At 41.1% G+C, this 56,215-nt stretch overlaps 3 protein-coding genes across 3 annotated transcripts; 2 read left to right on the plus strand and 1 right to left on the minus strand.

The window, feature by feature from the left end:
• Positions 1-17,888: 17,888 nt before the first annotated feature.
• LOC119737998 (uncharacterized protein K02A2.6-like) lies at positions 17,889-18,386 on the plus strand. The gene has a single exon (XM_038212697.1). The coding sequence runs from the start codon at positions 17,889-17,891 to the stop codon at positions 18,384-18,386; it is 498 nt and encodes a 165-aa protein (XP_038068625.1).
• A 3,931-nt stretch (positions 18,387-22,317) lies between these two features.
• On the plus strand, positions 22,318-30,051 carry LOC119736938. Its single transcript, XM_038210975.1, has 6 exons — positions 22,318-22,850; positions 23,735-24,005; positions 24,467-24,737; positions 25,703-25,850; positions 26,452-26,722; positions 29,582-30,051. The coding sequence occupies exons 1-6, from the start codon at positions 22,368-22,370 to the stop codon at positions 29,857-29,859; spliced, it is 1,722 nt and encodes a 573-aa protein (XP_038066903.1). The 5' UTR covers positions 22,318-22,367; the 3' UTR covers positions 29,860-30,051.
• A 17,961-nt stretch (positions 30,052-48,012) lies between these two features.
• On the minus strand, positions 48,013-51,740 carry LOC119738017 (fibrinogen C domain-containing protein 1-like). The gene is made up of 3 exons (XM_038212729.1): positions 51,606-51,740; positions 50,011-50,281; positions 48,013-48,239 (listed from the first exon to the last, which is right to left on the minus strand). Exons 1-3 carry the CDS (start codon positions 51,738-51,740, stop codon positions 48,013-48,015), a joined length of 633 nt encoding a protein of 210 aa, XP_038068657.1.
• Between the last annotated feature and the right edge of the window lie 4,475 nt (positions 51,741-56,215).

Raw genomic sequence — 56,215 nt, forward strand, 5'->3', positions numbered from 1 at the left:
CCGGAGAAAACAAAAAAGGTGTCTTCATTTCAAACTTTTTTTGCCGATGAAATTCCCCCTGCGAAAATTCCTGGATCCGCCTATGAAATGTTGTCTTAATATGGCGGCAGCTATAGGCGCACTTATTTCACAACAGGCCTGATTCTATTATTTTCTTCCAGTCCAAGAGGATATTTCATAACTCGACAGTTTCACTTCTGAATGTTTGCAAGCGGTGTCCATTTACGTTTAAATCCATATACTTAATTCTTGTTTGATGTACTTTCATTATACATGTTAAGGCAACTAAAGGTAAAGTCAAAATTCGAATGGCTGGATCGTTTTTTTCCCCATTTCCATAATGATTAACCACTACAGCTAAATCTTCGAAATATCCTGAAATTATAAAACAAACATATTTTAATATTTTAATACTCCTAGTTAGTTTTCGCTTTGTAGTTTATTTGAATATTTCTAAATTAATAAATTAGAATTAATTTTTTTTTTGTGCTCTGATGAGGGCAGTTTTACTCAAGAAGTTTGAATAAGAATGGTATTACGGTATTACAACAAGGTTGGAAGGATAATTGGGGATGCAGGCACAGATCGGGGGGGGGGGCAGTTCTGTCAATTTGTATTCCTTAGAAATTCATGAAAAAATGAAATGTTGATAACCGTCAGATTTGAACAGCGCCTCCATTGAAGTATGGTACAAGGCCCCTCCCCCACCTGTTGATTTTCGGAGGATAAGTGTCCGGAGAAAAAAAAGTCTACATTTAAGATTTTTGGCCGACGAACCCCCCCCCCCGCGAAAATTCCTGGATCCGCCCCTGGGACGGGAACCAGACCAGGGAGAATAATGATAAAACAACCGAGCTTACAGCACAAGGATTGGCACAGGAAGGAATGATATAAGATCATGGCTGCGCTGTAGGAAGCTACTGGCGTGAACTTTGGCAGTCGGATGTAGGATATTTGCGCATGTATTCGGTGTAACAGCAGAAAACAAAACATCCTCGAAAGGGCAGAGACGGAATCAAAGGATAAGTTATGGGGAAATTGATTCACGATTTAGCGGGTGTTAAAGGGGGGGGGGGTAAACACGCGTTTACTAAATTGGTGTCTTACCCCGGCATTCAAGATCGCAATGTCTAGGGACGTCTCGTTTTTTTGTCCAAGCCTTACCACCCGACTCCCAGACGTCGAGTTTCGTCATGACCGTATGACCATGGACCAACTGACGCTGTGACAATGGGCTGCGATCTCGAGAGAAGTGGGTGATGACCCTCACAATAAAGTTCGTTCATGAATTTCAAATGTATTTATTTCCAAAAATCGTGTATATTCCTCTTACAATTTGTTTGTCTGCGACCCAATGCAAAAGTATACTGCACCCAGTATTATAACTGTGTATATGTTCTAGTGGTACAGATGTCTAGCGCCCCCATCGCCCTTCACCAGTGGGTGGTGGGAGGTGGGGGGGGGGGGGGTGTATCACCATCCCGCAATGGTGTCCCTTTTTTTCACAAGTAGATCGTTTCTCACGCCCTTATTTATCGAGTGCCTTTTTTGAATGTCGAGTGAACGTCGCAAATTATATGAAAACCGGCACCTATTGTCCGATAGTGCCCATGATATTCTGGGTTGAACAGCGCCTCCATGGAAGATGGTTTCCGGCCCCCCTCTCCGTTTTGATTTTACGGAGACCGGGTGACCGGTGAAAGAAATGTCTACCTTTCAGCACGGATATCTGTGAGTGCCATTTCTCAAGTTTACCATTGCAACTGCCCTGCTAGTTCTTGAGCCAAAATTCATGATTCTCAAAGCAGCATAATCATATCTACAATAGTCGAGGGACAATGAATATACACTTCAGTAGCAGATCTACGGAGGGGGAAGGAAGGGGTAGGCGGTCTTTACCCTCCCCCACCCACCCCGACAGCTTAACCCACCCCTTAAGCAAGAGGTGGATCCGCCCTCCATTGGCATCTTGCAGGACAATCCTTCAACAAATAGGACCAGGATTTCTACCTCCAATGTTCGAATAGGTGACTAAATGTTTATAGGTGACTATAGGTGACTAAATGTTTACATGAGACCTCAGGCAGCCAAGGGTAGGAGGGGCGGATACAACAATTGATACAGTTTGTACACGTTTTAAACTATGTATTAATACAGGGTGAGTAAAAAAAACGAAACCAAAATGTCGGGCTATTGTTTTATTGAAATTCTGCACTTAGCATTTTCAAAATCTAAGATATAGAAGTCTATTTCATACACCTTCTTTTAGTACAAGAATCATTCAAACCACTTATGTACTTTTCAAGTTACGGAATTTTAAACACAACCACCGTTTCAAAGTTCTGTCCACGGATCACAAAAAAAGTGTGCGTTCTTTCAGCAAAACGAAAACAATTCACACCTATCCCTATGTGATTTGTTTTCGTTTTGCTAAAAAAACACTGAACTGAATTGGACAGGATTGGACTTATATATCCTATATTTTGAAAGTGCAACATGCAGCATTTCACTAAAACAAATTTAAATTTCTCTTAGATATACCGTCGATATTCTTCAACAATCCGTCCATATTCTTGACAAACCACGGTGTATTTGTATATCATCACCTTAGGACAGTCGTGGCTATCCGACCTGAAACGTTAGTGTATTCTTAGAAAGTCGAATTTTCCACGAATCTCGACGGTTCATGGCGATCGATTGATTCTTTGTAAACGTGGATATTTTTTAACTCCAACCGTAAATGTGTGACTGGGGCATAAAGCTAATCTTCAAGTCAGGAAGAAATCGTTTGATAACATTCCAAATCTATGTATTTATATACATTTCTAGGAATTTCCGAAAATTGTTTTTTTCACGAGTAGTTGAACACTATTATCTAAGTATATTCCGAATTTCAGCTTAATCTGCAAGGAAAACTTCGACAAAGATTTTTTGCCGACCAAACCCACGTGCATGGTGTACAGCAAGGATCCTCTATCGCCGTAGGTGCTCATGGTTGACCAATTCGGCCCGGCCACACAATGACGAAGCGCATTTTATTATTAGCATATTCATTTGCGTCACTCGGCGTGACTTGGCGTGAGTCTCGATATCGACCAATGGAAGTCGGCAAAGGGTGATATTTATTAATTAATGAACTCATGATTGTTATTTTTCTGCACATTTTTACTGCACACCATAATAAATGGGAACCTTATTATTGTTTGTGAGGCTTGAAACGATTGACAAATGTTGCAAACACCAGTGTAACAAATTTTAGAATACGTGAAGCCATTTCGTGGCCACTTAATTCGAGGTTTCCGTTGGCGCAAAAGTTTAAAAATCGAAGTAACCACGAAATGGAATCGGATCTCACGGGTTGCCACGAACTAACCACAAATTAAGGACGTGTCAATTCTTTCCGTGGGCCGATTCTCACGGATGCTCCACGGATCACCCAAAAAGTTTTTGGATATGTTGAAAAACATTTGGGGAGTCAGGTTGGCTTAGCGGTACTTTCCTCACCTTCCACCGCTGTGACCCGGGTTCGAATCCCACCCGGGCCAATATGTGGATTGGGTTTTCAGTCCCTACCTGATTCCGTGGGTTTCCCTCCGAATATCTCTCTGGGCTTTTCCTCCCACCTCTAAAACTGTAATTTCTTCTCATTGTCTTCTCTCTACATGTTTCTTCAGGCTTCCGGGCTACAGTGCCTAGCGCACTTTTGAGGGATCCTTGGTTTCATCACAAGAAAGAAATAAAATAAATAAATAAAAAACAAATTTACTGCCGCATTGAAAACATGTTCAATACGGCTTATTCGAAGTACTCTCGTAGTGTTATCGAGGTTGGGCTGAATCGCATTTTACGGGATGGCCCCGGATTGATTGTTGGCCTGTTTTACGGACGTTTACATTACGGGGTACTCGATTTTGCCACGAAGTCCTCACGGACTACACGTAGTAGTCTCGAGCTGGCGCCAAAGTCATCACGGGGTGCAATCGGGATGGCCACGAGATGTCGCCGGCGTGCAGTCCGTGAATTCCAGGAAACGGACATGAACACGGGTTGGTCTGTGGTGTTTCCAGGGTGGCCACGGATTACTCACGAAGTAAGAAACGATTACCACGAAATAAAAACGTGCTGGCATAAAAAAACGACCAAAAAAAACACCGGAGACCACGGATACTGTTGAAAAAAAATTGCATTTCCGAAGTGACCTTGCACTGGTCTTGGATTGGTGTGAGAGGGGCATTAAAAAAGCATGTTGCCATGCCAATTTTTCAGAATTTCAACAAAAAAGTAATGAACGTATAAAACGTTTTTTTTTAGCACATACTTGGATCATTATAAGAGAAATAAACCCTGAAAGTTTCATGAAGATACGTTTTTTTTTCCGAACGGGGGAAATCAGTGTTCCAAGATTTCACCCGCCAATGTAAACATGTCTGGGTGCATGTAGTTTCATTCAAAATAAAGTGTTACGTAACCTTTAGAAAATCTCCCGCTTTCCCCTCTTAGCTCCGCAACTTGGTATTAATGCACTGCCCTCATCCAATCCCTTAAAAAAGATGACCAATAAAACCTTGTTTTAATATGCGGGCAATAATCTCTTTCCGCTTCCATCCCACATGAATGCTTCATTCGGCCGACTGTCCAAGTACTGATAGAACTCACGAAGTGGAATTTTGTCAACAATCAGTAGGGTAACAAAAATGTATTACGGGCAGATTTTCCGTCCAATGGAAACTGATTATACCCGGTTTGGACGCACCGTTGAAACTGATGAATACATGTAGTTCGTGCTGTATCCACGTAGGATTTCATTGGTAATTGCAACAGATCCAGATGACGATGTCGTAAACAGAAAAAATAAACAGATCATGCCTGAAGAGATAAATTGAAAAGAAAGCAATCGGTTCAAATGTCACACATGTTAATGTATAAGTGGTCCCTTATACCAGGTCTGACCATCCGTTCTTATGCACCCATGTGATGCACTCGGGCAAACGACTGGCGACTTCTTCTCAACTCGAGATAGTGACCATTACAACGGCTGCGCTGCAAAATTTCCCGGGGGCTGGTGGTACAAGGGCTGCGGTAGCGACACCAGTGACTGGTTCAAGAGCAACCTGAACGGCTTGTACTATAACAACGCAACAGTCGATGATTAGGGCCTACATGGGGATACAGTGGACCACCTGGAAGGGTAAACAGGTCTCTCTCAAAGGGTGCGAAATGATGACACGACGCAAATGGTAAGCGTAACCGGTGATAGAAAGGAACCTTAATGAGACGACGGGGCAACAAGGTGAAAAACGGGGGAGAATTTTCGATAAAGAAAATTCGCTCAAGAGTTTTGGGGCCAAACAGGTTTGAAAATATTTAAAGGGAACAGGGGTAGGAGGAAAGATATAAAAACAATAAACTGTTCATGCTGTTTGTTGGTGTTCAACCCCCGCCCCCGCCCACAAACAAGAATTGCATTGCGGGTATTTTGAAATTACAATAGTTATTCATGTTTAAATGAGATATCGATCGAAAACAAAATCGTCCAATAGTTGTAGTAGGAGTTATTTACAAATGTCAAATAACATATGGCACGAAAATCATTCATTTATTGCAAGGGAAGACTTGTTCCCGACCCTCTTTTAGAACTCACGAATGCGTGTACCAGTCTACTTGCAAACAAAAGGCATTGTCCGTAACATTCAGTATGTTTCAGCGGAGGAATTTATAAGTATATTGAATCTGTATGGGAAACCAACATTCAATTTGGTACGGCACTAGCCCCATAAATGTGGCTAGTTTACTTTCATTTTGTCGAAATTGGTGGAAAACGATTTCAAATTTTCCTGAAGTACGTCAACTTCATGGTAAGGGATGGAAACAGAGCCGAAAATTAGGCCTAAATTAAGATATGGCGAATGGTCAAAATCTATTTTGTTCACACGCACTTTTCCCGAATATTGTCGACACAATTAAAGAATTGCAATAAAGTAAATTGGGTCTACCTGATAGCCATAGACATGTGTGGACAAACTACTTGTCGAAATTTGTTTGCTGTGCGCCACAAAATTAGGAAGATACATGGCAGGTTTTTTTTTTTAATTTGTCAATTTTTCACCGTCTTTCTTGACAGTCTCGGACCGTCATATTGCAAGGATACAATTAGTTCCACTTGTTGCCTTGGGTTAACCAGACTGATTGTTTTATTGAGAATTGGTGTTTCGGTGTCCATAAAATACTATTTCTTCGAAGAAAACATTTGGGGCAAAAAGTGCCTTCTGGTGCGATGTCAGACGAACTGCGTAAGGTTAAGAACAGTACCTCTAAAAATGCACTCAGTACCTGTCTGAATTCAACCGGCGATTTAATTTTCTATTATAAACATTAACGTTTATTTTCATGAACTTCGTCTGATTTGAGAATAACTTTTTTCAAAGTTTTTTCCAGACTGACTACTGAATCGACCTTTGAAAAAAGAGCAAAACAGGTTTTGATTCAGCCGATCGAGTGCAGTTTTCATGGCGGCACACTCTTAAAGCCAGCACGTACCATCTTGACTTCGTCATCTACGTCATATGACCATGGGAACGGACAACAAATTAAACGAATAAAAACCCAACATCTGAGTCCTTTCCTGCTTAGTTCACTTAGCGAATTGCCGCACTAAGTGGCGGCTATCGAGGACGGACGCTGATACCATGTTATCAAATTTCGTCGTCGATCCTTTCTTGTAATAAGGCACCATTACTGTTTGTTCTCTCCACCAACCGAAAGGCTAAGAGATTTACCCAAGTGACGGGATAGAAGTGGCGGGAAAAGAAAAGAAAACAAGGTAAGTGTAGCCGGCCTCAATTGCTTTTCAATGCTCATGTCTTTTAAACGATTGGTAGGCGAACGGAATTGACCATTTACCTCAGACCGACGCTGGCCGCTCAGTTCTTACAAACTCTACCGATGTCAAGAATCAAGACTCAAGATGTCGGTGGTACAATAATGTCCGATGTCGGAGCTCATGCACCGCCGACTTCCCTTATTTGTCTGGTTACTACTTTAAGTTTTGTTGAGAAGATGTAAAAACAAATGTGCTGTGGCTTTTTAAAAATGCAAGACGTAACTTGAGACAAGAGAATGTGCACCAATCAGCACATTTGTTCTGTTTGTGACGCAGCACGTGTAGCAGGACTGGTATTAGAAAGGCCACTCGCGATGTTTTTGTTCGGCCTTTTTTATTCCGTTCGGATTCATTTGAAATGAATTCGCATAAAGATTACAATTTCACTGTATATAACGTTATTATTAGAAACGACATGGGCACCGAAGCAAAAAGATCTGGCAGGTATTTACGAAAAACAATATGACGTAAGGGAGGAGATCTAGCATAACAAAACAGGTTGATCAATGATCCTGCTCTAATGAGCGAAATAATGCTGGAATCATTTAACAAGCTTAACAGACGGAGCAATCCGGCTTTGCTCTATACGAGAAAAGCGATAGCAAATGCTTTTGTAGAACATTTGCAAACAAGAAGAGACCATTGGCAGAAAAGTGCTGAGACGAGCACGGAATATAGACTACTGCCACTTAGGTCTGACTTAAACCGATTGATTAAGGAAATAGACATATCGTTTCTGTTTTCACGAAGGACTGGCTTGTTAAAATGGACCATTTTTTTTATTTCGAGTTTTTGTTTCACTGTTTAGCTTAAAAAATGGTACGTAAGTATTCTGACATGTTTCCGTAAGCAAAACATCATTAATTACTCAGACAATTACATTAATGCCAGGCCGCAAAATTGCATTTTGCGTTTTCACGCAGAGACGCGAACATGCATGCCCGTTGAACACGTACAAAAACGTATTGCACGGAAAGGCATCAATCACTATCGTCGAACAATGTGTTGTCCCAATCACTGTATAATTCAGTGTTATTACACGACTTGTTTCTTGTTCACAAATTGATACTGATAATGAGTCACTTTCCTCTTCAACTTGACTGGGATCGACTAATTATCACTTTTGGGCCTTGGAAGTGCTTTTACTGTGTGTTATAAGTGATGGTACAAATACAACTGGACCTCGTAAACGTAAACCCAGCTGCCCGCCATTAGGCAATGCAATCACTTTCATAAATGACCCATTTTCCCCAACGTTTTCAAACAAGCTAATTCCTCATGAATGTCTAGTAGAGTTAATATAACAATACTTGCTTCAGCAGGTACGTTATTAACAAATAACAAGTAATTTCCTATGACATGTGGGTGTGTCATATCCATAAGCAGGCCTGCTTGACTCTGAAATAATCCAATTAGATGCACAACATCACTACAAGAATGGAAATATTCTTCCCAAATGTATGTTCTTATTTTGTCTTTATATCTTTTACACTTCTTAACTTGCTTCCGAAAAAAAGACGTTTAATGCAGCATGCACACGCATATCTGGTCCTTAAGATATGACCTTTCTATTTGCCTGTGCAACAAAACACATGCCACGTCTTTTCTGTTTGTTAATAAGAACACGTCTGTAATTCCTCTTTGCAATGTTTTTTTCCCCGATATCCACTATCCGTCTTATAGTTCTCTTTTCCATATAATATAAATTCATCCTGTGCGAACTAAGACATTGGCATTTCTTTTTGATACTTGAAATAAGCTTACTTCTATATGAAGCATTGGCATGGTATTGACATTTAAAGGGAATATACAACATTTGCTTTCGCTGTAATTTTCAGAAATATATTGGTTTTTTTTGGCGGGGGTAGTACCATTTTCCTTGAAAATGACAGCACACCATGTGCCATTAATTTATAGAATGCTTTAGACTGTCACTCACCAACAGTCCAGTAAAGTATTTCAAAATAGTTTGATATTTTGTTTTTGATGTTGGCAAGTGTTGCATATTCTCTTTAACTCTGTTAATTTTCTTTTGCCTACATAGTTAGCATTACAATTGTACTTAGTATTTCCTCTCTTAAATAGCACTTCTCTGTATGCAGGGTTACCACAATACTTTGTATTCTCCTGTTGAAAAGTCTATCTCCATATTCAGCATTATGACGATGCTTTGATCTTCCACTGTTGATTACTTTTTTGGTTCTATATTCAGCTTTACAACGGTACTCTAATCTTCCACTAATGATTAGGTTTTCTTTGTATTCAGCATTATCGGTACCATCCTTCAGATCTATTAGTTCTGCTGATTTATTACATTTTACTTCTTGTTGTCCATTACCAAATTGCCATCTTGAATTATGACCTGACAACACAACACAACAACGTACTGTGACCGTAGTGAACTCTATGCCTATGGTACAAGTGAATTGCCTCGTCTAACGTTACAGCCTCTCTCTCCTCAAATGTACATGCAGAAAAAAATAAAAATAACTCATAACATCCGTATTACTTCTAACATATAAAAATCGACACTACAGACATTTAACAGTTGTTGACTGATGTGATGTGGGATATGACGTTTTGAACACTCGAGGGACGCATAGCGCCCGAGGCGAAGCCGAGGGTGCTATGCGTCCCCGATGCGTCCCCTCTGTCTTGATGATGTGTTTTACTTGTTTTTCTAAGGGAAATTAAGGGTGGCAAACTGAAGGAATCTTTGAAAAATTTTCTTTCAACCTATATAGATGTAGAAGCATTAAAACAAGCTTAAGTTCAGGGAAATTTGGGGTAAAGGTTTTACAAGTTTAATAAAAAAAAAAATCTTATCCCCTGGCATATTTTATAGTGGTAGGGACAATGAATAAAAACCTGGTTTGTAGTGACAACGATGCAGACCCTTAAAAGAAAGAAATTTATATCAAACGGTGATGGCTATTTTTTTTGATGACAACTTGACAGCCATTTAATAACAATAAATACTATACAATAAATACAGTGAATTTCAAATAATGCAAAGGCTCGGTGCCGAGTTCTCCATGAAAAGTCCAGCTGATAGAACACCGAAATCCATTTCTGTGGTATGATGTCCCATTCTTCTTGTTAACGTTTCCAAAAAAGTCTTCAAGAAGACTGTCCAGTTCTTTCACAGGAAGTGTCTCGAAACGAGTGTCCCTGCCCGTTTCTTCGCAGAATTCTCGTACAACGCGGACTGCGTAGTCGGTACAACGTTTGGTGTTCGATGAATCTTGTTCAAAAGCTAAATCTTTTATTTGTTGTCTGGAGCGGCTCAAAAACCTTTTTTTGGGGCGGAGAATCTGTGCTTCCGGGCTCAGCTGACATGTTGAGGCTGATGAGGATCGTATACGAAAAAACTAACTGTGTCAGCTCTGCATTTTCGAAGTTCTGAAGGCCTAGGCACCGTTACTAGAGTCAGTCAAAACGTAAACATAATCTTAATGCCGCTCGTCGCCATAGCGCTGGCCGCCAAATTAAAGTAAATATCGTCTGCAAATGCACTGCTCCCTCACTGCTATACATTATATTGTGGAACGTGAAAGTACTGTGGGGTACCAGTGAGTACAAGTATAGTCTGGTTTAAACGCGGTCCGCGCATAATGGTTTGGACTGTGGGGCGGGGACTAGTCTACATGCATGTGATATCACAATGTGATATACAACGGGAGTGTGCCATGCATATTTATCGCTCGGTCAGGTGATCGTCCTGGGCCAATGAAAATACAGTATAAAGACAGAGGTATGACAAATATTCCTATTCTCAATGCACCCAGCCATCAACACGATATTTCAATGCCAACAATACAATGTGCGGTATGGCGTGCAAAAACGTAGAGATAACTCTATAACTAATAGAGATATCTCTATTGTTAATAATTATGGATATCTATATTTTCCTCGATTAATAGACATATCTCTATCACCAATAGAGATATCTAATAGATTACCAACAGAGATATCTCTATTGATAATAGAGATATCTGTATTACTAATAGATAGCAAATAGTTTTCAGGACCATCAGCTGGTAGAAAAAAGGTAGTGGCAATTCGTAGTCCCTATGAGGATAGACAAGAGTGCAAGTGCACAATAAGCTCTGGCCGTGTTGCTTGACAGTGCCGAAAAAATGCAACACCGATTGCACATAATTATGGAACACCAAACCTTTGGTCAATTTTCGGGAACAGACAGACAAATAGATGACTGACCGAACGTCGACCGACGACCAAGTGACATGTAGAAGCTCCTGCGAGAGCTGACAATATATTGGAATTTACCTCAATATCTTACAAGTAATACCTTTTCTGAAAAAAATTATAGGCGTAACGGAGGTAATAAGCGTAACGATAAGTCAATTAATCCCAAATCCACAATATCTTCATTAAACTGCTCTCCCCCGATCTTTAACAAATTTAGTTTTTATCAACAAACACATTTTGTCTTATTTGAACGACAACATTATTTATTGTCATTTGGGCGTCTGCAACCATCTAATAATAATTGGGAATTGTTTTTTTGCGGCCAACGACCTGTTATGTTTGACTTTTTTCCCACAGATGCTTAACACGAGAAAGGGCCATCAAGCCATGGGATTCGGCTGGATTTCATCTGCATTGCTGATATCTCTAATTGCTATAGGTACGTCAGTAACCATCAACTTCTTTCATTTACAATATTCTATCTGGGTCCGTGTTATGTAATTTTAATTAAAATGAGCGGAGTGTGGTGGTCTGGAACATCAAACAAACATCTATGGGTTATTGTTCAGCTTGTGGGTTGCGGAGTCCAGCCTGGATTTGCGATGCGTGTGTCCTTGGGCAAGACACTTATTACTTGTCATTACGCAGGAATAAATAAGTAACTGTTAAAGCAGAGGTGGTATTTGTGATTGATTTTGGTTGCTTTGCACATTAATGGCAGCATTGCGGTGTATTTATGATCCTACATGCATGGGTAATATCATGATGCTAAGCGCTTTGTGAGTCCATCTGGTGGCACTATAAACAAAGGTCGATATTATTTCACGACATCGTGAAGTGAGATTTTAAGACATGAAAACTGTACTTAATTCATCTTCATCTGGCACATATATTGATTTGACGAAACAGCGTTCTTTTTTCATCTTGCTATTGCGGTGGCAATGTTATTCTGTTCGACATTAAAACTGCTCAAGAATCAAAGTTGTTTCTTGATTGTGCATCATACAACATTCTGTTCAAATGTGTTTGCAGGCGTGCTATATTTGCTGCTGTACTATGCCCATGTAGTGTCAGATTTTGACAGTTGGGCAATTCCGTAAAATACAACAAGCGTCCGACCACATGATGTACGTGAATGTCTTTAAGGTGGTTAGGTAGTTTCTGCTCTTAGATGTCACATTATTAGTGATGTGTGGCGGAAAGTGATTAGTTGTGACGTCATACCATAGCACTAACGCTTAATCACTTGTGTGCAGTGACCGGGCGGAGCTTACGAGCTCCGTGGGCTGCTGCGCGTACGTGATTGGCCAATAACTCCCATAAGTTTAGCGCACCATAGGATTAGTACACGCACATGGTTTGTAGACATGACGTAGCGTCTACATGTACCTGGTATATAAATGCGTGCCTGGGGAGCGCGCTCTGTTTAGAAGTTTAGCAGTTTGGGTTTAGAACGCGCATTGGTACATGGTTTAGCCTAGTTGTTGGGACTGATTGCTGCTAGTTGTGGAGATCGTTGTTAGGTGAGATACTATAGCTTGTTGAGTGTATAGTTTTGGGGCTCATCTGTTTAGAGTGTTGAGTGCCGGGTGTAGCTGCGACAGCGGGCAGAGAAGTAGGTGAATTACTGGTACCCTGCTTATGTGAAATTGCTTAGGCGATTTGTGTACAAAGTCTGTGTAGCTGTACTGGGGTCGCGCTGGTATGTGTAGCTGAATTCTGGCTTACACGCACGGCGTAGCGGGTACCCTGCTAACGGACTGTATACATTGCTAAGCGGCTGTTGTGTGCTTGTGACGCTGTGTTTGGCTAACTTAGCGATTCATTACTAGCGCTGTGCATAGTTGCTCATTGCTGCCATTGTTGTCTAGTGCTTAATGCTGTGTGCGTTGTTGCATAGACGAGCAGCGGGCTCTCTCCGGTAACTAAGGACCCTGTTAATAAAACAACCCACCGAATCACATCCTAATTGTTGTACTTGATTATTGTTGAATAAATTACGATCATTGTTGTTTGAGATTACCGACAATTCTGCTTCCGGTGTTTATGTTTACAGGTTTATTGTGCAATTAATTAACGGAGATAATTAATCAACACTCATTCATAATCGGGCGGTAGATTTCCACCAAAACGGACCTGCACCCTTAGCCTTGAAGGTCGCTCTGAGTGATCTCTCGTCTAGGGAAGAGCCTTGGTTTGGGAAGATTGTCTTCACCCCACTAGGAGTCAGACTTATCCTAACAGACTTAGGTTGGCCCGGGGGTTCCCGCCACAAATGGTGTCAGAAGTGGGATGATTGTGAATGATTAAGTTGATTTCTCTGTTGAAAAATTGAATTGCACGGTTGGTCTTGAATTGTTGTTGTTGATTTCTGTGGTGATTTCGGTGGTTGTTTTTAATTATGAGCAAGGGCTCGAAGGGTCGAGTGGGCACCTTAAGTGCTGAGGCCGAGGTGCAAAGACTGCGTTTGGAAGCCCAATTTCTGCAATGGGAAAATGACCTCATTGCAAAGAAGTTGAAGGCTGCCATGGAGTTGCAGTCGGGTGTTTCCCCAAAGGAAGGAAACATGGACGCGCCAGGTGGAAGCCGGCGTGTGCTCCATCGGGTTGATTCTGATGTTGAGCTCAGGTTGCCCGAAGAGACTTCCGGGTATGTCTCTGGAGCAACGGAAAGAGTTTCAGGCGCAAATATGGTGCCAGAGTTAGCCCCTAAAGTGGGGAGGGAGGTGACTTTCATGGAAAGTACACCTCAGAAAGGACAGAGCTCAGGGATATTCCCCCGAGCGCAGTCGACGCCTGTTGCCAGGAAGACAGATGATCCAAATGGTGATCTGATGTCGTTCATCCCTGAAGGTGGCTTGGAACGGGGTTTGGCGAGTACCAACCCGTTCGTTGGTGACATGGGGATGGTAACCCCTAAACAGGTGAAGAGCGAACTGTTAAGTTTTGCGACTCGACCAGTCAAGGCGAAGAACAACAGTTCAGCTGAAGTTGACATCTCGTCGGTAGGTCCGTGGCCACTGAAAAGAGAGGCACGGGTCCACGGTGATGTGGGTCAGATGGGTAGTTTGGAGCGACCAAATCGCAGGCCAAACATAACCCCTGATCGGTACAGCGGAAAGGTGCTCTGGAAGGAGTACTTCCGCCATTTTGAGTCGTGTCGTGAGGTGAATATGTGGAGCGAGGACCAGGCTGCGAGGTGGTTAGCCGCAAGCTTGCAGGGAGACGCTCTACGGTTATTCGGTGACTCTGGCCACAAGTACACGTATAGTGCGCTTGTAAAGTTGCTGGAGCGCAGGTTTGGGTCAGCTCGACAGAGTGAAAATTATCTCGTCGAACTGAGACATCGGCGCCAAAAGCCGAAGGAGACTCTGCTTGAATTAGGGCAAGCGATTCACGAATTGACAGCGAGAGCATACCCTGAGTTACAGGAAGATGCTCGTGAGAGGTTGGCTAAGAACCACTTCATAGATGCTGTTGACAGTCATTCAGTTAGGGAGGGCATCAATAGGGCTCGTCCAAAAACTTTGGATGAAGCAGTCCAGGCTGCCCTGGAGACTGAGAATTTCGAGAAGGTGGAACAGCACAGATTGCTGGACCGGAAGCCCGCTAAATTGGCAAGAGCTTTGGGTTCAGTAACTGAACAGAGGCTGGACACTCTCGAGGAAAATCTCAATAAGCAGGCCAAAACTTTGGACTCTGTGGCTGAATTGGTGAAGTCTTTGTCCGGTCAGATTAAAGGTCAAGGTCAGGGTAGGGGCGTGTTGTCTCCCCAGACTCACAAGCCCGGTATGCCTGAACCTGGGGCCTTGCGGTGTTTCAGATGTGGTGACAAAGGGCACTTTGCCCGGGAGTGCAAGAAAACTCCAAAGCAGGGAAACGTCAGTCAGCCCCCCGTAGAACCCGCGGGAAGGCTGAGTGGTCAAAAGGGTTCAAGAGACAACACAGTGACAGCGAGGGTGGTGGTGGAGAGAAAAAGTCGAAGCCTGGGGATGGGCAACGAGTCATAACTCTGCCTAATCCCAGTAGTGGAGCTCGTTATGGTTTGTTTGTTGATGGGATGGTAAGGACGACAAAGTGTCGATTTTTGATCGACACGGGGTCCACCGATACTTTGATAAATAGTACGGTGTACTACCAAATTCCTAAGGAGAAAAGACCCGTCTTACAGACGGATGATGTTCAGGTAAAGCAAGTTGACGGTAGTCAGCTAGCCGTGTTGGGTATAGCTTGGGTAGAGGTACAAGTGGGTCGAACCACGCACCAAGTCAGGGCAGTGTTTGTCGACATGAAGTACTGTGGTATCCTGGGCATGGATTTCCTGGTACCCACAGGTGGAAATTTAGATTTCCAGTCGAAAGAGTGGAGGCTCAAAGGTGAGCGAATCAAATGCACGAATGGTGCTGGCGAGCATTTTGTTGGTCGTGTTGTAGTTTCTAAAACTACGGTGATTCCATCAGGTCATGAGGCCGTGGTCCCGGGTATAATTGCTCGGAAGGGTGCCGACTTGTTCGGGCCGGCCATGGTGGAACCGATGGAAGGTGGCGGTGACCTAGCCAAGAAGGGCTTGGTGTTGGCCAGATCTCTGGTTGAGACTGAAGCCGATGTTGTTGCGCTGCGGGTCTTCAATCCCGGAAGGGAGAAAAGAGTTGCACGTGAGGGGACAACAGCGGGACTGATCTCCCAGGTGGAAGTTGGTTCAATTCATGGTGAGTTGGATAGGGTGACAAATGCTGGTGAAGAGTTACCCCAGCACTTGCAAGATTTGTTTGAGAGGGGTACAGCCAATGTGGAGGCTATCTACCATGAGGATGTCCGGAAATGTCTTGTAGACTTTCAGGACGTGTTGTCCAAGGGTGACCATGACATTGGTCGCACGGACGTGGTGCAGCATCACATAAATACTGGTGATGCCAAGCCGGTGAAAGAACGGATGAGGCGTCATCCGTATTGCCATCAGGAGGAAATCCAGAGGCAAGTCGGTGATTTGGAAAAGAGGGGGGTGATTGAACCTTCCGACAGTCCATGGGCGGCAAATGTTGTTTTGGTTGACAAAAAGGATGGTACGAAACGCTTCTGTATTGATTACAGAAAGTTGAATTCGGTGACCATCAAGGATGCCTATCCGGTGCCGCGCATTGATGAAACATTCGATGCGTTGGGTGGGGCGAAGTGGTTTTGTACACTTGACTTGGCGTCGGGGTACTGGCAAGTCGCTCTGGATGAGGACGCCAGCCAAAAGTCAACATTTGTTGTGAGAAGCGGGTTGTACCGGTGGAAATGCATGCCTTTTGGGCTGTGCAATGCCCCGGCGACATTTGAGCGGCTCATGGAAAAGGTCATGGCCGGCTTGCAGTGGGAAATCCTGCTGATTTATTTGGATGACATCATCGTGTTTGGTCAGTCGGTGATGGAGACCCTAGAACGTCTCCGAGTTGTGTTGGACAGGCTAAGAAACGCTGGGCTTAAACTCAAGCCCAGCAAGTGTCATTTGTTTCGGAGGTCGGTGGCTTACCTAGGGCACATTGTGTCCTCAGAAGGGGTAGCAACAGATCCTCAGAAGATTGAGGCAGTGGCAAATTGGCCGGTTCCAAGGTGTGTACGAGATGTGCGAAGCTTTTTAGGCCTCGCATCGTACTACCGGAAGTTCATAAAGGGGTTTGCAGAAGTGGCGAGTCCACTTCATGCGTTAACCGAGAAGTCAAGAGAGTTTAAGTGGACTGAGAGTTGTCAAGAGGCATTTGACGAGCTGAAGGGCAGGCTTCAAGCCGCCCCAGTTTTGTCATATCCAATGCCCGAGGGTGACTTCATCCTGGACACCGATGCCAGTGGTGAAGGTATCGGGGCAGTGTTGTCGCAGGTCCAGGGTGGTGACGAGAAAGTGCTTGCTTATGCGAGCCGGAAGCTCAGCAAACCTGAGCGAAATTACTGTGTCACTCGTAAAGAGTTGTTGGCTGTGGTTGTGTACTTGAAGTATTTCAAACAATATTTGTACGGCCGCAGGTTGACGGTCAGAACTGACCATGCCGCATTGCGGTGGGTACTTAATTTTAAGAACCTCGAGGGTCAGCTGGCGAGGTGGATTGAGGTCCTATCTCAGTATGACTTGGTCATTGAGCACAGGAGTGGCAAGAAGCATGGTAATGCTGATGGGTTGTCGAGACGGCAATGCAAACAGTGCGGCCGTGAGGAGGTGGTCAAGGAGGATGAGGCAACTGGTGTGGTACCCGAGGTTCAGCCTCGGGGGAGTGAGTTTTTGGTTAGGGGCGTAGCTGCCCAACCAACCCTGTCTCGCAGTGCTTTAAAGGAAGCACAGTCACAGGATGACACCATGAGTTGGCTCAGGAAGTTGAAAGAGGACGGTGATAGTCGTCCTGAGTGGAAGACGGTTTCGCACTTGTCGGCAGCCTGTAAGACCTACTGGTCACAGTGGGACCAGTTAGAGGTCCGAGATGGAGTTCTACATAGGAGGTGGGACTCCGACGACGGAAAGTCCATCCGGTGGCTGTTGGTTTTGCCACTGAAGTTTCGGAAAGAAATTCTGTCGGAGTTGCATGGTGGGCAATTTGGGGGTCAGCAAGACTCTGGCCAAAGTCAAAGCCAGGTACTTCTGGCCAGGCATGTCTGCGGACGTGCGGTCTTTTCTCCGAGGTTGCAATGTCTGCGCCAGGAGAAAGTCGGCTGCCAAGAAGAGGGTTGCGCCCCTACAGCAGTATCGAGTTGGTGTTCCGATGGAGCGAGTAGCAATAGACTTGCTCGGGCCATTGCCCGTCACGGACAATGGTAATCGTTGGGTGATGGTGGTTGGCGACTACTGCACTAAGTGGATGGAAGCATTTCCGCTTCCTGACGCTACTGCAGTTACAGTCGCGCACACTTTGGTGACTGAGTTTGTCTGTCGATTCGGGGTGCCCCAAGAACTTCACTCTGATCAGGGCACAAACTTTGAGTCAGAAGTGTTCAGGGAAATGTGCCAAATTCTTGGCATTTCGAAAACTCGGACAACCGCCTATAATCCGAAATCGGACGGCATGGTTGAGAGGTTTAACAAAACCTTGGTCAACATCGTGGCGATGCTCCTTGACCCTAGGCGTAGGCAGAAGGACTGGGATGAGTTCCTCCCCTTTGCGACCTTCGCTTATAGGTGCACGCCGCAAGACTCGATTGGGGAATCGCCCAACATGATGATGTTGGGGCGAGAGGTGAGTGTCCCAGTGGATCTGGTGACAGGGTGTCCTGAAGTTGAGGTGGAAGCCACTGCAGACTTCGCTGAAACATTGCGAAGTAATATGTAGGAGGCCCACAATAGGGCGAGGAATTGTCTCGGGAAAAGTGCCCGGAGGCAAAAGAAGAATTTTGACAGGAGAGCGTCTCAGCATGGGTTGAGAGAGGGCCAATTTGTGTGGCTACACAACCCTGCGAAGAAAAAGCACATGTCCCCCAAACTACAACTTAGGTGGGAAGGACCATGGCTTGTTGTCAAGAAGTTGTCAGATGTGACAGTTCGGATCCAGCTTAAGCGTAATGGCAAGCCAAAGGTAGTCCATGTAGACCGACTAAAACCGTATGTCGGTGAGGCAATCGAACCGTGGGATTGTCAGTCCAGGGATGAGGTGACAGAAAGCCTCCCCATGGATGCAATCCCCGAGGTTCAAGATGACAGAGAGTCGTCTGAGGAGTTGGCTGAAGTGGCCGAAAATGAGGTTCCTGTGGAGGATTCCATCACTGAAGATTTGAGTCCGGGTAGTCCAGCCGATCAGTCAGAACGGCAGGATGAGTCAGCACCAAGACGGTACCCAAGACGGGCCCACAAATTGCCCCTTCGGTATCGTTAGAGTCCAGATTTGTTGTTGAGGTCATCTAAGGGATGAGGCTCCAGTCTCCCCTGTTTCATCCCCTGCATCCTCCACTCCCCCACTGGAAGAGTTGGCGAGAGCATCCCAGCCACGCCCGAAGTGTCCCATTCAAGAGAGACATCCCCCTGTTGAAGATGAGGACGGCAACTGTGCGGGTCCAGTCATCATCTCAGACGTGGCCGGATGGCAACATCATCGTCTCCCGAAGAGAACTACCGGATGAGCTACAAGCAAGTGTCCGTTGATGAGAACGGGCGTCCCGTCCCGAAGTGAACGACGCGTTCCAGTTAATGTTTTGTGTATTTAATCAATTTTCTAAAGTTTTCTAAGGTTTTAAACAGTTCTAATATTCACGTTCTTAAATGTTTACTTAAAAGTTTTGTTGAAAGCTTCATAAATGTTTTTATAAAAGTTTATTGTCGGTAAGGAAAAAAAAAGTGTATTTATCTAATGGAAAAATTCGTTGTTTAAACTCTGTAAAATTTATCCCAGTTAAATCATGTAAATTTCGATTTGCGAAAATTTTGCCATCAAATTTAATGTACATTTCATCAGTCTAAGATTATCCTTAAATTTCTGCCTTTAATCTGTGTAAAATAAGTGCAAATTTTCCCCTTAATTTTTGTGTGAATATTTAATGAACTAAAATTTCGCCTAGACGAGTGTAACTTTCCTTAAATTTCTTGTGAATATCTAATGAGCAAAAATGTGATTCAGAAGCTGTACGATAATTACCTGTGAAATCTTGTGAATATTTAATTAGCAAATTTTGGTGAAGTTGGACATGTACATTGATTCTCGACACGTTGTACTGTGCACTTAGAATCTTGTGCATGTTTAATGAGCTGAATTTTGGTGTTCTTGCACATGTGAAACACTTGTACATGTTAGTTACATGTAGGTAGGGTACATGTTATATTTCGCACATGTTAAGCACATGTACACATGTAAAGTACATGTGAGGAAGGTACATGTTATATTTTGTGAATATTTAATGAACTTTAATATCAGCTTCCTCTCTTATGTTTTCTTTTGAATTTCAAAGATGAAGTTAAACTTTATGTTTTCTATTGTAATTCAAAGAAAAAGTTAAGTCTTATGTTTTCTTTTGAATTTTATGGATGAAGTTAAGCTTTAAGTTTTGTATTGAATTATTTTGAAGATGTTAAGATGTAGTCACACTTTCCTTTTATTTTTGAATTATGGCTTTAGAGTATGGGGACATCCTCTGCCATGCTCGGGTCCTTGTGGCGGAAAGTGATTAGTTGTGACGTCATACCATAGCACTAACGCTTAATCACTTGTGTGCAGTGACCGGGCGGAGCTTACGAGCTCCGTGGGCTGCTGCGCGTACGTGATTGGCCAATAACTCCCATAAGTTTAGCGCACCATAGGATTAGTACACGCACATGGTTTGTAGACATGACGTAGCGTCTACATGTACCTGGTATATAAATGCGTGCCTGGGGAGCGCGCTCTGTTTAGAAGTTTAGCAGTTTGGGTTTAGAACGCGCATTGGTACATGGTTTAGCCTAGTTGTTGGGACTGATTGCTGCTAGTTGTGGAGATCGTTGTTAGGTGAGATACTATAGCTTGTTGAGTGTATAGTTTTGGGGCTCATCTGTTTAGAGTGTTGAGTGCCGGGTGTAGCTGCGACAGCGGGCAGAGAAGTAGGTGAATTACTGGTACCCTGCTTATGTGAAATTGCTTAGGCGATTTGTGTACAAAGTCTGTGTAGCTGTACTGGGGTCGCGCTGGTATGTGTAGCTGAATTCTGGCTTACACGCACGGCGTAGCGGGTACCCTGCTAACGGACTGTATACATTGCTAAGCGGCTGTTGTGTGCTTGTGACGCTGTGTTTGGCTAACTTAGCGATTCATTACTAGCGCTGTGCATAGTTGCTCATTGCTGCCATTGTTGTCTAGTGCTTAATGCTGTGTGCGTTGTTGCATAGACGAGCAGCGGGCTCTCTCCGGTAACTAAGGACCCTGTTAATAAAACAACCCACCGAATCACATCCTAATTGTTGTACTTGATTATTGTTGAATAAATTACGATCATTGTTGTTTGAGATTACCGACAATTCTGCTTCCGGTGTTTATGTTTACAGGTTTATTGTGCAATTAATTAACGGAGATAATTAATCAACACTCATTCATAATCGGGCGGTAGATTTCCACCAAAACGGACCTGCACCCTTAGCCTTGAAGGTCGCTCTGAGTGATCTCTCGTCTAGGGAAGAGCCTTGGTTTGGGAAGATTGTCTTCACCCCACTAGGAGTCAGACTTATCCTAACAGACTTAGGTTGGCCCGGGGGTTCCCGCCACAGATGTATCACATTCACATTTCCAACAGCAGCTCATTAAAGTGTCTAACGTCTGAATTTATGGGAATGGCCCTGCTGTGAAAAGTGGTCTGTCTTATACCTTGTATGGACTGTAACCCTCGTTTGTGTATCTTCCCTAACACATGCGAAGTAACACCATTGAGTTAGTACTCAATAAGGTCCAACTCCTACAGTACATTGACCACAATTCTAGTGATAATTTGCATTCGTAAACGCGCCACTGCCGGTAGGTTTCTAGACCTTGACTAAGGAAATAAATGTGTGTAAACACTATATTAACGACTGGTTGGAGTCTGAATCGGCATTTCAGACTCCAACCAGTCCTAAAGATAGTGTTAAATACCGACAAAGCACATATGTATTCCGATTCATAAATACGGTAAAAAAAATCAAACCTCGTAGGTCCAAAAGGTTAAAACAAGTCAAAAATTAAATTCCCCAACGATTTTGTTCAACAATTTTTTTTTTTTTTCGAAACACCCCTCTTGCTATTTAATGGAATGTCCACCTCGAAAGTAAGACAAAAACTACTCCTTTTATGGAGATTGGCGCGCGTACTGCGCGATGATGCGCAGATGCAGCTGTGGTGAGTGCATTGGGGGTTTGTGACTATAAAATACTGATTCACTGGTAGTATTGCGCATGCCTTCGTGATGATTGTGAACGTTCAACTAATAAAACGGTCAGGCACTGGATTTCATAGGAGTCTAAACTTCATGTGACACTTAAGACCAGCCATCCATGTCTTTATCATCCGTTTAAGACCGGCCACGTGATGAGCGCGCGACCAATAGAAATTGGTAAACTGTTCTAGGTATTTATGAGTGGTATTTAATTTAACGTTTCTGCCTTGTACATGAAAACAAACTTGGCATGGCAACAACTCGGCAACAACTAGATCAACATATCCCTGGCAGGCTTGGGTGCGCCTTGCGTCATTCGCCTCTCACACTTCTTGCTCACACTTCTGTATGTAGTTTCTCACAATGTTTGCACTCGTTTTTTCTTTTCTTTATTTTTCTCACTGAATAATGCAGTGATCAGTTCGGTCTCAGCCCAAATCTGTACTCTGATGATTGACCTAGGCCCACGCGGTTGCGGCCAGCGCACGGGGAGATTTGTCCTGCCTCCGGGCGATCCTTGCACCTGTACAGGGGTCAGACTGGGCGGTCATTACCACCGCTACGCGCCTGAGATTCAGGGTGAGGATCCACCGTTGTATATGGACATGCTGCCGGAGGTGACTGCTGAGGTCATCGGCCATTGGTTCAACTGCACTGAGAGCAAACTGGAGGAGTCGACGTTTGGAGTAACCGAAACTGCCACAGAGGCGACTCCTAAAGTTTTCCCCTGGTCGACACCTGTCGCATCCAATCCTACCAATATGACAGCTGCAGCTGTCAGCACCATCCCTGAGCCGTCGCTGCCGCCTGCAGATTGTCAAGACATTTTGGATGCTGGTCAGAATTCTAGCGGCGTGTATACCATCCGGCACAAACGCCAGAATATGCAGGTCTACTGTCGCATGGAGCCTGAGTCGGGGAAAGGATACATAGTGAGTAATGTTCCTCATTTCCTCATGTTATATTTCAAAATTACATGGTTGGAAGGTGTTTTGCCAATTTGGCTCCCAGATCTATTTGACATTGAGAAACACATGGGGCCAAATCCGGCTTTCTGATTGGTCGAGAGCCCGTCAAAAATGTGCTGAATTACCTGGTTAGACGGGCTTCACTACTCAGCAAAAACGCCAGAATATGCAGGTCTACTGTCGCATGGAGTCGGGGAAAGGATATATAGTGAGCTAAGTTCCTTTTTAATGCTATATGTTACAATTTTGTTATAACATGGTTGGAAGATGTGTTGCCAATTTAGCTCCCAGATGGATTTGACGTTGAAAAACAAATACGTGAGGCAATTGTGTTTTCAACTTGTTGTACCGAGTATTGTTGTTGGTACAATTGAAATGCAATGTAACCGCTGTAAACTAAAACATACGCGTGCTTTGGATTACTGCACCACTGACGATAATTAAAAAACACGCGCTTATAGAATAACGGGAAGCCGGAAGTTGCACCCATACAAACTGAAAATATTTCATCTGCTCTTATATTTTGTAAATTTCCATCAATTTCGCAAAACAAAAATGCGATTAAAGCGACGAGAATTTCCAGCCTTATTTCTCCCCAAAATAAAATAAAATAAAAAGTTTTAGCTACTGACAGACACTGGTTGTTCTCGTCAATATTTTTCATTGGTGTGCCTATGACTGTTTCGATTGTTTGTTTGCTTACTCCACAAAATGCCTGTGACGTGTGTCCTGAAACGCTACGAATTTGCGTTCAGATTCACTACCAATGTTAAACCCAAACAATTAAGGGTATAATGCTGGTGGTAAATGTGATTCAGTTTTACCGTCACTAATATTGTTTCTGACAGGTGTTTCAGAGACGCCTAGACGGATCGGTGAGCTTCAACCGAACCTGGCAGGAGTACGCAGAGGGATTCGGAAATCTGACCGGAGAGTTCTGGCTGGGTAACCAGAAGCTGCACAGTCTGACTCGTAACTGGGGGCGGGAGTTGGTCATCACTCTGAACGCGTTTGATGGCGACGAGGCCCGTATTCGGTATAAGTACTTGAACGTAGACTCATCTGAAAACAAATACGAGCTGTTTGTCGACGGCTTTAGTGCGGAGAGTGGAGATTCAGGTATATAGAATCCCTGTGCGTTCATTATCCTTTACATCACTTTGAGACTTCTCCTTTTGTCTGCACTTTTGTCTGAGGTATAATTCTGGTTTAATTGCGCTGCTCTCATCCAATTACTAAAACAGTGACTATTTTTGAATAGTTTTTTTTTGGTCGAATAGTCGAACATGAATAATTTAGAAGCATAACGCATATCGCTGGCTTGAAGCAGGGTTGAAACTGTTGAATAGTTCGTTCGATGCCCATGCAGCATTGCATCATGGACATATTAAGCTAGATAACCAAGACAAATAAAGAAAGGAGCCCATGTCTACAAAAATAAACAAAAAAATATAGGAACCCTTTCTTATGCCATTTTATAAGTAGTCCCTTTATTAAAATTTCATGAAGCATTCGTCACCCATTAATGTATACGTATACTTATACAAGGTCTGACGACCCGTTCTTTCTGGTGCACACAGGTGATTCACTCTGGCGTCATAGTCATTATACTGACTTCTCAACTCCAGATAAGGACCATGACTCCGACGGGGAAAACTGCGCTGAGAAATTCCACGGAGGCTGGTGGTACGAGTACTGCGGTAGTGACATCTTCAGTTGGTTCAGTAGCAACCTGAACGGCTTGTACCACAACAATGCAACGGTCGATGATTACATGGGGATACAGTGGGTCAGCTGGAAGGGTAAACATGTCTCTCTTAAAGGGTGCGAAATGATGACGCGACCCAAATGGTAAGCGTAACCGGTGATAGAAAAGATCCACAATGGGACAGCAGTGCAACGAGGGGGTTAATTGGGGCCCAGAACTAAGATCGGAGTATTTCAGTATTTCAGAAATTCAGTTATCGCAGGATAGACTTCAGCCGCACCTTTTTAAAGAAACGATAATGTACGGACCATCTACCATTCTATGCTCGCAAATGTAAGCATTTCCCCATTAAAACATGCAAATGTTAATATTTGTCGTGAGAAAAAACATATCATTTTGTTTGAGAGCAGGGAGAATATATTTAATTTGAATAAGAAACAAACATTTCAATTGTTACGGCACTGGTACTGTTTCCCGAGGTTCCAGACTCACATCCAGCTTTTCTCTGTTAAGTTGAGCTGTGATCGAGAAGTGAACGGAGGTTAAGTCAGTTACCAGCCTGGGTTAACCATAAACCACGTATTTACAGTGATCCATTGTATTTTTTTTTAATTCTCTTTACCCTATCTATCGAGTATCGATATTAAAATAAAAGACATCCCCGTGTACTGAATTTCAGTCGAAACACGGTATACGTCACGAGGCGTATCATGCGAAATGCATCATGGGAAATACAAGACCATCCACTACAAGAGTAAATTCTCGTAGCAAATCTGCAGATTGGCAATCTTAGTACATGTACATGTAAATACGTAATTGTTTCGTGTGCGGTATATTATATCGTGTGGTGTACTAGTTGAAATGTTATGTCTGACATATCAAAAAGGCATGACTCTTCTCTTCACTATGGCGATTCGTAAAATGTATCTGGACTTTTTAAACAATTGTGATTTAGTGAATATTTATAGCACATGAATATTCAGTGTATTTTATATGTAAACAGCATGATATCAATTACTGATATTAACCACAAGAGAGCTTGGCGGAATATGTACCTTTTCATTTTTTTTCCATTAAATCACTGCTCTATTTTCGTTTTTATAACAAGCAATCGGTCCATATTGGAGCTGCCTGCAGATTGTCAAGAGATCTTGGATGCTGGTCAGACATCAAGTGGTGTGTATACCATCGAACACGCATGCCAGAATATGCAGGTCTACTGCCGCATGGAGCCGGAGTCGGGGAAAGGATACATAGTGAGTAAAGTTAGTGTTTATTTCAAAACCTTGCTGCATCTTACAAGACAAAAAGGTTCGATGGATTGTTAATGTAAATCCAAGAGGAATTGGAAACGTTGAAATGTTCTTTAAGGAAAACGTGCAATACCAAGCACTATTATAAGTGTTTTGGGAAGTGGGAAGTCCGTGCGTACGCGCACCGTTGAATATTGAACCAGTAATTGTAAGAGTAACAACATCGCACGAGAATTGGGAAAACGCACCATACAAACTGCACGTATTACTTGTCCCAGAAATCTGCACGGTCTTATTTGTTATACAAAACTGCAATTCAATCGAAGTGAGTAATATGGGCTCCCAAGCCAAAAGAATGTTTTTTTAAAATAAAAACCCGTTGGCTTAAGACGCATTCTCAAAGCTTGTCAATTATGTCCTCAGCCGATGTACAAAACAAATCTTATATTTCAAACTGTTCTGGATCAAAGGTCCATCGTCGTAAAAATAAATATTTTAAACCGCGATTGGCAAAATGTTTAATCTCAACGAACCTACTGGAAAAGTGCATCCCGTACACGTACATATATTTATTACCGTAGCTCATAATTATCGTTTCTGACAGGTATTTCAGAAACGCCTGGACGGCTCGGTGAGCTTCAACCGAACCTGGCAGGAGTACGCCGAGGGATTCGGGAATCTGACCGGAGAGTTCTGGCTGGGCAACCAGAAGCTGCGTGGTCTGACTGGTAACGGGGAGTGGGAGCTGGTCATCACTCTGAAGGCGTTTGATGGGGACGAAGCACGTGTTCGTTATGAGAAATTCTCCACGGAATCATCTGATGACAATTACGGGCTTTTTGTCGAATACTTCAATGAGGAGAGCGGACATGCAGGTATATAAAACCACATACGTTCAGTATCCTTTCCTTTAGAACCTCTCTTATAACACACATTTTTCGTACAGTTTTGTTCGAGTTTTTTTTCTAGTTTTTCTGCGCTTCTCTTATCATTATTACAATAAAAAGGACTGATACAAACTAATTTACTGATTGTTTGAATCTGCAGGCGATGATCTGTTTCTCCCCCATTCCGAATGAATGCTTCATCCGGCCTCTTGCTTATTAACATAACACACACATTATCATGCAGTGGGATATAATTATCCAAAATCAGTAGCGTAACAAAAATTGGAAACTCACCAATCGGGTTACAGGCAGCATTGAAATTGTTGACTAGTATGTTTTATATCACTATATTAGTTTCATCAGTAATTTCATCATGAACAAATTCAGATGACTATGTCTAAAATGCTAAATAAAGTAAGAAGACCATACCAACCTCGTCCCCAGGGTGTCAAGCAGTACGCGCCCACCACTACCTGCTCTCTCATCCTGGTGTTGGATCATTTGCATGTGCAAGATTTTGGAGCACGTATGCAAATGAGGAATAGTCTGGTGCCTGCCCGTGCGTTACATTTTCTTTTGTTTTTATATGCGGTGTCTGGGATAAAAAAACAGAATCAATTTGTCGCAGCGCGAGCATGGCGTGAGTAACGAAAACGCGTCATATTAATATCAACGAATTGAAAAGGAATGCGTTTCGAGAATGCGTGGCCGAATGATCGCGAAAACACGTACTGCAGGTTGTGAGTAACAACACTAAGTACACGATATAAATCCAATTCTAGCAAAATTGCCGTATCGAATCGGGATACAGGAAGAAAGTTCTATCCAGTGCTTACTATTGGAAATAAAGTAAGCACTGGGGACGAGGTTGAGACCATACCTTAAAAGGTATGATAAATACAGAGAAATCCGTTCGAAAGTCCCTTCCCTGCAAAGTCCCTTCCCTGCAATTTTCCTACAGATTTCTTTTTTTTTGTCATAGTGGTGCGGCATAGCCACAATATGCTAAAGTATTGTGCAAATTGTGATAAAAGCATGAAACTTCGCATGTTGATTCTTCATGCCATGACAAAATTTTTCAGATAAAAAAGCCTTTCATATTTGACCTCTGGTGCCCTTAAGAGGTCAATGAACTTTGCATGCAATATTCATTATTTTTGTTCTTCAAAAGTTCACTTTCCAATGACCCAAGTCTATGTCATAGGTCTTCATACAAAGAAAATAACGATCAGAATTGGAAAAATTCATATCTGACCTCTGGTGAGCTTTGAGAGGTCAAATCACCTTTGTAAAATTGTTGATAGCTATTTGTAAGATTTATTCTTTTAACCGCATTTTTTTCACGATTCATGTCTAAATAAAAGGTGTTCATGCTGTAAAGAGAATTTTCATATAGGTCATTTCATATTCAACCTCTGGTCAACTTACGAGAGGTCATGACCTTTGTAAAACAATAGCCTACATATGGATATTAATAACATTTTCATAATTGTAAATGCCACTTTTTTCATGATCCAAGTCTAAAGCTTGACTCTTGGTACCATGAAAAGAATTTTCAGATGCGGGGACATCATATATGACGTATAGATACCCTTGGAGAAGTCAATGAACTTTGTATATCTTAGTTGCCGTTATTTATCATATGTATTCTCCAAAACGCCGTTTTTTGGTGACCCAAGCGCCAATAGTGCAAAGAATGGTATTGCACCTATTATTTTACAGTCATGTTATAAATTCAACCCCACAAACAATTCTGAGGTGACCTCTGACCTCGTTTCTCCTTGTTTTATTGGCAGACGCAATATGATGGAGATTGGAGTAGAAATCTGTGGGTCTGTTTTGTAATGGAAAGTGTACATATGTCAAGCAATATTAACTCTTATGTACTTATTGCATCCCGCTGTATCCACTTGGACTTGGAATGCCACGTTTTTAACCTTTGTACCAAGACCAATGGTCACTGTAAGAGAGTGATGCTTGTGCGATGTGTCGCTTATATTCTTTCATTTCCTTATAAATAGGAAAATTGACATGGGAGGTCATGCAAAAACATTCTTTGGGGTCTGACTTCATGACACGTTGTAGAATAATTATTAAAATACACTCCTTTTGCTCTAATTAGACTTCAGTCATGAAAAATGGCATTTGGAAGATTAAACATGATAAATAACGGCCGGCAATCAGAGTACACAAAGTTCGTTGACCTCGCAAAGGTCATCAGAGGTCAAATTTAAAAATGTCGACATATCTGAAAATTTATATTATGGCACGAATGCTCAACATTTAGATATGGGTAATAAAAAAAATGGTGTTTTGAATAGTTAATCCTCTTAATATCTATAAATAGGATATGCAATGTTCATTGACCCCTTGAAGGTCATCAGAGGTCAGATATGAGATTCCTACTACGAAATTCTTTTCATAGCATGAGCCACTTAACATTATGACTTGGGGCTTGGGAAAAAAAGGGGTTTAAAGGGTATATCGTATAAATAACAGAGTTAGTGCAGTTAAAACAAACGTCATTGACCCTTTGGAAGGTCATCGAAGGTCACTTGTGATTTTTTTTGCATTTGGTCGTTATTTACATTGTATGAAGACTATACAAAGACTTAGGTCTTAGGAAAGTGATATTGTCAAGAACGATAGGTATAAATAGAGTATTCAGAGGTCATTGACCCCTCAAAGGTCACCAGGGGTCAGATATGAAATGCCTCCATATCTGAAAAATTTTGTCATGGCATGAAGGACCAACATGCGAACTTTCATGCTTTTATCACAAAATGCACAATTCTGTCCCTATGCCGCACCACTAGTTTGACAATCCTTCCTTTCTGATGCACGCAGGTGATTCACTCAGGAGTCACACTTCGCACTTCTCAACTCCAGACAAAGACCATGACTCCGACGGGGAAAACTGCGCTCAGAAATTCCACGGAGGCTGGTGGTATCACCGCTGCGGTAGCGACATCAGCGACCACTTCAAGAGCAACCTGAACGGCTTGTACTACAACAACACAGCAGTCGATGATTACATGGGGATACAGTGGGTCACCTGGAAGGGTAAACAGGTCTCTCTTAAAGGGTGTGAAATGATGACACGACGTGCACCGTATAACCTGTGATCGAAAGTATCCATATTAAAATACAACAATGAAACTCGGGGGATAGAGGGGACACCAAGCCCCAGTACAAAAAATGCACCTTTAAAGGTAATTTGCAGCATCTGCTGTTGCTGTAATTTTCAGACAACAATGGATTAGGGGGTTAATATTATAAGGCAAATATTGTTTCATAGACTTGTTTTGAGTTCAAAGATGCTGGAAAAACACCTTTTAAATGTGCGAGGCCTGATTTCTGTTCTCCACTTTGTATAAAGGACAATCAATCAGACACTATAAGTTACACAAGGATCAGTGCTGCTGGTGTTGAAATTAGAAGCAATTTTATGAAATAAACATGCACATGGAGAACTGTACTCGTATTTTTGTATACCATGTGAAATGTACAATGCACCGTAAATCAAGTTTTTCATTGATATCCACAAACACTGCGTATACGCATCTCAGCTGTATCAATCAATCAGCTGTATCAATAGAGTGTCTTCAGTATTAATGTATCCTTGAACCAATGAGGTAGACTACATGTAGATGAAATCAAGTGATTTTTTTAAATCACAGATTCAATATAGTTTTTTTCATCAATTGATTGAGTTTTGTTGATGATGGGTATTATAGGAACCTGTAAACTCCTTAGTGATTTAGACACATGTTTAGACATATCAATATTTTGAAAGTAAAAAAACCCACAAAAACACGAATCTGATATAAATCTGATTTAAATAAACAAATCCAATTTAAATCAAATAAATCCTTTTTTTATTTAAAAAGAAATAAAAACAAATCCCGAACCCTGCAGAAAAAAAAATGACTTCGGTCGTAACACGGTATAAGTCAAGAGGCGTGTTGGCGTCTGGCGTTGGTCCGGGGCATCATAGGAGATGCAAGACGATCCCCTGTACAGGAGTCAATTGTCACTTGATATCTGAAGATTGCCAATGCTATTACATACTTAAATTGTTTGTGCGGTTTTAATATTTGAAACGGTTATGTGAGAAGTATTAAACTCTTGAGTATGTGATTTTGGTGAATTTAGTGCATGTATATTTAGTGTATTCGATGTCTAAGCATAATATCAGTTATCAATATAAGCCCTAAGAGATCATGAACGGAATTCGCCCTTGTTCTTTTTTTGAGATTGCATCATCACATTTTCTTATCCATTCGTCATTTGCATGATAACGTATGGCGCATGTCCACCCGCACGTCTTAGCACTTTTCAAAATAAATTTACTCGTGCCTTTCTTGCAACGTGTCCAATTTTCGACGCACTCCCGACTGCTCTTTTAGGGTTAAATTTCGTATAAGTTTTTATCAGTGTTAATACATGTTAGTGAAGTTAATCAATCAATGTATTAAATCATTTGTTGTAGTCCTTGTTATTGTATATATTTACATACATAATGGTTTAGGTCAACTACATTTTGAATTTTAGCATGTGCACTGAACCGTCGTTTGGAGTTGATTTAGGAAAAAACTGCTTACTTATGATTCAGTAGACTCTCAATTTTCTCAATTTGTGCCATGGATATGAATCGCTCTTTCGGCTCCAGGTGAACTCTTGGTTGACCTAACTTTATGACTATGACATAAAAGTCAATACAAGTCACTGTCGGTCAGTGAAAGGGCATGGCCATTCCTTGCTTTTCGCCATTCTTCATTAGGTGAATTTCTGGCCGACTTTCACCATACACTTTAGGGACTATGCGGGAGTATCATAATTATTGAAACTGTTAAAGGTTAGACAATTTACAGAATTAATTTAATCAATAACAGGGCGAAAATATGATGAAATATACATTGTGTTTAATGATTTCATCGTAAAGTATATATTGAATATAATATATTCAATATATAATATAATATATTCAATATATGAGTCGGATCCCGTATAATAAAATGTTCATATTATGAACATTTTATTATACGGGATCTGACTCAACAAAAAGAGTCACATGACGAATCACACGAGCTACTGCGGTGCAACAAGCCCGTTGACAAATCTTGCACAATGAAAATGATTTTGAAATGTCAACGGGTCCAATGTCTGAGTTCTTATAAATGTGAAACTGATTGACCAATAAGTTAAACGTACTCTCATATCATATACGTGGGTTGTGCTACAGAAATCAGCATTTGAAAAGGATGTGCTAAATTAGCGACAAATAAAATTATTGTAGTTGTAGCAATGTGTTGAATGTAATTGGATACTGTAACTAATATTATTCTTGGTAATTGTACTGCATAGCTGCATGGACAGCGTGTTGATTTTAAGTAAACGTTTACATTCAATGTGATCAGATTCACTAACAGTATGAAGTTGCCAGAGGTAATTTGTGAGCTACTGACACTTAAACACATACTTGAAATTCAAATTTCGGCTTTTTGTACCCACATTATTATCACTCTGATGTCCAGATTTATCAAAAAGAAACGCTGCATTGTCGCTTTCTTATGGAGAGACTAAATTGTTGTTGAGAGTCCAAGAGACTATTTTTAGGATGTAGTCGCATTATACGTATACTAATTGTCAAAACATCAGTGGTGAGCACTTGTACTTTGTAGCAACATGTGAAATGTCCTTTATTATTGTGATATAATAATTAGTGGTGATTAAAAAAGTAAGTGGCGTATTTGATATATTCATGGTGTAATATATATGTTATATTTTTCATTTACATTTAATGTGATCAGAACCAAAAATTATTGTCCAGAATAAATTTTGAGCTTCACCCGTCTTTCAGAAATTATGTACTTTTGGAATGTTCACAGAATTGTATACCCTTATAATGCTAATGGCAATTATGTCAGGCTGTCAGAATGAATATCTGTGTATGTCGTATATACATATATAATCTAAAATATGTGCAAATAGTGGCCCAAGACTCATTGTTTTCGGATCTGGTCACATTAAATGATATGAAATCCTTTATTAACCAATGTATTGAATTGTGTCAGTAATCATATATATAGATAGCAATCGAAAAGAAAACAGATATACTAGGAATCAATGATAATTTGAGGGTTTTGCATGCTGTGTGTGTTGCGCCACAAAATCAGGTTACATGGCTGAGTTATTTTAATTGATGTTTAATATCGTACGCATATTGTCATTCAATTTTTTCTTAGTCTTTCACGACAAGTCACGGAAGTCCATTTTAGTCAATGACAAAAATACCAACCTCATGACCCGATGTGGATGTAGCCGATAGCTGATATATCAACTCGATTTTTTTTCACTTAGTTTATCGATTGGTGTCCTGTTCTGTTTGACATTTTTTTCCACCATCTATATTGTGAATATGTGAAAGTGTCCTTATATTATGCAAAACGTAGTTGCAATAAAAACGGAAAGAAAATGGTATATAAAAAGAGTTCGAAAAGATAGAAAACCATGTAGGCCTATAGTAAATTGGTTGAAATGGTACAACTTATTATTACGTCAGTGCTAGTGATGAGGATGTAAAAGTCTGATTTAGCAGTTTTCTTTTTAAATGAAACATTTTTTTTCGTCACAAATGGATCCTGTCTGGTGTGCTGAAATTTGCAAAAAACATGTTTTTTTTCCAACGCTGGTCTGCCGACCAGCGTTGGAGCAAACTGGCTGTTTTTAAAAAACTGCTCCTAATTTTTCATATTTAGTTATTCCGCATTTCCTTTGCAATTGATTACACACCTATGAATGGGTACAAGCCTGCTGGACTGATTCTCTGACCTTACAATTGCCCAAAGCCTATAAAGTGTTCCGTTTCAGTCACTTCAACAATATTGTCAATAACATACTTATCCTCCACTTTTTGTCAGAAAATTGCAGACAAAGCAAATGTTGTGCATTCCTTTTAAAGACGCGCATTCAAATTCAGATTTCTCAAATGAATGAACATTTCAGGAATCCCGGGAAAACCTATATTATTATTTTTTTTAAAAGTTAACCAGAGTGTTGCAACTGCCCTGCTAGTACTTGAGCGAAAATACATGGTTCTCAAGACAGCATAATCATATCTAGAAAAGTCTAGGGACAAAAATATACACCGCAGTAGTGGATCTACAGTTTGTACACGATACAGTTTTAACACGCATGTATTAAAATACCTGCCTTTTGATCGATAAATGTTCATGAAATGCAATAAATGGTTGTGAATGTTTAGAAATAGACGCATTTCTCGTCTTGTGATGATTTCATGTCAATGGCTGTTTTGGAACCTTTGCCGAAACAACCTTTGTTCTAGTTTACATTGCTTTCTTTTGTTTTATTTTACCTCTTCAGTCACCTGCCCATAGCATTTGTTCACGTTTTTGTTTTTGTTTCCGGCACTTTGGCAAACATCAATCCCATTGCCTTTATACTTCACACAGTAGACCAGCAACTGCAGATGTGTGCCTTTATATACAAAACTAAATAGGCCGTCAGTTGAAGGCTGTATCGTTCAAGTTCGACTTAACAATTTTAGGCAACCTGATTTTTGGGTTGTATCTAGTTTTAACCATGCTGAACACACCCTAGATTTTCCCCAACTCAGAGGTTGCATTCCCACCCCGAAATTAGGCCCTGATTGTTCTCGAAATTTGAGCCCTGTCAGCGCAGAAGATAGCAACAGCCTCAAGCTGGTGCTCAGGGTAAACGCGGCGCGGTGCATACGTTTTTTTCCGACACATGTAGGGAATTAATTTCTGCACACAAGGTTGTAAACATGGCAGCGTCCGTGACACGCTGACTGCGTGTGTCGTATTGTTCACTTAAAAAGCAGGAATGACAACTTTACATTAACCAGATGGAGCGAATTTTCCAGTTATTGGCAGAAGTGAAAGGAACTGGAGAATGTAATGGTAAGGAAATAGCCCAAGCTGTTAAAAATGAAGCTATTTTGACAAGAGATTCCTCAGTCATGTTAGTAGACTGGGGTTATCATCAGCGGTATCATTATCAATCAGAAATGCTATGGACAAAACATGATCATGATGGAGGTAGGTCGGCATGGTTGGATGGGTTTCACCTACTGTTATACTAATATTCTGCCTTTGGAATGTCCAAATTAATGTAAGTTTTGTACACTACCGCATTTCAACATTTGTGGTGCTGAAAAAAAGCTGTGTACTCTACAAATCGCCTTTTAAAAACATTTAATGACTGTTAAAAAGGTGTCGCAAGACCATGTGCAGATGTTAAAAAAAGAAGCGATTTGTAGAGTCCTTATGCGCCTATCAAATGCCCCCCCCCCCGCGCTGCCCCATGTCTGATGTCGGAATTTGGTCACGTTTTTCACGCCCTGGGGAGAGATTTTGGTCACTCAAATTACATTGTTGTCATTGACGTACTACATGGAAAGGCAATCATTAGTGCACCCCACGTATGTATAGCGGGGCATGGTCGGGGATTGTCACTTAAATTTAGCCCGAGGGGTGAAGATTTTCTCATTTCAAAAGTGACAATCCTTACGTCTTGGGTGGGGCAGCCAGGGGGAGGGGTGGGTTGAAACAATTGATAGGCCACATTACTCGGAAAACCATAGGTCACTGGATTTAAAAAAAAAATATATATATCTCATTGTGTAAGGCATTCGGTACAATCCTTGACAGTCAATGGTACAGTTGACTGATCCTTCAATCATAGCAAGGAGCAAGTTCTTAAAGGGACATTCCATTTGCTAACTAGACTTGGGAGAACGGGGAAGATTCCCACATCTGGCCATCACTAATTTTTCCATTCAGTGATGTATCAGCCATCAGAGGGTGATAATATGTCCTAAAAGTCAAATTCAGCACAATAGCAGGGATAATATTTAAGTATTTACTGAGAAAACACTTATGACACTCGGCCTAATGATGCTGTGAACAAGGATGCTTTCGATAACCAACTAATATGGGCGGCCATTAGGGCAAAAAAGACAAAAACAAAAATAAAACAAAACTACAAAAATAAACGAATATAACTCAGAAATAAACGAACAACTCAGAAATAAACGAACAATTCAGAAATAAACAAACAATTCAGGAATAAACAAATATAACTCAGAAATAAACGAACAACTCAGAAATAAACTAACAACTCAGAAATAAACGAACAACTCAGAAATAAACGAACAACTCAAAAAATAAACCATCAACGCAGAAATAAACCATCAACTCAGAATTAAACGATCAACTCAGAAATAAACGATCAACTCAGAAATATATACGAACTCAGAAATAAACGAACAACTCAGAAATAAACGAAGAACTCAGAAATAAACGAACAACATCTCCAGGGTGTCGAGCAGCAGTACGCGCCCACCATGTACCATGCAGTACAGTACGACATAATGTTTACCGCGGCATCCAAAATGGCGGACACTTTGCATCGCTTCACGCGATGAACACGTAGAAAAAACGGTAGTGATTTTTCGTCGACGACCTCCAAAGCCAGAAAGAAGTCTATGCGAAAGGTAAGCCTGGGATGCAGTTTAATTTTTATGATGAAAAACGTTGACTTTGTTAACGTTTACCATTGCATTCCGTCATGTCTAGTCTGTACGTCATAATATGTACGAACGGTATGCCAATGCCGGCCGGGTTTGGCCACATGTACTGGGCTGGGATGGCGCGGCGTGGCACTGCGCCATGACTACGGTGGTCAGACTGGAAAGAATTCCATATACGTACGCCACTAGTTTTTCCCTGCAATGACTTAGTACTAGTAGTAGCCCCCAGAAAGCGGTGAACATGTCCTAAAAAGTGATATTTAGCAGGGAAAATATTGGAATATTTATTGAGAAAACACATAATTTTTCAGACCAGTCTCATCATACTGGTTTGTAACAGGGTGTGAAGTAACGTCCATCTAGACATGGAGGTAGACTAAGGAATTCTTTCCCCGGACGGGCATGGTCCATATTGTTTATCTTTTGAGCATTTTGCCGCTATAAAGATCAAACGACTTCCGCGACTCTAAAATTGTATTCACAATTCAAATAAAAGAGACTTTTTACCCATTATTTTTCAGTTCGAGTTGATTTTTTTTTAGTATCTTTACGCAACAATTTTTACAAACGCAAAAGGCCCCTAGCCCCCTAGTACTAGTATTAATGTTGAGCTCGATCTGTCGATTGCGCTGCCACCAGTCGAACCGCTTCTCAAATACGCCATTGACATAGTTAGTTAACTGTTTAGCCTGAAATACTCAGTGAACCCCAAATAAACTGGGAACTGCTGTGTGCACATTGCATTATTTTGGTGACCCACAGAAAATATCATGCATTGTGTGTTTGGAAGCAGAGAAAATGAAGGGAAAAATGAATTGGATTTACTTAAACAAAATCAGCAGTTTATATCAGTTCTCTTTGGTTCCACTGGTTGCACAGGGTACAAGGGTAATGGTAGTAATCCGAACAGGATGTCAGCATGATGATTAATTTGTAACTCTCAAATTTTGGTTTCAGGACGATTCTAGTAACATGGAAGCGAAGCCTGTGATGAAACAAGATCCTTCCGAGAAGCAATCATGAAGCGGAAACTCTTTACTATGCCTCATTTTCTCATGGGAGCAGACCAATGCAGCCTCATCAGCTGGTTGAGTCTGCTGCAGTAGCATGTGCGACCGTTAAATGGGAAAACAGTGACATTTTCTTGGAAAGGAGGTACCCCTAACCTACAGAAAGCATTCAAAAAGTGCGCTGCTATGCTACAATATTTGGCCCTCACTAAATGAAGTAGGCCTAGTTTTTTGTCTGTGTAGCTTACATGTACATGTACATGTACATGTAGGTCCTACTTTAGTCTTTGTTGTCACTCCAATTAAGTCTAATCCATGTCACATTTACAGTTCTACATGTAAATTGTAACTGTGCAACTTCCGCACACAGAAACTAAAAGAGGTCCTACATTTTATTCTGCAGATATTTGTAAAAATTATTAAATGTAAATAGATACATGCAGTGCTAGATACATGTAATGTAGCGGCCAAACTCAGATTTCTTCTTTTTGCCTAGTAGTGAGGGCACTGTACCAGAAAGACAATAACCAAGTGCTCCATAGCAACATAGCTTTAGCGTTGTAGAGTTTGCAACTTGTGTGTTAAATTCTTCGCCCAAAGCAATAATCCCGCTGTTTACTGTTAAACAATTTCTATAAATTATTTAGTGATTAGTGGGATATTTAGTACCGTTTTATAAGCCTAAAAGTTGCATTTTCAACGCATTTGTTGGTTGCATAGTCACGGTATTGTGGAACCTGTTAAAAGCACATGCACTGCAGGTCAAGATTTATACAGGGTGTACATAAACCCTTCTTGCATTTAGACATCAGTATTCTTTAAATGTGGAGTAGCTAGTATAAATGCATATTGTTGGACTGACACTGGATTTAGGTCATAGTTGATACACTCACTCCATGTACATAACATGTACATTGTAGGGGCCTACATGTGTATTTACATAAACCTTGCTTTGGACATGTGTGTGCATGTGTTTGGAACATGTAAGTGATATGTAATGAGCTAATTCCGTTAGAATAAGGTTACACAAACACTGGGTAATTTCTTGTAACAAATACATACAATTTATTTTCTATTAATGTAGTCAATCTGTGCCTGACATCATTTACCACTACAAAACTGTATCAGGAGAAGTTGTATTACACAGTAAAGTTTCTGGATCTCCAGCACAGCATTGTCATCTTTAATCTTTGGCAGATTCATGTAAATTTTACAGAGAGTTGTGTTAGGAGCCAATCACAAGTTTAAACTGCACACTTCCCCCCCCCCCCCCTCATCCCCCACCCAATTCACCAAATGTCCCATCCTCCAGTGCCTCCGCCCCCCCCCCCAACCCCTGTCCCCCACCTTTGTCAAACAGATATCAGGATATTCATGGGGACCATCAGAACACTAGAAAAACAGTGACCAAGGTTCACATATGCCACATAGTTTGCACAAAATTTAGAATGGTGCACCTTTAGTTCATTTTGTTCAAATGTTTGTGTAATCTCATGAAATGCTGTTATAGTGTTACAGGTTGAGCATGGTTAACTTGTGTACATACATGATACATGTACATACATTTACAACACAAGTGATATTAATATAACTGCTTATTTAACATTACAATGTGGGTTTTTTTTGGATGAGATATTAAAGCAGTGGTTTTAATTAACTTGTGAAATGTGAATTGTACTTTTTTCAGGCAATTTATTTAAGTTACACACAAATAATGCTTGCCCCAGTCTAGTACAATGCAATAAATTAAAACTCAAAGAGTGGAAGGAAACCTTAATATGTTGTTTAAAAAATCCTTCTACTAAATAAACATAACAAGAACATGTAGGAAAGAATTCCATATACGGACGTCAATAATTTTTCCTTGCAATAACCTACCAGCCATCAGAAAGCGTTAACATGTTGTAAAAAGTCAAATATAGCAGGGAAAACATTGAAGAATTTTGTGAGAAAACAGAAATGCTCAGACCACTCTCAAAGTTGTATACAGGGTCTCAAGTGACGTCTGTATGTGGAATTCTATCCAAAATGTGGACTGCCGTATAACAGTTAACATTCAGTCTCTGAAGTTGGAAAACCAAACTTGATGAAATACATCCAGTCCTTGTACAGATACATGTTAAGTTGCTCCTTTTCTTAATGACACATTTAGCTCAGTAGATAACAAATTGCTTAGTAGATAAATGTATTTCACCTAAAATTGCACTAACTATTCATAGAAAAGTATAGATTTTTAAAGATGACTAAACATGTACATTTTTGTACTATGAGCACATCGCTGTGGCATTGGTGAAAATTGAATTCGAAGGTCACAACAAGGCACACCTATACAACTGCCATCTGCCATCTGCATCTTCACTGACTTGGTAAAACTCGATTTCTCCTTCGTCATGGGTTTTGATTCCTTCAGTTGCAGAGGAAAGTTGCAGTCCTTTTTGGCTAGAATCACTTCATTTAGTGTCACCTCTCTCAACCTTGACAGACTCTTCACCTCAATAAGTCTTCAGACAGAATCCTCAATGACAACCTGGACAGGGGTTGCAGCAAGTTCCAAACTAATTGAATCCTCTGCATAGATGCTCATCAGTATTGCAAATGAACTTTCTCTCATACATGTATTTGTGGATTTTCGGGGGTCTTATAATAAAAAAATCTCTATAACTTTAACAGTGCATTTACCATTTTACAAGGTATTCAGGGAGCCGCAGCTACCGTAGTTGCCAGCTGCTGTCTACATACTTGTATCATGGAGCTAGATCTGGTAGTTCAGCCAGAATTTCAGTCCATACATGGCGTGGGCTGTGGAACGCATGCAGCACTGATCAGACAAGACTAAAGTTGCTTTCTTTCAGTTGAGTTTCTGTTGCTTTTCCTTCTGGATCATTGATGTAGCCGTCTTGACCACTGTCCATAATATCCTGCACTCTGTTGGGACAAGTAACAAAATATATGAAACGGTTTAGCATGAAAAGTTGCCAAAATCTCATCACAAACTCTTTAAGACCAGGCCTACAGTCTTACAGAGATGTTAATCAAGTTGTAATCAGGGGACTGATGGTGGCAGTGTAGAGTAAAATACAGTGCAATCACCTATCATAATGCATAGCTATCCGGAAATAGTTTATACCTGAAATCACCATGACAGTGACCATGGTGACCCTATGCACAAACATAGGCGTCGCCATGATTTTTCTAATGGGGGGTAAAACATATTCCCCCCCCCAAAAAATCCTGTATTTCTCAACATATTCTCGATTTATCAGTTTTAGAGGGGGGCAGGGACATTTTGCCCCCCCCCACCCCATTAAATTTACACGAATGTGACTTTGCACTTCTTTTTCGTAAATTTCCTTTTTCTTGATTTTTCTTCCTTTGGGGGGGGGGGGGGGGGGGGGGCAGCGCCCTCCCCCTTGCCTCCCCTCCCTCGTTTTTTTCTCGGTAAATACTTCAATATCTGAATATGTTTTTCAGCTGATGGCTGTTAACACTGCAGGGAACATGATGGGAAGATTCCCATATCTGGCCATCCCTGTGCACAAACCGTATGAGACCAGTTTGTGTTCCTTCCTAGATCCTCCATGTACCAAGGACCATTTTATAATGGTCCGTGGTCTGCCCACCGCACCGGCGCGCCGCGCCAGTACAGTGGCCAAACCCGGCCGTACACATGACATGCATGACGTACATACAGACATGACAGCGGGATATGCCATTGTAAACTTTTACGATTAAAGTCGACGTTTTCCATCATAAAAATCAAACTGTAATCAGGCTTACCTTTCGCATAGACTTCTTTTTGGCGTCGGAGGTCGTCGACGAAAACCCACTACATCTTTCATGTGTCCGTACCGTGTTCATCGCGTGAAGCGATGCAAAGTGTCCGCCATCTTGGATGCCGCGGTAAACATCATGTCGTCTGCACTTCTGTAATGTATGGTACATGGTGGGCGCGTACTGCTGCTCGACACCCTGGGGATGTTGTTCGTTTATTTCTGAGTTCTTCGTTTATTTCTCAGTTCTTCGTTTATTTCTGAGTTCGTGTATATTTCTGAAATGATCGTTTATTTCTGAGTTGATCGTTTATTTCCGAGTTGATCGTTTAACTCTGAGTTGATTGTTTATTTCTGCGTTGATGGTTTATTTTTGAGTTGTTCGTTTATTTCTGAGTTGTTCGTTTATTTTTGAGTTGTTTGTTTACTTTTTGAGTTGAACCTTTATTTTTGAGTTGTTCGTTTATTTCTGATTTGTTCGTTTATTTCTGAGTTATATTTGTTTATTCGTGAATTGTTTGTTTATTTCTGAATTGTTCATTTATTTATGAGTTGTTCGTTTATTTTTGAGTTAAATTCGTTTATTTCTGAGTTGTTCGTTTATTTCTGTGTGTTATCGTTTAATTTTGTGTTTTTGCTTTATTTTTGTTTTTGTCTTTTTTGCCCTAATGGCCGCCCATAAACTAGATGATTTGCTGTCCAGCATCCCGAAGCATGACACATTAATTATTACCGGGGACATGAATGCTCAAATGGGATATGATACTTGTAATTGTAAACACTTAGACACCAGCACTTGGAAAGCATGCTGTATAGGAGCCATGGATGACAACCATATAGACTCCTGTCTCTTTGCCTTGCACATAATCTTGTTGTCGGTACAACACGACAGGGGAAGAGGACGCGTCATGCTATCGAAGCGATCTATGTCAACAAAGTACACGTATGTCGAACAGTTGAAAATACAGCCCCCTCAAAAAAACACCAAGAAATTAAAGAACATTGAGTGTTCATTGAGTTACACAGTGGTATTCCAATTTCTATCCTGATTAATTGTGTCGTGGTGATGTGTAGATGTGCTCCTGGAATATTACGTTGAACATTTTCCAGAACCAAATCTGTATCAGAAAATCTGTAAAGATTTTGTGCAAGCGCAAAGCTTCCCATACTGTCTTTTTATTTAACCCTACAAGGGCCTGGGATCCGCCCCCCCCCCCTCATCTTTTTCCGCGATAGCCTTAAAATTGTTTTTTTTTTATTTTGCAACCCGAGCTGTTATGATTTTTTAGCCGCGAGCCTTGCGCATCTTTTGAAACCAAAGACATAAAAATCGGACCGGCTACGCGCCGTGAAAACTGCGCCGTGTACACAGAGCAAAATTACGTCAGGACCACCTGACCTAGATCCAGACCCTTTCTTCCACACCATGCTTATATTATTTTTTTTTGAATGAAAAGTCTAAACTTAGAAGGAAGAAAAATCCCGAAGTAATCATTTTGATTCATTAACCTTGCCACTTTTGAAAGCCTTGTAGTAATCCGACGAAAAAGAATGAATTTTAAATTCAAGCAAGTGCAACTTTATTGAATGTGTCGCTTTACTGTTTGTTATTCCTAACAAAATATTTGCCTAATTTGTATTATTGAACCAAAATACTTCTTTTTTCAAGTCACATTTAATTATCATTGCCTTTCCGGTAACCCAGGTAACCCCTTAATATTTGATATGTGATGACGTCAAAATTATGTCCCCAAAACAATTCACATATTGAAATAAGGGTTAACGTTTGTACAAGGTTTGATCTTCATCCCTTGAACCTTTAACCCTAAAAGGGCCGGGTCATTTTGACCATCTCTCAGCTGGGGGGGGGGGGGGGCATGAAGTGACAACAAATTATGAAACTCTGTACATGCATAGAACAACTATTTATTAACATACCCAAGAAATTTTATGACTAAAGGTCAAAGGTTTTGGAATTATGGCTAATAAATTATTCATATGTACGAATGGTAACTCTGCTCCGTTTGCACTAAGTATATGGGGAGATTCAGATTTCAAGGCGCGTAGCGCCGGATTTTTTTTTTCGCTGCGCGACAACCCGTGGTTCGAATTTTATGTTTTTGGTGTCGAAAGATGCGTAAGGCTTCAGGCTAAAAAAATCAGAACAGCTTGGGTCAAGAACGTCACGTGCATAACAACAGATATTTATCAAGACAAAGTCTATCTGCACAGATTTTCAAGTTTGAACTTGATTTTTGGAAAATCTTTGTTATTGCTTCTGATCACATTTAATGAAATTTGAATAAGGGAATAAATGTGTGCTCCGGAGGTTTTTATCACTCGTTTAATACCGCTTAGAGTCTGGGTGCTGATAATTACCCGAGCCGGAGGCGAGGGTAATTATCAGCACCCAGACTCTAAGCGGTATTAAACGAGTGATAAATACCGACCGAGCACATATTTATTCCCATTCATAAATACCTTATCCGTAAAAAAAATTCAAATAATTCGTTCAAAAATCCCGATTTTGTTCAACAAGTTCACTTCATGCTTTTCGAAACATCCCTCTAGCAAAATAATGGAGTGTTCAGCTCGCGAGTAAGATGTAAACAACCCTTTTATGGAGATTGACGCGCGCGTAACATGTTCTGCGCGATGTCACGCAGAACGCACCTGGGGCGTTGCGTTTTGAATTTAGAACTATAAAATTCTGACTCGCTTGTAGTGTTGCGCATGCCTACGTGAGGATTGTGAACGTTCAACCAATGAAACGGTAAGAGGCACTGGATTTTTAGGAGTCCACATTTTATTGTGACACTGGAAAAGTGTTTAAGACCAGCTAGCCATGTCTTTATCATCCGTTTAATACCGGCCACGTGACGGGCTCTCGACCAATAGGAATAGCTAAACTGTCTGAGGTATTTATGAATACAAAACATAAATATATGCTCTCTACTATTTGGTTTAATCACCAGCAATATTATTATTTCACAATACCTCATTACAATGATTGCTACAAAGTGCATATTATGACCATTGATGTTTTAACAATTAGATTATGTATAATGCGACCACATCGTTAACAAAATAAGTGTCTTTCACTTTCTTGACCACTACATTTCAGGTTTTTTTTGATTGGAGAGTGAAACAATGTAGTGCTTCATTTTGATATATCTCGACATGAAAGTGATAACAAAACGCGGGTAAAACGCTGACATTTAAAGGTGCCACTAACTCAAAAATGACCTATAGCAGCTTCAGACTGTTTTTATTGGATCTGATCACATTGAAAGTAACTGTTTACTATGACAAATTAAACACGCTATCCGTTATGCTGTAAAACTTTTATATCCACAATATCCAATAATATTCAACACATTGCTACAAAATACAATAGTTTTATTTGTCGATAATTGTACTCATCCGTTTCAAATGATGACCATATCAGAGCCCGAGGGTGTGATATAAAAGCATTTTTTATTGATAGATCACTCAGTTTCACACTATTTGTATTCAAAAATAACTAAGACAGTTTACCCATTCCTACTGGTCGAAAGCCCGTCACGTGGCTGGTCTGAAACGGATGATAAAGACATGGCTAGCTGGTCTTAAACACTTTTCCAGTGTTTGACTCCTAAAAATCCAATGCCTTTTACCGTTTTATTGGTTGAACGTTCACAATCCTCACGTAGGCATGCGCAATTGACCTATCGCGGTAGAATCGCGGTAGAGTCGCGTCAACGCAGCTTGTGAAATATTGTCTAAAATGAGTTGTTTATATCTTACTCGTAAACTGGACACTCCATTATTTAGCTAAAATGGTGTTTTAAAAAACATGAAGTAAACTTGTTGAACAAAATAGGTGTTTTTCACCGAACTGTTTTGATTTTGTTTAACCTAAAAAAAGTGTTTATGAAAAAAAAAGGGTGAAAAAAAATGTTTATGAATGGGAGTAAATATGTGCTTGGTCGGTAACCAAACCGCTTGGAGTCTGGGTGCTGATAATTACCCTCGCCTTTGGCTCCGGTATTTATCAGCACCCATACTCCTAGCGGTCTTAAACAGAGTGGTTAAACCTCATAAGCACACATTTAATCCCTTAGTAAACTTAGACATTGAATACATTGGTATTACCAAATCATTTCCATTGTGAAAGTTACTTTTTCCAAATGGGGCTTGTTGCTCAAAAGTATAGTTCAGGTTATTTACCTTGGGACTCGTTCTGTTTAGTCGCATCCTATATAATGTAAATTAATTATCATATTAAATAAGTACTTTTACCGTGACAACATTAAACACAATGTATATTTAAGTAGTGCCACTACTATTATTCACAACAATAAATAACATTCTTAGCCTTGTTACTGATTTAAACAAAGTTGTGTACATTTTCTAACCTACAATCTTTTCAATACGATACCCCGCAGAGTCCACAGTGTATGATGACCATCGGCCAGACATTCACATTTGTTATACCTCTGTCTTTAATACTGTTTTTTCATTGGCCTAGAACGATCACGTGTTAAGTTAAAAGGTCATGGCACACTCCCTGTGGGATATCACGTACGGGGTCCTACAGGGAGTGTGCTTTGGCTTTGTACGTATGCGGCACGAATGGTGTGAACCGCTTGTATCGTAGGTACCCGCTATTTTCACCATGTTTTCACACATGAGTGGGAGCAGCGAACTAGCAGACTAGCTGTTTCGAGCACGCGACATGCATGTAAGTTGCCGTTAGAGTGTCATGATTGTTGTGTTTACTGCCGTTTGTCTTCGTGATATTACATCAAAATCTCGAGAATCAAAGACAAAGGTATAACAAAACAATTGTTGACTGGCGCATAGCACCCTCGGCTTCGCCTCGGGTGCTATATGCGCCCCTTGGGTGTTCATAACGTCATGTCCCACATCACAGCAGTCAACAGTTGTTAAATGAAGAATGTCAAAGGCACGGAATGGTCATGCATGCCATTTTACAGACCAACAGTGCTTTTGATTGACTTTTATGTCAATGCCTTATTTCGATTTAAGACAATAAGGAGTTCCCCTGGAGAAATTCATATCATTTGCACAAATTGAGAAAAAAATAGGAATTTATATATATATTTTTTAAAAATACAACTCATTTTGTACATCTCAATCACCACCAAACTACGGTTCCCTGCACATTATAGAACTCAAAGTGATGTAAAAGCAATAACTACAACAAGTGATTTAGTATAAAGATTAATTGATTTCATATATAGTACACTAACACTGATAAAAACATACGTAATTTAACCCTAAATGAGCCGTGAGGAGAGCGTATTTTCCCTCAGATTTAGATTTGAGTTTTGGGATTAAGGATTCGGAAAAATTCAATAACGAAACAATATTAAATATATCTTAATTATAGCGTTTGCAAAGTTTTACTCCAATAAAACGATAATTTTCTTATCATGGTATATCTTTTGGGCCGTATAAATGAGCATTTTACTTCACGTTTTCCGGCACCCAGGCTGCGTCGACTATTGGACACGTCGCAAGAACGGTACGAGAACATTATATCACAAATGTGCTAATGAATGCGGAAGGACATGCGCCATAAGTTATAATACAAATGACTAATTGAAACCAAAAACAAGTGTGGTGATGCAATCAAAAAATCAAAAAAACAAAACCAAAAAAAACAAAAAAAAAACCAGGGGATAATTCCGCTCATGCTCTCTGAGAGTTAATATTGATAACTAATGCTAAGACAACGAATACACTGAATATACATGCACTGAGATCACCAAAATCACAATTTTGTCACATAATCAAGATTTCAATATTTCTCACATAACCTTTTAAAATAATTTACCGCAAGAAAAGCTACAACCGCACAACAAAAAATAGGGTATGTAATATCATTGGCAATCTTCCGATATTGAGTGGCAATTGACTCCCGTATAAGGGGTCGTGTTGCATTTCCGATGATCTCGCGGACCAACGCCAGATGTCAATACGCCTCTTGAATTATACCGTGTTACGACCAAACAAATTAATTTGATTCCCTTTGCTGGTTTCTTATTTGTCACCATTGAAATTTACCGTCTTCCTCTTTCAACCACTCCACTTTCAACAAAAACAAAAACAAAACCTCCAGCACATATCGCCACCGTTTTCACGAAGAGCCACATATGTCAAAAATTACCATTTTTCTATTTTGATTTTTTTTCTCAATATTTTGCATTAAAACGATGTACCCAACCATTTTGACATGTTTCTGTAAGCAAAACGTTATTAATTTCCAAGTTTCAATAATGTTGCAAGGGCCAGAAATCTCGATAAATGCATTTTGCGTTTTCACGAAGAGCCACATACATTTTGGCCCTTTGAACGCGTACAAAACCCATTGCACGGAAATGCGTAAAAGTAGGTCAAATGAGATTTCCGTTTTCACGAAGAACCACATATCTTTATTACATTTTCAGCTGCGCGCGCGTACTCACGCGCGCCTATGGAAATACACGTTAACAGAAAGGGCCAATATGTCGGAAACCTGAATTTGCGTTTTCACAAAGAGCCACATATCTTTACTAATTAATTTGCACCAACTTAACTGCTGTATTAAGTCTTATTACCGGGTTCATGTAACATTTCAGCTCTCGTAGAATCGTGTGATGGTTTCCTTGCTCCACAAAATTGTTGCAAAGTGGTATTTTTTGCAGTTTTAAAATATGAGAAACTTCTTTTGCGATTATCTCGAAAACGCTTTTTCTTCAAAATCAACATAAACTATGTGGCTCTTCGTGAAAACGGTGACGATATTTTTCTTTTTGCCGGAAAAAAAAGTTATTAAAAGAGCATTTCCTGTATCAAAAATACTTCGAGCTGAGGGTTGACCCTCTACCTCCTAGTTTCACTGTAGTATTTTGAATTGACCCTTTTGATCACCGGTTACGGTCCGCGTCGTGTCATCATTTCGCACCCTTTGAGAGAGACCTGTTTACCCTTCCAAGTGACCCACTGTATCCCCATGTAATCATCGACTGTTGCGTTGTTGTAGTACAAGCCATTCAGGTTGCTCTTGAAGCAATCGTCGCTGGTGCTACCGCAGTACTCATACCACCAGCCTCCCTGGAATTTCTCAGCGCAGTGTTTCTCGTCTTTGTCATGGTCGTTGTCTGGAGTTGAGAAGTCATTATATAGATAACTCTTGAGTGAATTACCTGTGTGCACCAGAAAGGAAGGATTGTCAGGCCTTGGATAAGTACATTAATGGATGACACATTCTGTATTGAAATTTGCAGGGAAGGGACTACTACATACGTTTCTGGTATAAATCGAGGATTTTCTGTTGTTCCTCTTTCCTTTTCCTTTGTTTGTACTAGCTTTTTCGCAACAGCTCTTATTGGTTTTGTACACGTTTTCTAATCGAGCGTAGACAGCTTTTTTTCCCTCCGGACACTTGATTTGTCCTTTCAAACCGTGGACGAAATATACCACAGAAAAAAGAGAACAATATAGTCCACGATTTCCAGCATACGTCCGCGATTGAGGTCGTGTACAAAACCTATGGGAGTCTTCCTAACAATTTAGTACAAACAAAAGAGGGACAACAGGACGTCCACGATCGACGTTGCACACACGTTTGCGTGTTTATTTGTTTATGGTGTAAATTGAGGACACACACGAGCAACATCATCTGTGAATCGAGGACAGGAACCAAATCGAGGACGACCTCGATTAGAAAACTTGTACAAAACTAATGAGAGCTGTTGCGAAAAAGTTAGGGTACAAACCAAGGAAAAGGGAAGAGGAACAAAAGAAAATCTTCGATTTACACCATAAACAAACGCGTGTGGGTGAGTTTGTCTTACGGTCATTGTGTGGTCATGTGAACAAAAGATGTCCACATAATGCAGGTTGTGTTGAAGTTATGCGGACTAGCGTGTCCACATAACGTTTCGCCATCTCTGGAAAACAGGTTTAGAGGCATTTTCGGGTGTGTGTGTTGGGAGGGGGCCAGTGGCGTCGCCAAGGGGGGGGGGGGGGGGGGGGGGGGGGGGGGGGGGGGGGGGCGGGGGGCGGGGGGGGGCACGTGCCCCCCCTGGAAAACCTAGTGCCCCCCGAGTGCCCCCCCCCCCATCAAATGCTGGTGACCCCCTATCCTCTGCAAAATTCTGCGCGTTGTTAAAATCATTACCTCAAAAATAGCAATTTCTTGAGATATCTTCAGATCGAATTTAGCATCAAATGTGGCACCATTTTGCATCTAGCCCATCCTCCGTATGCGAAAATTTTCCAAAGGGGAGGGGCACCCCCTCCCCTTAGACCCCTCCCCCAGTACGGCGATTCGTATCCACCTAAGTGCCCCCCCCCCATCAAATGCTGGTGCCCCCATGTGCCCCCCCCCTCCCCAGACTGAAAAGTCTGGTGACGCCACTGGAGGGGGCTCCTACCATGCTTTCAATCTGAGCGCTGTTCAAATCCGACGACTATTAACACCTTATTACAGAATAGTGTAAAAATACCACCTGACCAAGTTGGCTCTGTCCGTATTTTGTGCACACGCAGACATTATTACCAGTATAATTGTTTTGGGCGTCAGAGCAGTGAGGATGGGGGAGGGGGGTTGCATTATGTTTAAGGAATTTCTATTAAAAAAAAATACAGAGCTGGGGCGGGTTTTTACCCCCACCCCCTCCCTGGATCCGCGCCTGTGCTTCATTGACATACAACAAACTAGTCCAAATGTTTCAATTCTGCTTGTAACCCGATTTATGAGTTTCCAATTTTTGTAACGCCACTAATCAGTCAAAGAGTTTTTTGTTGGATAAGATAAGAGAAGCACAGTAGAACTAGACTAATCTCGTAAAAAAATGTACAAAAATGCTTTGTTATAAGAGAGGTTGTATTAAGGTAAGAATACTGAGCGAATGTGGTATTGTGTACCTGCATGTCCAGTCTCCTCACTGAAGTCCCTGATATAAATCCCGTAATTGTCCTCAGGTGAGTATATCTTGAATTTCTCATAACGAACACGTGCCTCATCCCCATCGAACGCCTTCAGAGTGATGACCAGCTCCCACCCAAAGGTAACAATCAGACTATTCATCTTCTGGCTGCCTAGCCAGAACTCTCCAGTCAGATCCCCGAAACCCTCGATGTACTCCTGCCAGGTTCGGTTGAAGCTCACCGAGCCGTCCAGGCGTCTCTGAAACACCTGTCATAAAACGATATGAGCTATGGTAATGATCAGATATACGTGTATTGGATCCACTTTACCAAGAATAGGTTAAAGGTTCTTTGGGATTAAACGCTTTGCCCAGTGCAGTTTCTTTTTTTTTTTTTTAAGACGGTGGACCTTTAATTCGAAACAGTTAAACAAATACTGTATACAGCTACTGAGGACCTATTTGACAAGATGTTTGCCATGCATCGGCGGTCTTTTATTTTATCCTTTTTACTGACGACACCAATACATTTTGCCGAAGCAATAACACAAATGTAGAAACAATTGTAAATGTTATTAACGTTGGATTAAGTAAAAGAAGCGGTTAGGCTCCAGGATGACAGATTGTACCTTAACTTGAACAAAATGTTTGGCGAAATACTAAGCGGAAGTTGAACATATCTAATTTTCAAGTTAAAATTAATAACGAGCCTCTATTGCGAGTTTTAAATAACACATTTCTTTGGGTCTATATAAATTAATGTCTTTCATGAAAATTCCACATAAAATAATTAGGAAATAAAATTTCCAAAAATATTGTGAGTAGAGAAGTATATTCTTCCGTCGAGTATTATGCGTATACTCAATAATGAGTAAAACCCAAAACCCGAAACCCAAAAGTGGGGACCATTGTTTTATCGAAGTGCTGCATGTAGCACCTTCAAAATCTAGGATAAGAAAGCCCAATTCGTAAGCTTTTTTAAGTACAAGAATCATTCACATCACTTATAAACTTTTCAAGTTACGGAGGTTTAAACACAACCACTGTTTTAATGTTCTGTCCACCGTCACAAAAAAGGTGTGCGTTCTTTCAGCAAAACGAAAACAATTCACACACATCCTTATGTGATTTGTTTTCGTTTTGCTGAAAGAACGCACACCTTTTTGTGCACAGAACTTTTATAAAGCAGCGGTTGTGTTTACAATTCCGTAACTTGAACAGTACGTAAGTGATTTGAACAATTTTTGTACTTAAAGAAAGCTTATGAATTGGGCTTTCATATCCTAGATATCGAAAGTGCTACATGCCGAACTTCACTAAAACAATGGTCCCGGCATATGGGTTTCGTTTCTTTTGACTCACCCTCCATTTAACGGTACTCGTACGCACGGACTTCCCACTATTTGATACATGTAGTAGCTACATTGCTTTCCCCCAAACACCTATAATAGTGCTTAGTACTGCACGTTTTGCATAAAGAACATTTCAACATTTCCAATTCCTCTTGGATTTAGCCTACATTAACAATCCATCGAACCTTTTTTGTCTTGTAAGATGCAGCAAGGTTTTGAAATAAGCATTAACTTTACTCACTATGTATCCTTTCCCCGACTCCGGCTCCATGCGGCAGTAGACCTGCATATTCTGGCATGCGTGCTGGATGGTATACACACCGCTAGTGCTCTGACCAGCATCCAAGATCTCTTGACAATCTGCAGGCGGCTCCATTATGGACTGATTGCTTGATATAAAAGAGTTTGTTTAGATAAATGTTTAGATGCCAAAATGTTAATCCTCAGTGGCTTAGAAGAACAGGTATTGGTAGATATTGGGTTTCAGTGGCGGCAATCTTTAAATCCAAGATGCCGCCGCAATGTATCTGGACAAATTAACCATTTGACACTATCCCAAATGGTACATGTGCATTCCTTGACCCTGAAAAGGTATGTTTAGACACCAAAATTTAAATCCTAAGTGGCTTAGAAGATGAGATATAGGAAGATGTAGTTTTTTCAATGGCCACCATCTTCAAAAATCCAAGATGGCCGCCATAATGTAATTGGATAAGGTGGTTCCTATCAAAAATTCAATGCTAAGGCTATCAGAGGCATGTATGGAAAATTTGGTGCTTTTGTCCGGAATGTCCACATCCATTCCAAAACCTGGCCTAAGCTGCCTGATTATATCCCCTCGTTGCATAGCTTTATAGTGTGAGCGGTGGCATTTTTCTTTGGGTGTTATCACTTTATTTATTTTTTGTAAATGGCCGCCAATGTGCTTGAACCGAATCCGGATTAATTATTATGTGGTGACAAGCATGTTTTAGGTTGCCATTTAAAAAAAAGTGATAGCACCAAAAAAGATGCCACCGCTGCAATGCTATCACATATTTTCCAACTACAGGGGTGTATTCCTTGCCAAAAAACACAATGACCATTATTCCCCTCATTTGATACCGACCAAACCCCCAGGCTGATGGCGTATGGGTCCTTTCTATCACCGGTTACGCTTACCATTTGGGTCGTGTCATCATTTCGCACCCTTTGAGAGAGACCTGTATACCCTTCCAGGTGGTCCACTGTATCCCCATGTAATCATCGACTGTTGCGTTGTTGTAGTACAAGCCGTTCAGGTTACAACGGACCCAGGATCTGATGTCACTGCCGCAGTTGCGGTACCACCAACCTGTGTGGAATTTCTCAGCGCAGTTTTCCCCGTCGGTGTTGTCATGGTCTTTATCTGGAGTTGAGAAGTGTTGATGCCTATGACGCTCGAGTGAATCACCTGTGCGCATAAGAAAGGAAAGATAGTCAGACCTTGTATAAGTACATTAATGGGTGACGAATGCTGCATCAACATTTTATACTACTCAGACTACTTATACAAATGGCTTTGGAATGGATTCCACTCTTTTCATTTTTTTCAGACATGGAAAAATGGTGTCCTTTCTTTATTTTTCATGGTCGTCTGAATCTATTCCCTGTGTACGTACTCGGGGAAATGCTGCATGGGCATGGAACAAACTATTCAACAGTTTCAACGCTGCTTCAAACCCACTTTATGCGTTTCTATCTGCAGGAATCTTTCAAAATCTTCCCGTAAACCTCCCCTGAATACATGTTTGTAACGCTACGGATTTTAAACATATTGCATTGCATGTTAATTTGTGTGCTCTCTCCCTATATAAACAAGCGGCCAAATGAAGCATTTATTTGTTATGGACGCAGGAACAGATTATCGACTGCAGATTCAAACAATAAGTAATAAGGTTTTATCGGTCATTTTTGTTTGTATAATAATTTTATGAGAACAGCGCAGTTAAACCAGAATATTATATCTTAGACAAAAGTGCAGACAGAAGGAAAAGTCCCAAACTTAAGGATAATAAAGCACGGGGATGCTGTTTACCTGCACTTCCCCTATCCGCCTTAAGGCTTTTGACATAAAGCTCGTATTTTCTCACAGATGTGCCCACGGCGAAGTACTCATAGCGAATACGGGCCTCGTCCCCATCGAACGCCCTCAGAGTGATGACCAGCTCCCACCCAAAATTAAGAGTCAGACTATGCAGCTTCTGGTTGCCAAGCCAGAACTCTCCGGTCAGATTCCCGAAACCCTCGGCGTACTCCTGCCAGGTTCGGTTGAAGCTCACCGAGCCGTCCAGGCGTCTCTGAAACACCTGTCAGAAACAATATGCGTGATGGTAAAACTGGGACACGTTTACCACGCGACCACTTTACCCTTGTTCGGCCGGGTTTAACATTTGTAGCGAATCAGAACGCGAATAGGTAGCGTTTCAGAACACACATTGAAGCCATTTTGTGGAGTAAACAAACAAACAAACAAACAAAGAAAACATAGGCACACCCATGAATAATATTGGAAATTTTAGACATAAACAAACAAACAAACAATTAACCAGGTATCAGGGTCTGACCGTAGCTGAATATTTTATTTTATTTAGGGGAGAAATAATGCTGGAAGTTCTCGTCGCTTTAATCGCATTTTTGTTTTGATGGCAATTTACATATTTAGAAACAGATGAAACAAAGTTTGTCTGGTGCAACATCTGGCTTCCCGTTAGCTTAGGCACCTGTTAATAACTGTCTCTGGTGCAGTAATCAACAGCTCGCGTATGCATTATGTTACAGTGGTTAGATTGTAATTTCCATAGTACCAACAACATTACTCTGTGCAACATGTTTTAAACACAATTGCCCCAAGTATGTTTCTCAACGTCAAATCCATGTGTGAGCTAAATTTGCAACACACCCTCCAACCTTCTTAAAAAACCATTATGAAAATAAGGAACTTTGCTCACTATATATCCTTTGCCTGACTCCATGCGGCAGTAGACTGTCATATTCTGGCGTTTGTGCCGGATGGTATACACACCGCTAGTTGTCTGACCAGCATCCAAGATCTCTTGACAATTTGCAGGCAGCATTGGCGGCTCAGGGGTGGTTTCAGGGGCGGTTTCAGCGAGTCCAAGTGTCGACTCCTCCAGTTTGCTCCCAGTGCAGTTGAACCAACGGCCAATGATCTCACCAGTCACTTCCGGTAGCATGTCCATATACAACGGTGGATCCTGCCCGTGCATCTCAGGTGCGTAGCGGTGGTAATGACCGCCTAGTCTTACCCCTGTACAGGTACAAGGATCGCCTGGTGGCAGGACAAATCTCCCCATGCGCTGGCCGCAACCGCGTGAGTCTAGGTCAATCATCAGAGTACAGAACCGGGCTGAGACCGAACTGACCACTGCATTATTCAGTCAAACAAACATACAAACGAGTGAAAATATTGTGTGAAACCCACAGGGCAAGAAGAGTTTGAGGGGAACGGGAGCAAACGTACGTGCCAGGGATCTCAGCGCGGTTCTAGAGCCTATATATTTAAGCAGGGAGGGGTGTTGAAATGTAGACTGCCTTTGTCTTTTTAATAGGTGTGTGTGGGTGTGTGGGGGGGGGATGGCTGGTACCATATAGTGTTAAATTTAGACCCTATAAAATACTGACTCAATGGTGGTATGGCAAACGTGTAAGTGACGATAATTAGGACAGTGAATAGTCATATATGAGAGTCTATATTTAATAATTCATAGCAGACATCGGCATGACACACGTAGGCAAATACATTAAAATGGAATGTTTCATGATGCTCAGTCACGGAACGACTTTGATTTTGAAAATAGTTTTAACGTCGACCTTTATCCTAGTTCCTGTAAATTTCCACCGCAATTGTTAGATGAAAAAAAAAAAACTTTTCAGAAAATATTCAGGCCTGTGCCGAATGATGAATCAAGATAAAAATTTTCAAAACTGACGGGATCTTTCTAAACCTTTCAGCCCTAAACGCCTCCTTAGATTTAGATGCAGGCGTAATTTCAAACTTCACCCTTCTTACCGTAGTGAAATAATATATAGTTTTTTAATAGCGCAACAAGTACGAGGCGGACTCTTAAAGCGCTGAACATCAGTATTACCCCTGCTCGTTTGGGATTATAAAACAACCATCTCAGCTCCCGCCCTCAAGGAGTTTATGTATATACATTTTGGTGCTGCCATTTAGGTGCACAGCAGCCCAAAATAATAATAATAAAAGAACACTTCTGCCCTCACAGTTACCCATTTATTCCCGCGCGAGGAAAAGCAGTAAGTGACAAAGTGTCTTGCCCAAGGGCACACACCGCAAGCCCAGGCTGGACTCGAACCCACAAACAACAAACTGAACAATTTCCAACAGATTTTGAGTGATGCTTCACGAGGCAAACAACACTCCATTCATTAATTAAATACTACAGAGCCGTCCCATATTAAAAGACCCTGCGGTGTCTGTCTGTCGTCTGTGTGTCACGAAAGTGGCGGTCACACACCCGGAAGTGTGAGGTCACAGATGATGTCTAATGTAAGATGCATCCAGTACATGTATATGCAGTGCTGAAACGGTATATGCAGCCCCTTTGAACTTACAGTTTTAGACGTGAACATAAAATTAAGGATTTATCCCTTTTGTTTGCCTTTTTCACACATTTTTATAATGTCAATACTTTAAAATTACAACATTATCTAAATGAAAGCACTCCAAAACGTATCGCCATTACGCAAAACGAAACGTTGATGATAACACAAGGTGGCAAACCGTACGTCGATCGAATCTTTACCGCGCCCACTTGGGGTCAACATGCAATTTAAGGTCAAAGTAAC

This window comes from Patiria miniata, unplaced genomic scaffold (genome assembly GCF_015706575.1).
Source record: "Patiria miniata isolate m_02_andy unplaced genomic scaffold, ASM1570657v1 HiC_scaffold_3, whole genome shotgun sequence".
Lineage (NCBI taxonomy): Eukaryota > Metazoa > Echinodermata > Asteroidea > Valvatida > Asterinidae > Patiria > Patiria miniata.

Bases quoted from the DNA above. Each gene is read 5' to 3' on its own strand.
- LOC119737998 (XM_038212697.1), top strand. From the start codon at position 17,889: ATGGTGGTTGGCGACTACTGCACTAAGTGGATGGAAGCATTTCCGCTT.
- LOC119736938 (XM_038210975.1), top strand. From the start codon at position 22,368: ATGATTGACCTAGGCCCACGCGGTTGCGGCCAGCGCACGGGGAGATTT. The intron at 25,851-26,451 runs GTGAGTAAAGTT...CGTTTCTGACAG, and splicing joins AGTCGGGGAAAGGATACATA to GTATTTCAGAAACGCCTGGA. The intron at 26,723-29,581 runs GTATATAAAACC...TGATGCACGCAG, and splicing joins TGAGGAGAGCGGACATGCAG to GTGATTCACTCAGGAGTCAC.
- LOC119738017 (XM_038212729.1), bottom strand. From the start codon at position 51,740: ATGGAGCCGCCTGCAGATTGTCAAGAGATCTTGGATGCTGGTCAGAGC. The intron at 50,282-51,605 runs GTGAGTAAAGTT...GTTTTATGACAG, and splicing joins AGTCGGGGAAAGGATACATA to GTGTTTCAGAGACGCCTGGA. The intron at 48,240-50,010 runs GTACACAATACC...TCTCAACTCCAG, and splicing joins TGAGGAGACTGGACATGCAG to ACAACGACCATGACAAAGAC.